The following is a 72,089-nucleotide window of genomic DNA, read 5'->3' as shown; positions in this document are numbered from 1 at the left end:
ACGCACATCCAACTCTGGTTAGGCCACCAGCAATATGCGGGCCACTACGGGGGTCAAGGTCCAATGGGCACCCCGTCCTCCTTGGGAGGACATCCCCAGCTAGGCCTCGGCAGTCTTCCGAGACCAGTTTCTCAGGTCCTCCCACCACTTCCTACAGTGGGTGCTCGGCCGGCTGTGGACCCTCAAGGTCTGCACTTTCTTGGCGATGGCACGCCAAATTCCCTTTTTCTGATGGGCATTGACCTCCATGGATGACACAGACATGTCCACAATACCATAACAAACAGGGTGAAAATACAAGTTAGTGCAACTAGCCATACACAGACTTCCTTCAACATCTCCTTCAATGATGGATGACCATCTGCAGTCAGGCCATGTGTGATGATGTGACAGGCATACAACATGCATAGCCAGCAGTCGGTGTTAGTTTGAAACATGTGACAAGACCACAAGCATATCTCTAAAAATGGTATTTCTTTTCAAATATTTTTCACACCACATTCACTGATCATGTATTACAGTCTGGAGTTGTGTCAGGGTACATACATCACACACACTCTACTATATCTCAGGGCTTGAAATCTATCTGTACACATATGCACATGCCCATCTACCCACACATTTTACCACAATCCTTCATTCCAACACATTCCCTGGACATCATCATACACTTAGCCCTTAAAACATAGCACTTGCATTGCAATTAACTGTTCCTCTAGTGCACCATACAGCTGTTCATACAGGGGTAGGACCTCTTTCACAAGCTTGTCAAGCTCCTCAGAGGAGAAGGCAGGGACCCTGCCACCTGTAGGACGTGGCATGATTGCTCCCAGGAGCAGTACACAGCAGCTTAGGTTGTAGAGGTCTTGCTGGCAACAGTGTCAGGAGTCAAGTGAGAGATGAAATATGAGATCGCAGTCATGTCTGCCACATAAAAGAGCGTCACTGCAGGCGGACATCGCTATTGGCCCAAGACCGCCAACAGCAGCAATGTGTTCCAATGGCAATGCCCACCACTTTTGTATCCACCTACCGCCATGATGACTTCCGCCGGAAGACTTAGGTCACTTCCTAATGTCCAGTACAATAGGTCAGGCAGCTGCCATATATGAACAAAAACATTATTTTAAAGTTGCTTCACAAGCTGTGAAGCATATCTACGACTTTGTATTCGCTGTAGGCCTTGGCTGAGTTCATGGAGTCCGACTCCATGGAATTTGCAGAGTTAAAAAAAACTCAGTGGAATTCGGCAGAGGTGGAATTCCGTGAACTGCGGAGGCCTGAATGCGCCAGACCTCGGAAGCGCCTGACCCTGCTTTGCGCTTCCAAGATCGGGCGCATTCATGAGAGGGCCTTGGCAGTTAAAACTGCAGTTTCAGGCCTCTTGTGCACCAGCCTGCCCTGCATGCTGTGTGCACACAGGACAGGCTGGTGCACAAGAGGCCTGAAATGGCAGCCTTCGTTTGCTGCCTACAGCCCTGGTGTGAAAGCTGCCAGGCCTGTTGTGCACCAGCCTGCCCCATGTGCAGTGCACACGGGACACGCCAGTGCACAAGCGGCCTCAAACCACAGCTTTTACTGAATGTGGCCCTGGTCTGAATTCAGGCCAGGGCCGTAGGCAGTGAGAGCTGCCAAGCCTGTTGTGCACCGGCCTGCCCCATTGCACTGGACACAGGACAGGCCGGTGCACAAGAGGCTTCAAATGGCAGCTTTCACTGTCTACGGCCCTGGCCTGAACTCAGGCAGTAAAAGCTGCAGTTTCAGTCCTTGTTTGTGCACCAGTGAGTACAAACAATGACCAAGAGAAGAGGAGAGGAGTAGAGGACTTACCTGGGTCTTCCCGGGGGGGTCCTACTCTTCAGCGGCTGCCTCCATCCTCTGCTCCAGTTCACGCTGCAGAGCCCATGTGCAGACTGTCTGCGCTTGTACTATGCAGCCCAACTGGGCTGCAGCGTGCACTGGGTGAGCTCTGCACTGCTGGCAGGGCTAACAACATTTTTTGGATAGCTCCATGCTCCAAGCGGAGTACGGAGTTCCAAAAACTTTGTTAGCTCCCCCAGCGGAGCGGAGCATTCCCCACACCCCTAGTTCACTGCTGGCTCTGAACAAGCATGTAGCAATGTGCATGAATTATGTACAGGATGTCAAATAGGATCTGTTTTAAGAATTGTAACTCCTAGTAGCATAGTCAGCAGAGCAATTACAATACTATATGTGCTACATGTTACTAATGTTAATGTCATATAGACATTGTTTTCAGTTTCTAACATATGATAGAGGAAAGGGGATGTGAATCCAGTAATAATCCATATTTGGCTAGGTATGTTCAGTGTACAACGTTTCAATAGTTTCATGTGGCATTCTAGAGCATAATATACAGAATGATGTACAGAATGAGTAATACACATACATTCTGGTTTTCTCCCACATAGTTACCCTGGCATGAGAAGAGTGAGAGAACCTCCAGTGTACTATCCACCAGTAGACCTGAAGACCATAGAGGTGTGACATGTGATCCAGATCTACCGCGTTTGACAGGCGTACAATAATGGATCTCTGTTGTCAGATGGAGCCAGATTTGCTGCCTGATATTCATAATCCCCATAGCATATCTCCCATTGTACAAGTTATGGCAGTGGTGCTCTTCCTGGCCAAAAGCTCCTTTCAACATACAGTGGCCATAACTGCAGGGATGTCTCAGTCTATGTTCAGTCTGGTATTGAAGACTGTAATGTCTGCATTGTTGACAAATCTGGACAGCTACATACGATTTCCACAATGTGAAGATTTGACCCATGTAAAGGCTGATTTTTATGCTTTGGGACACATTCCACATGGGGATGAAGCCATAGATGGCACCCATGTAGCCTTAGTTCCCCCAAAAGCTAATTAATGGGTGTATAGGAACAGAACAAACTTCTACTCCATCAATGTCCAAGTGGTCTGTTTGTCTGACCTCTGCATTTCACAGGTTTGTGCAAGGTACAAGGGGTCAGTCCATGATTCCTTCATCATGTGTAACAGCAATATCCCACTGCTGATGACACAACGATACACAGAGAGGGCCTGGCTGGTTGGTAAGTCACATATGTGGGATGTCCGTTACTTATGTTTGCCTTTCTAAATACTTCTTTACAGGGGACTCCGGTTACCCAAACCATCCCTAGTTGTTGACACCAGTGAGGTACCCAACCTCCCCAGGGGAAGACCGCTTCAATGAGGCCCATGGACGGACAAGGCATGTCATGGAGTGGACTTTTTGGACTACTGAAGGCAAGATTCCATAGCTTCGATTAGTCTGGTGGAGCCCTCCTCTACTCACCTACCAAAGTATGTCAAATTATTGTTGCCTCCTGCATGCTCCACAACCTCGCCCTGGGACACAAAATCTCATTTATGCCAGATTAGGGGGCCAGCAGTTCCATCAGGTGAGAATGCATATATGCCAAGTGAGGATGAGAATGATGAGGATGAAGCTGAAGACATCAGGGCAGATCTCATCAATCAGTACTTCACCTGACTTTTGGTATGTGACGTTTTCAAATTTAAGTTATGCAGTGGAGTATTGGTGGAGTTGGGGATGCTTGACAAGGGTCTTAGTATACCCATCAGTCCGGTCAGAAGTAGCTTCCAAACACATAACTCTGATCTGCATGCAGAATGTTACATGGAGTAGTGTGCAGGTTTTTGATCACCATGGTCTTTTTTTCTCACAATGCACAGTCCGAGTCACCATTGTACAGTATATGGGAATTGGCTGTATGATGTTTTAGTTTCAATGTGGCCTATACCTTATGTTTGACATTTATAATTTGCAGATTACTTCACAAGCTCCTCCTCATTTAGCAATATCTGACAGTGTCAGAGGCAGGTGGAAGTTGCAGACTGACAAGTGAAGTGAACATGGATTGTACCAGATGCTGTCAGGCATGATATTTGTGGTGTGTGAGTTCCATGCCCAGACTGTCAGGACAGTGGGATGGTAGTGTCCTATTTCACTCTATAGACCGGTATGGTATTGGAGGTTTGTTCAGTGGTGCCATGTGTGTGTTCATTTGTATCTTGCACATGTCATCCTGTGCTATCCATACCCTCAAACACCAGAACGGTTTGTATTGATAATAAGTAATTTGTATGTAGCTGTCACTTTGTTTCTTCACAACAGGCCACTGTGGATGTGTATCTAGACAGACATAGGTGAGTGGCATGCCTACTAATACCTGACCATGGTAAGTGGAAGGTTCCATGACTTGGGGCATTTGTACTGAACTCTGTCTGTATCATGGGGTATGGTCGATTGGGAGCTATGGTATGGGTATGTGATAATGCTTTAGCTGGTGATACATTTAAGCAATATGTTTGCCTATTGGAATATTGAAAGACTTACAAGTCTGTAACTTCAGTAGTCTGTGTGCTGGTAATATATGACACCTATGCTGATACACTGAAATGATCAGCAGTACTGCACTGTGTGATCATTGGCATTCTCCCAACCCGCATGTGGGAAAGCTCAATGAAAGTGATTAGAGTAATGTTTATCATTATTATTATATGCAAAATCTACCCAGATTAAACAGTACACGTGAGATGGAATATTACAAATGTCTTACATTTGTGAGAAACTTCTTTGTTCAGGAGGTGTCATAGATGACAGTAAAATAAGGTTGATAAATGGGTAGCACACATGATCTGTGGTTAAGTAGTATTTATTGGGGAGTGCACAGCAAAATTAGTGATTTGGATCAAATATAACAGAAAGGAAACAGTGACGGGTTCTGCCATGGTGGATGAAATCATCAGGGTAGCTGCTACAACATTTGGAGACACAAGGCAAGTGTTCTTGTACCACAGGAAAATGGAGATGTGTTTCAGAAAAGTCAACAGGGTGTATCTGTGCCACACAAGGGGTACCAATCAGTATAGGTTCACTTCCTGGTAGCGGTATTGGTCTTGGCATCTGCTCCACCTGGATGTTTTAGGGGACGTCCACGTTTGCAGGGGGTCGGGTTCTTCAGCTACAGAGGCAGGGGTGTCTGAGGCATGTCCTTCCCCTTGCAGGACCTCCATTCCACTAGCATCCACAGATGTAGAAGAGGCTGATGTCTCATTGCTAGTGGAAAGGGCCAGCTGGTGAGTTTAAAAACCTACTCAGTGTGGTATTCATGTCTCTCAGCACCCTGCAGTAGAAGCCACATGGGCATTTTGGGCATGCCACTTCTGCATGACTTACTGGTGGTTGTCCTTCTGCAGCCACTTTATCTCCCCCATCATGGTAAGTACCTGGCCTATCATGCCTTGGGAATGTTGGTAAGATCCCAAGACTTTGGAAATGGTGTTCTAGCCAGTTGTATCCCTAGGAGCCTCCATCCTCTGGCCCATGCCATCCCTCCCTCACACCCTACGCTCAAGTGCCTCTAGGTACAGTTTGCCCACTCCCACTGGTGCCAGGTCCATCATTGTCTTTGTTAACAACAAGAGACTCAGGTACCTGTACTGAGGGGCACAGGATGGTAGAAACTGCCCTTAGAACTCAGCTTTGGGGATGAATGGTTGCCTGTGATGTTGAGGCAACAGGGCTGGGAGGAGTTGATGTAGGCAGGGTGAGGCTCACAGTTGTTGACTGACCAGGTGTCCCAGATGGGCCAGCTTCGTCCTCAATATCCACACATCCAGGGGTGTATTCCTCACTGAGGCCTTCATCCAAAGGGGTAGTGGCAGTCTCAGGTGTCCTTTCCATGGTAACATTAGATAGGTTACCTGTTGGAGAATTGGAACACAGTTGCTGTAAGTACTGCAACAAGTATTATCAAAGTTTGACCACAAGACATGCTATGTGACATGCACACAAGCCCTTTACTTGATCCCCTGATATGACAATGACATCTTCTTCCACATCTGGGTTAGGCCTACAAGGGACACAGAGATTTCCAATTGCATACACCTTACCACAGGATGTTGGAGTATCTTGGTGGATAGATGACGGTTCATTGACTCATATCCTGCCTGATTGATATTTTAAAGTGATCTCCATGTTAGGTGCATAGCATCATTGAGTCAAATAACAGCTGCACAATGTACTATGGTAAAAGAGCTGGCCTAAAGTATAAACGTACCCATTATTCCCGGGCCTCTGTATGGGTGTACTCCAAGTTCATCCAGCTTCCTATATTGGTGTCTCCCCAGGTAAGTGCATGGCATTGTTTGGATGGTGATTCAAAGGCCGGTTGAATAGGGAAAACAGCTGTAACTGTGTGTTGCTTTTAATACTACTGGCAGATGGCCATAGCATTGCTGTGATTGCCATGGACTGTACAATGGTGGAGGAGACAGGTGGGTTGATGTGATAGCTTCACAAGCAATGCTATTTAACCTGTAGTACAAATTTCTGTTTTCCTTAATTGTAGTACCGCGCATGCTGGGAGTTGTAGTGCTGTCAGTCCCTGTATTACCCATGCCATACACAGACAGTTTTTCCCCAGGTGAGTTTACTTGACATGCGGTGTGCCAGAGAGAGGTATTTGGACATTTGGACACAGGAGTGGTGAGTGGGTTGCCTGTTAAGGTGGCCAAAGGCGGTCATGGAGTATGCAGGAGATTGCAGTTTGGTGACAGTTGTTGTATTGTGACTTACCCGACTCCACTCCCCCAGGTATTCCTGTCAACCCCTCAGGATGCAGGATGTCCAATACCTTCTCCACCCATGATGTAAATTTGTGGGGAGAAGGTGGGGGCTTGTGGACCCTCAGCTGGTGCCTGGCGGTCGAAGAATGTACCTTGCCCCTGAGGTCGTTCCACCTCTTCCTGATGTCCTCCCTTGTACGTGGGTAGCTGCCTACAGAATTTACCCTGTCGACTATTTTTTGCCACATCTCCATTTTCCTGGCTAGATGTGTTTGCTGAACTTGGCTCCAAATAGTTGTGGCTCTACTATGATGATTTTGTCCACCATGACCCTCAATTCATCATCTGTGAAACGGGGGTGTTTTTTTGGCGACATGGTAGTGGTGGACGAGATGGTGAGGAAGCATAAGATAATCAGATAAATCAGTGGTGATGAGGTGTGGGTGCTGTGACGTGAGTTGTTGACTAGTGGTATTGAATGTGTGGAGTATTAATTTATGTGTTGGGTGTGTTGTGCATGTGTGGGATGAGGGCTGTGTGAAGTGTGTATGGGTGCCTATTCTATGATTGATAAATATTTTAATTCAGCCTCTATCTTGCTGTGTATGGCGTTCTGGTGGTAAAGGATTGTGGGGTGCGCAGGGGTGTGTTTTATAGTGCAGTGTGTAGGTGTGTCCAGTGTGTGGATGTGTGTCAGGTGTGGGGTTCTCAAACTATCCAATGTGGTGTATTATATTAGTGATGTGACCGCAGCAGTACGCACCGCCATTGGTGTTCCGCCATGGAAGAACCTCTATCATGACTTGTGGGTCATAATAGGATCTGAGGTTTATTGGCAGGCTTGCGGTGCTGGTGGTGGGACTGCCTCAGTCCCGCCCTCCAGTGTCCCGGAGATTTCGGAATTTAGGCTGTCTTTTGGCAGGCTTGGCTGAGCAACTCATAATGCTGCGGTCTGTGTGACCGCCAACATGGCCGTCTTTTGGCGGCAGCCAACTCTGCGGTCTTACCATCAGACAGCCAAACATATAATGAGGCCCATAGTGTAAGGGGTAAAAGTATATGCTTTTTCCTAGAAATTATGTAAGGTATGCAAAAAGAAATCAGCCCCAGGGATGGATTGACCTGGGCAAAATAAGTTAGTGCCATATTTGTCCAGCCTTAGCTAGCCAATTTAAGAATCACGTTTATTTAATTTAAATTAATTTTAATTGTTGATAATTTGTGAATTGTAATCATGTTTAAGAAATATTTTTAACATCATTAAAAATAGTTTCAAGTTAGACTTTATTAAAAATATAGATTTTATTTTACAAAAAATCAAAAAATATTATGCATTTTCTACATTAAAAAATATTTAATTTAAAAAAGATCAAATAAAAATACAATTATATTTTTGTAAACGTTATCTAAAAATAAAAATACAATAGTATCTTTTTTCAAATAAATGCATTTTTTTCTTTATAAAAGTATAAAAGAATACAAAAATCCACAAAAATGTAAAACACTACATTTAACATTTTTAATAATCTTACACATATATGCAAACAAATACTCGGAAGTAATAAAAGGTGAATTATTATTTCACATTTTTTCATAAAATAATTAGTGGCATCAACAAATATAACTAAATATAAATCTTGGAGGAAAATAAAAAAATAAACATAAAACAATATGTTATTAATCACAAAATTCACTAAAATTATAAAAATATATAGAAAAATAAACTTGTGTGAGTCATATACACTATTCTAATAGTCTAACTCTAGTCCAACTAACACTAGAGAAAGTGCTTATATTTAGGGGAATTAAATTTATTTTTCTGATTGCATATAGTTAGAGGGGTCACAATTGCTATTATGTCTCCCACCCAATAATATTGAGGAAAGTTTGTGTATTTGGGGGATCATGTTTAATATTCTAAATCCAATACCAGGACCTCTGGGAAAAGTGCCTACACTTAGGGAGGGTTGAAACAATTTACTACTGTAACTCCAGTCAAGCTATCCTTCGAGAAAATATAAATATTTGGAGGTGAGGGACCAGATTTACTAATCTAACTCCAACCAAATTAAAAGAGTTGAAAGTGCATATATTTAGGGAATCAGATTTACTACTGTAGCTGCGGTCCTTCCAACACTAGGAGGAGACAACTCTGTAAATTTGTATAACTACTGTGCTCCAACTAATTTGCGGGGAGTGAATGTATTTTGCTGGGGTCTATTTACTATCTAATTCGAATCCAACGGACATGAGAAAAAAATCAAATATATTGCACACAAATTTACTATTCTAACTCCAACTAACAATGGTGAAAGTGTATTTGTTTTTAGTTTTTGGAGTGTCAGAATTATTATCGTACCACTACTCCACCTAACATTAGAGAACATACATATATTTAGAGAAGTCAAAATTACCATTCAAATGTCGGGCCATCTAACAATGGGGAATGTGCATATATTGGTGGCAGGTGAGGGGGCAGCTTTACCATTTTAACACCAGTTCAACAAACACTGAGATAGGAACATGTAATTGGAGGAGATAATTTTACCAATGTTTTTGCAGTCCAGCAAGATTTGAGCTAACAGCAAGTATGGCCAAAATATTTTGTCACAAAAATATTTTTTTACCTTTAAATTGAAAATTCTAAATACAAACCTACACACTTTTCAAAAATGTAGAATAATTTGAAAATATAACAAATGTAAATAAAAGTATATTAAACCTTAAGAACTTTGTAGAAAATATATGTATTAAAATATGTTTCTATATTTTATTTTTTAAATATTACTTTATCCATCAAATTAATAGAGGTGTATGAAAAATGACATGCAATTAAAAACATTTATATCATTGTTCAAACTATTTACTAATATTCCATTTTAATTTGTTAATAAACAAACCAATATTGTTGATTATTAAAAAAACGACTTTAAATTATTATTCATTTATTTATATATTTTTGTATAACAAAGATATTTAGCAATAGAAATTAAAACAATAACTAAACATTAATTGAAATAATCAATGAACATATACAAAAATAAAACAAATATACATTTTATAAAACACCACTAACCTAATTCCCCACTAACTCAAACAAACACAAAAATGTTTTAAAGTTTAAATATTTACAGTATATTTTACATTATAACTAGCTATCCAACCTAATCTAATAGGTAAATACTGTACAAAAACGGATGCTAAATGCCATGATATGTGGGATAAAGTACCACCCTGCTGTACATAATAAGAATATTCTGAGGCTTCGGAAGTGCAAAATACATTTGTGCGCTTTTTTGAGTCTTTGTACACAGAAGTTTGACCAAATACATCCGGGGACAAGCTGCAAGACTTGGAAGATTAACAGATGCGAAAACTTCACGATGAAGGGAAGGTATCCCTGGAGGAGGAGATTTTAGCGGGAGAGTTAGCTCAGGTTTTTTCTAAAGGTAAAAAGGGTAAGGCGCAGGGCCTGATGGTTTACCAGTTGAATTTTATGTAAAAATGCAAGCAGTGGTAAATCCATTTTTAATAAATATTTTTAATGTTATTTTCAAGGGAGAGAGCCCCCTTCCAAAATCTTGGAATTAAGTGGTGATTCCCCTTATTTTGAAACCTGGGAAGGACCCCTTATCATGTGAATCATATAGGCCAATCTCCCTGTTAAATAATGATTACAAAATATTTACTAGTATTCTGGCTAACAAGTTGAGCATGGTAATGGGGGATTGATTCAGGGTGATCAGAAGGGCTTCTTAAAGGGAAGACACATGCATGAGTTGTCTTATGAGCTGATCGGGGCAATTGATTTAGCAAAAGCATATAAATTACCGTTGGCAGTTATAACATTAGATGCTACTAGAAGCGTTCAACAGAGTAAATTGGAAATATCTAAATTCCATCCTAGTACATCTTAATTTTGGTGTGAATTTCGGTTGGGTTTTTAAAAACATTTACAAAGCTCCATCAGCCAGATTAGTGTTAAATGGAAATGTAACTATGCCTTTCCCTATTACAAGGGGAACTAGGCAGCACTGCCCCCTCTCCCCGTTATTATTTAATCTGTATATAGAACCATTGGCTCTTATGATTAAAAAGGATTCTCTAATTAAGCCATTTAATTATATGGGCTGGGAGAAGAAAATGTCCTTATATGCAGATGATATTATGATTTTTACTGAAAATTTGCCTTCCACGCTAGAAAGGCTCGAGGCTTTAACGGTAGACTTTGGACAGGTGTCAGGGTACGCTGTGAATATGGCAAAAACCCAAATTATGATGTGGAATATGAATGAAAAACACAGGTTAATCAAAAATTTGATAAAATACTTGGGTGTTAAGATTTGTAATAATTTGGAGGATATTTCAGTAGAAAACCTTAAATGTGTGGTGCGAGAGATGAACAAACTTTTGTTGAGTTGGTCGCATTTACTTCTGACCTTATATGGGAGGGTAAATCCAATAAAAATGTCTATTCTTCCCAAGTTTACTTTTCTCTTTAATAATATGATCCCATTTCATTTTAAGAAAAAGGGGATACAAAAACTTCAGTCAAGAATTGATAGTTTTATTTGGTCCTCTAAGGCGGTTAGAATCGCAAGAAAGAAAAATAGAAGGAAATATGATAAAGGAGGGATTGCGTTGCCTGATATCCAGTTATATGCTTGGGCCTTCCACTTAAAGAATGCAAAAGATTTACTATCAGGGAAGGAGGGTAGTCACCAGAAGAGACTCATGTTAAAATATGAGGGGGGAGACAGACAAAAATTCATGTATAAATTTTTTCACCCTAAGTTTTACAAAAAGTAAGGTTGAAAACATTACAAGTGGCCGTTTTACTATGGGTACAGATAAGGAACATTACAAACTTATCTTATTATAGTGCTTATGCTCCTATATGGGGTTCCCCAGGCACTCCAGAATGCCTTAAGGATTCCTTTTCGCGACCTTTGAAGGAAGTTGGCATTGTGGAATGGGGCTAGGTATTTTAAGAAGGGAAACTAAAATCTTGGGAGGAATTTGAGATAGTGACACAGGGTTTACTATCTAGGTTTAAGTATTATCAATTACAAAGTTGAGCTCGCTCACTGCAAGAAAGAGGAACTGATACGAATGGACTAGAGGAGCTACTGATTAATGGTCCAGTTGGCATAAAAGAAGTAGCAACTTATTATAGATTATTTTTAGAGAGTTTGGATCAGGACTTTCACGGCTCTTTATGGGATGATTTGGCTCGGAGTGAAGAGATCTCTAGATTGTGGTCAACTTCTTGGCAGCTCCTTTATCAGGGTGTTAAAGCCTGTGTTTCTGAGAAAGAACCACCTTTTTGTACTACACAGGGTATACTACACTCCAAAGAAAATAGCTAAATTCATCTTAAAAGAGGATAGGGCTTGTAGGAAATGTGGTCTAGTTGGGGCTGATGATGTTCACTTGTTTGTGTTTTGTCCTCAGATCTTGGGTTTCTGGTTAGAGGTTTTTGAAATTTTAGATAAAGTATTACAGCTACAGTTAAGGTGTACCCCAGAATTAATACTGTTTGGCTGGTCCCCCGAGATACATAATTTTTTCGGTTATAATAGAAATGTATTGTTCTATCTGATATTGCTGGGTAGGCAGGAGATCTGTAGACATTGGATATCCTCAAATCCACCTACTCGATCAGAATGGCTGTATGCGGTAACAAAAATATGTAGGTTAGATCTTTGCAGGTCCGGTGCAAGAGATATACAAAAATTATGGAGACCTTGGGTAAACTGGGTGAACCAGGTTGCTCCCCCTCTCTCTGATGTCCAATGATTATTTCGTATGACTTCCTATAATGATTGCTTGGACTCCTCCAGGAATAAAAACACTGGAACATGGGCCCTGCTTTTTCGAAATGGAATATAAAGCGAATGAGGGCACAAAAAAAAAAAGAAATAAGAATATTGTCATCACAGAGGTCCATGATTTAAATTCTTGATGCATAACTTTGGATAAGAAAGAGTGAGCACGTTTGCAAACATAAAGAATGAAAATTTAAGGCCAGGTGTACAAAGGCCTTTTGTATTTCTTAACAGGCCGAATCACAATTTCAGCCCATTAAAAAATGCAAAACAGCCTTTTCATATGTACAAAGGCCTTTAGGGAATCGCCAAATTTTGTGATTCCCTAAATAGGAAATCACAAATAGGGATTTCCTATCTGCGATTTCTTGACACATGTACAAAGTATTTCCTAAATGCAAAATGAGTATTTAGGAAATGCAATTACCATTGACTTCAGTTTGATGGTAACTGTGTGCAATTTAAAAAAAAGCACCCCAAGATGCTTTTTTTAAAGGGCAATAGAGCACAGACATGACCCTTGGAGACAGGCTTTTAATGCAGGCTTTGAAGAATCCCATGTGTTATATTTAAGAAATTATTTTTTTAAACTTCAATATCATTGTAGAAAAAACTAATATACTTACTCTTGATATTCCCCATCCAAGATATTTTTGTAATGATGATATTTTTGACCTGAATATTTAGTACGAACATTATTTTGAAATTTAAGTTCAGGATCAACACAACTGTAAATAGATAATTAACTATAAGGAACCTTCAACACATGGCATCTTTGCATCATAAACCTCGAGGAGGCATCACAATTGCTATTGCCACTTTAAAATAGTCCTCTATTGATTTTCTCCACACACCGTGTACATTAGGTCCCATAAGATGTTTGTCATATGATATTCTCTGATATGCTGAGGCTTGATTTATTGCTGTTCCTCTATCTTCACTGAGCCTTGATTTATTGCTGTTACCCCATTCTGTGTTTTTAATATTCCCCTCTGCATCATAATAAAAAGTTATGAATACTGGGTAAAATCCTTACATCTATCTGATTTATGAACCACACTTGGCAATGTATGATGATACCATATAACAGTGTGCCTTGAATATTTGTGGTTTTATTCTAGCCCTCATTTTAAGTAAGAGGTTATGAATGCGAATATGAGTAGCATAGCAGGTACATCTCTCAATTTTTTGTTATGCAAACTCATGTTGAATTAATACAGACTAAAATGGAGACATCTGCAATTCCATAGCACCACTGGCAACAACATGCTCTGTGTTCCAGTTGATATGATGGCTAGGTATATGGAACAATCTACCAAGCTCCCGAGACATGCCTTTACCTGAATCCTTAGGTGTATCTATGGCTCTTGCTCCCTCAGGCTGACCATTCCACACTGCATGCCACGCAGAGGAAGGTCACCTACATTCTACAATAGCAAAGAAACGATGCACACAAAGAATCTGTTTGTTTATGGTATAGATTAACTCTGCCGCTCGTCCAGATGCATTAATCAAGTGTATGCATGCCAGGATCAATCAATCAATCAATTAGCCATTTATAGAGCGTGCTACTCACCCAGAGGGTCTCGAGGCATTGTGAGGTGTCCTCAGGGTTCAGTCGAAGAGCCAGGTCTTGAGGTCCTTCCTGGACTGAGGTAGCAATGGCAACTGTCTGAGGTGGAGAGGTAAGGTGTTCCAATAATTTGTACAAGGTCGGTGAACAGTATTCCTCCAGTCGAGGACTTCTTTACCAGGGGTTCAGTGGCGAGCGACTGCTGGGAAGAGCAGAGAGGTCTGGCAGGGGAGTACCAGGTGATGTGGTGGTGGAGGTAGCTGGGTCCAATGTTGTGAAGGGCTCTGTAGGCGTGTACGTGGAGTTTGAAGATGATCCTCTCTTTGATGGTGAGCAAGTGGAGGTCTGTCCTGTGATGTGTTCTCAGTGGGAGATGTTCAGGACAAGTCTGGCAGCAGCGTTCTGGATTTGTTGCAGCTTGCTCAGGTTCTTCTTGGTAGTTCCGGATAGAGGGCATTGCTGTAGTCAATTCTGCTTGAGATCAGGGCGTGTGTCACGGTTTTGCAGCTGTCACTTAGTAGTGATCTGAAAATCTTCCGTAGTAGTCAGAGGGTATGTAAGCAGGTGGATGCAACGGAATTGACCTTTCTAGTCATGGTGAGCACTAAGTCGAGGACGGTGCAGAGGTTTCATGCGTGGTCTGTGGGGGGGCGGGAGATGCTAAGTGTGAAGGGCCACCAGGAATCATCCCAGGCTAAGGAGGATGGTCCCAGGATGAAGATCTCAGTCTTGTCAGAGTTCATCCAGGTGGTGACTGCTTCCATCCCGTCTTTGAAATTCTTCTTGGCCATTGAGAGGTTTTCAGTGAGGGAGATAATCAGCTGGGTGTCGTCAGCCCGTAGTTCCTGATGATTGGGCGAGCAGGGTCATGTAGCTGTTGAACAGCGTGGGGCTCAATGAGGATCCTTGGGGTACTCCACAGATGATTTCTGTAGGTTCTGACAGTTGTGGTGGGAGCCTGACTCTCTGGCCTGCCTGTCAAAATGGAGTGTATCCATCAAAGGTCCTTGCCATGTATGCCTGCTCTGTGGAGTCTGGTGCATAAGGTGCAGTGTGACACTGTATCGAAGGCAGCCGACAGGTCTAGTAGGGTTAGGGCTGCTGTTTGGCCGCAGTTGAGGAGAGAGCGGATGTCATCTGTGGCAGTGAGCAGGGTGGTCTCGGTGCTGTGGTTAGTTCTGAATCCTGATTGAGAGATGTCCAGGATGTTGTTGTCCTCGAGGTGACCTTAGTTGGGAAAGGCAGCAGCAAGATGGGGTGTTAGTTCTTTAGATCCATTGGGTCGTCTGTGGGTGTCTTCAATAGTGGGCAGATCTTGGCGTGCTTCCAGTCCTCGGGAAAGGTTGCTGACTCTAGGGAGCAATTGGTGGTTATGCGGAGCTCGGGTGCAATCAAGGCACTGGCCTTATTGAAGATGTAGTGTGGGCAGGGGTTGGTAGGGGCTCCAGAATGGATGCTACTCATGATGGAGTGAATCTCGTCTGTCGTGAGGGGGTCCAGGTGTGCAGGAGCAGTGGGTCTTTGGTGGATCCTGGTCGGACTGATACTAGGTGACTATGCCACAATATTTAGCTATTGAATGATAAGATTAAAGGTAAACCCAAACACGGCTAGCTCAATCTTTCAGTAGATGCCTATAAAATTAACCTTATTAATATAGGGACAGTCATCATTGTTCAGCTATTGATTGTAACAGTGACACTATTTTGTTATTTGAAAGTGAGAATTTTGATACATTTACAAAGTAATGGGGCTGAGAACAGACTAATGTCATTGCATGTAATTTCATGGCTCGGCAGGAGATAATAAAGCACCTAGGGCCTGATTTAGATTTTGGGGGACAGGTTACTCCATCACCACTGTGACGGATGGCTCGTCCACCGAAATATGAATCCCATTGGGCGACTGAGTTGACCTGCCTGGTCATGGTGAGCGTTGAGTTGAGGATGACGCCGATGTTGCATGCGTGGTCTGGACATACATGCGTAGTCTGGGTTTTGAGGGCCACCAGGAGTCATCCCAGGCTGACGAAGAGGGTCCCAGGATGAGTATCTCGATTTTGACAGAGTTCAGCTTGAGGCAGCTTTCCTTCATCCAGGTGGCTACAGCTTCCATCCCATCTCTGAAAATCTTCCTGGCTGTTAATGGTTTTTCATCTGGGTGTCATCTGCGTAGGAGCCAATATTCATCCCATAGTTTCTGTCGATGGGGCGAGTGGGGTTATGTAGATGTTGAACAGTGTGGGGCTCAGCGATGATCCTTGGGGTACTCCACAGCTGATGTCTTAGGGTTCTTACCGGTGAGGCGGGAGGCTGACTTTCTGTGTTCTGCCTGTCATGAAGGAGTGAACCCATTGGAGTGCCTTACCTCGTATGCCTGATGCATGGAGTCTGGCTCATAGTGTATGGTGACATACTGGGTCGATGTTGGCTGAGAGATCGAGAAAGATAAGGGCTGCTGTATGTCCTTGGTCAAGAAGGGAGCGTATGTCGCTTGTGGCTGCGAGCAGCATGGTTTTGGCACTGTAGTTGGCTCTGAATCCTGATTGGGAGACGTCTAGGATGTTGTTGTCCTCAATGTGTTGGCATAGTTCAGTGTTGATTGCTTTCTCTGTGAGTTTAGCTGAGAAGGGTAGCAGTGAGATGGGGTGGTAGTTTTTGAGGTCGGTCGGGTCAGCTGTGGGTTTCCTTGGAAGTGGGCAAATCTTGGTGTGCTTCCAGTCTTCCGGGTAGGTTGCTGCTTCAAGAGAGCAGTTGATGGTCTTGCACAGTTCTGGCATGATCTTGGTGCTGACCTTGTTGAAGATGTAGTGTGGGCAGAGGTTGGTAGGGGCTCCAAAGTGGATGCTGCTCATGATGGAGATGGTGTCGTCCAGGTGTGCCAGAGTTGGGGGGGGGTTCAGCTGAACCTGGCCGGGGTGTTGTTGGTGGGTTCAGAGACTCTTGGGGTCCGAAGCTAATGTAAATGTCCTTGATCTTCCTGTGGTAGAAGGTGGCCAGTCTGTAGCAGAGTTCCTGAGATGGAGGGATGTCGGTGGTCTCGGCTTGTGGTTTGGCAAATTCTTTGATGATGTTGAATAGTTCTTTAGTGTTGTGCAAGGCGGAGTTAATGCGGTCCTGCAGTGCATCCTTCCTGCTAGACCCGATCAGGCTGTAGTGGGATCTTATGGCGGTTTTGAAGGTTGCCAAGTCTTGCGGGGATTTGCTGTTTCTCCAATTCTTCTCCATCCTCCTGCATGAGCGCTTAGATTCTTGGAGTGTGGGAGTGAACCAGCTGGCTTATTGCTGTTGCTGCTGCTATTACTGTTTTTCACTACAGTCTATTTGATATGGACCGAACCCTAGACTGCCGCCTTCCCCCATGCATCTCCCTCGGAGGGGGGCACAAGCACGCCTTACATAAGGGTCCTGGGTAGCCCTAAATGTGAATGTCAATAACTGGTAGCAGATAGCAGATGCTATCCATGGGACTTTTTAATAATCAGTTTGGCACTGTTAGCACAATTAAGTCAGCCAGGGACCAGAGGTAGTTAGTGACAGTTAGAGGCGGAGTATCACTTTTTGTGCTTTGCCTATTCGCTTTCTCTGCGCATTCTTGTGATATCCAAGACGTCCGGGGCGCCCCAGGGCTTGTACAAAAAAATAAAGAGAGGGGAGGGAAGGGAAGGGAAGTGGAGAGGGGTAGGCAGGCCCACTGCAGAAGCAAGCCACACCGGCCTATTGCTGGCCGCTTCTGCTTCCACAGCAGGATCTGCAGCTACCAAGGCCATTGCCCCTTCCCACTGCTCAGCTCACCGCCTCACTTGTTTTGCGTCCAGATTCAGCAAAGTTCAGTGAATAATTTGTGTACTAAATAGCTCTGATTAGGAGTTGTTACTGTGTCCTAGGTAATCAGTTTTTACCGCATATGTTATATGCTTAATGTGTGCTGTTTACCAGGTATGGTAAATACTGCACCCAATAAATAGCACATGCACAAAACATGCAAGTGCCTATTTTCCGTCATTAAACATTCTTGAAGTGAGGAAATTATTCCCTAGAGAGCAGAAACAGACAATTCAGCATATACAAGGATCCCAGGACACCCTAAAGTACACCAACACCACATTCCTGTGAGGGAGTTTGCATCAGTTATTTTGTAAGGCCAAAGCACCTTCTTAAGCAGGAGTTCCTGGCCAAGGATGGGGAAAACAAATCGCCTGGTATGCAGTTCTGAGAAGGGTCCAAGTTATCTATTATAATGAGGACCAACTAGGGCTCAACCACGGCATAAATGTTGAGAAGCAAGAGCCGACAGGCACCTCGGGGTGGGGGTGCAAGGGGCTCTTTTCCAGAGATCTTTTTACAAAATGAGCCAAAATGTTAAAATTCATGAACTAGAAATGTGCAATGAGTACATTGTTCCATAACACCTGATCTAGGTCAACATGTTTCTAGCCTATAATGGTCCCATAAGGGATCAGTGGCAATTCATCTGGACCAACTATTGAATGCCTAATCCATGTGTAGGGCTATACCTAGCTCGGGATCTATTTAAAAAGTGCCCTTATAGTGGACCCACTCAAGATGTCACATAGATAGAAAAACTACAGTTTCCCCTATTCTTAAGGGTACTTGTGTATTGCCTCTCCACAAGATTGTGGTTTGATCTAAGACACACAAACGCATTTGCACATGCATAGAGTGCTTCATTTTGCAGTTGCAATATACTTGTTCCTGTCTACATGAGTTCAGTAAATTTACTCTAGGACATCCGAAAATCCCTCAATGCATGGAAGTTTGCTTTGTTGGACTGGTTCCGTGAATGTCGTTGTTAAATTCTATCTGCTCCCCACTCATCACCATTCATCACTTGCTTGAGTATTTTGGTTGAGAAATGCCATGCACCAATCCAAACTGTGTGGTTCCTGTTTTGATGTTGCCAACCATTTTCAGGAGGGGGAGCGTGGCAGTGGATCCCTATGTTGGGCTCCAGTGCACCCCTCGTGATGCAGGTATATATTGTATGGTGCACATATCGAATCTGTATGTCTTTAGGATCTGAGACTCAATCATGTTTAGGGGTTTCCTTCTTACTCTGTCAGTCCTAACATGGCAGCACTCTTTTGGTCATGGCTTTGGGGCCTAGTTTCCATCCTCACGGTGCATGGTGTATTGCAGCAGAACATAGATATGGCTTAGCCTAGCAGTACTGATTCTTAAGTGGTGTACTGGGGCGAGAAAGAATGTGTTGCAGCAGTCTGTGAGTCTTTCATCTGTGGTTGGCTGTTTCTGTTTGCCTGGCCCTGTGTGCAAGTATGATGCTGTTTTCAGCTCAAGCAGTACATGTACTGTGTGTTTCTGCATTGCTGTTTTCTTTGTTTTGTTGTATTGTTTTCCAGTGTGTCTTTCATTCCCTATCCTTTCAGGAACGTTTATCATCTGCTTTTAAATTGAGGACCTCCATACTTGTAAATTACCAGTGTGCCTAACTCATAATTGCAGGCATAGTTTCACTAAAGGGAATGTATTGTCTCTTAAATACGTTCCTGCTTATCCTTCCTTGGCTATATCACTCCATGATTCCAAAGACAATATGTTCCTTTCCATTGAGGGAGTGACTTAAAATATGTAAGACAGGATATTTCATAATGATTGCTCTCAGGCATGTCACTGTCAGAAATTTTTTTCACATAAAACCCATTCATCCATTGCTTTAGCAAATACTGTTAAAGTTAAATATTTTGAGAATAGGAAGTGTCTTACCTAGATCTAATTACACTTTTTTCCTCTGGCCATAAAAACAGACAGACCTTTCTTCGGTAGCCAAATGGTCAAGTTTGCCATTCACTTTCCTTCTTGCTGCAAACGCATGCATCCAAGTGACAGTCATGTATTGTATTGTATTGTAATCATATTTATATAGCGCTTACTACCCCTGACGAGGCGTTGAAGCGCTTTTCAGTGAGTAGCACGCTACTCTGGAACCCAACAAGAATTAGTGATGGATTAGTATCGGGAAATAATTAGTACAGTTTTAGTATTATTATGAGTTAATTTGAGGCACGGATATGAGAGTTTGTTAGTTAGATTGACTGGAGTAATGGAGGGGTGGAGGAGGAAAGAAATCCAGAAGTGTTAATTGGGAGTATATCCTTCATTTACTCAACCCAAAGGCTTGGGATGAGTAAAGGGGGATGGAGGAGGGAAGAGTATGTAGAAGGGTTAGGGAGAGCATAGTAGCAGGGTGAGATAAATGCGGGAGAATTTAGTAGGGTTGTGTGGGAGCTAACAGTAGTAGAGTGAGGTTTGGTTAGTTAGATGTGGAAGCGGAGGGAAGAGCTTAGGTAGAGTTATTTAGGAGATGAAAGTAGTAGAAAGGATTTGGGATGAGTCAGAGTGAGAATGGAGGATAGTTTGATAGAGACATGACATATGATGATGGGTAGATAAGTGTGATAAGATGCGAGCAGGAATTCATAGATATCTAGTATAACAACCCACCCAGGAGCCATGCAATGACCCACGAACATGCCAAGCACAGAAACAACACATACACACATATATATATATATATATATATATATATATATATATATATATATATACACACACACACACACACATACAAACACACACATATGCGTATACAATACATAATTAGATCCATGGGTAAAATATACTTAGTCAAACAGGTTTAAAGAGTGTGTGTGTATTTTATTGTTATGACATAGTAGCAATATATATTTTCTAAAGAACTATACATAACTAGAAATATACACATAATCTGAAAAAACTAAATTATCAACATAGGCATATGCAGTCCATAGTTGTTTGAATATGGTGGTAATGAAGGAAAGAGACAACTTTTGAGTAGTTTTCTGAAGACAAGAAAGTTATCTGTGGCTCTTATAGTTGGGGGTAATGAATTCCATAGTTTGGCTGCTTGAACGGAGAAGGATGTACCTTGTATGGTGGTGTTATAAGGCGGGGTGCCAATCTTGAGCGGAGGGTTCTTTGTTGGATGTATTTGGTTATTTTGTTTCTGATAAAAAGCGGTCCTGTTCCATGTATAGCTTTGTAGGTGATACAAAGCAGCTTGAAAGTGCATCTTCTGGCAACGGGTAACCAGTGTAGTGCTCTCAAGACAGGGGAGATGTGGGCTTGGGGCTTTACATGTAATAGTAGCCTGGCTGCGGAATTCTGGATAGGTAGTAGTTTTTTCATAATAGATGGAGATGATCCATGGTAGAGGCCATTGGCATAATCCAGTTTGGATAGTACAAGCGAGATAGTAGCTTGCACCTTGTGTGGAAATCCGAGGTGGGGGGAAGATGCGTCGTAAAGTCTTCAAGGTGATGTCTCTATTTTTTAAATCTAGAGCTGTTACACAATTTCAAGCAGCTTGTAAAATGTTGAGGGAGACGTAGGAGGCCAAATTGTGTGTTCACTGTGTAATTACTCTTTGAGGGCCTGTGATTACGAACGAAATTCACTTAACCTGCTTAAACTCGAAACATAATTCAATACCAATAATAGATGCTGTAGTAATGGATGGTCAGTATGTTGTATACGACTGTACAAATTAACAATACACATTTATATTTGATTTGTGTTAAACTTTGTGTGTAGCTATATCATATGGCAAGTACGTTTTGACTTGACTTGTTCTTCTTTATTAAATCTCCCTGGGTTTGCCAATCCGTTGTACCAGAGATCTAGATTATGCGGTGCGTTGTGATTTGTTTAGACCAAGTAAAGGGAAAAAAAAATGTATGAATGTGCATCCCCATCCAAATAAACATGCATATAATTAGACTGTTTGTTAAATAGCATTAGTGAAATTTGGAAAATGTTCAGTAATGCTGGTAAATTGTTAAAATGGCCTGATGTTTGCTGGATGTTCTTGTCAAAGTAGCAGCGTTACATTTTCAATTTATACATAACAGTTATCTTAATTTTGACTTCCAACTCAGCAGGGGTACTTGTTAATACAATGTGTGAATTAATCTTAGCCAACATTTCTGAACACACTGCATAAGGCACCCTAGAAAATACCTCGTGCAACTGCAACAGTGCACTGGGAACTACCAGAAGCTGAAGGGTGTAAACTGTTCAAAAACAGAATGCGTTCAAAAATAGTACAACTGCTTTGTGTAGGCCTGCGTAGTATAAGGTCCAAATCATTAAGTAAAAATGCATCTCTTAGGTAAACCTATACCTAGCATAAACCTTCTCATTTGATTGTTCAAATAAAGTCACCCTTTATATGAAAATCCTTTCTCGCCTCCCCCTCGTCTGATGAGGTCAAAGAATCTGCAGCATCCTCACTAGAGTATGGAGTGCAGCCATTGCAGAATAAAACAATGCATTTGAGTCCCCTTTTATACTTACTCCTGGTTACCACTTACTTCCAATTCATGGTATTTTGCATGTGCAAATTGATCTGTTTCATTGAATTTCCTATTTGCAAATGATTTGTGGACCGAAATAGTGATTTGCTATTTGGTAATCACATTTAGCAATTCGGTATTGCAAAAATAAGGAATCACTAAATATTAGTTGCATCATTCTATTTCAAGAAATACAGCATTAGCTGTTCTTTGTTAATCAAAAATACCTTATTTAGCGATCACTAACCAGTTTGCGTCTGGTCAGCTACTCCCCATTTTCTTCATACTATCAGGACTATTTTTTGTCATTATATTTGGGGCTTGAAAATGGCCTTGTATTTGTACCAAATGTAAGTAATGTTTGATCTGAAAATTACTGTTGGTGGCTTCAGGAGTCCATCCCTTTGTACCCAGCAATGTTTCTTTATTCTTCCTCATGTGCTTGCCCGAAATTTTCTGTGTGTATATGTTTGTGTGAGACGGTTGACTAATTGTTTTTCTTCAACTTTTAAAGGTATTTTGCAGTGGTAATTGATGCAATGTGCTGTTTCTGTTTGGGGCATTTTAATCTTTCTTCACGGATAGGCCTACTCGCATTTTGGCTGTAAATTCGTGCAAAAACTTCCAATGTAATCCTACATATCTGTGTGGAGGAGAGGGAGGAAGGGGCTCCAGCCAGGGTAGGGTAGCCATGTTCTCTCTATGCTAGCCATGTAGTGATTGTCCACCATTTTGTGAAGTCTGTGTCTTTCTGATTATTAATCATTTTATTTCACTTTTAAAAGCGGTTTCAAAGCAACACTGATATTAAGAATCAATGTCATGTGTGTTAATTTTTTGGCTCTCCCTAAAATATTTTTCAGATATATTTATTTGTATTTATATATTCCACTTTTAAATGCCATTTCCTACCTACTTTGATTTCAGAAAAGCATGTCATGTTTGTTCATTTGTTATTTTTTTTCCTAATATATTTTTCCAGATATATTTGTTTGTGCTTTTGTCTTATTGTAATAGTCTGGTGTACACAGTGTTTTTAATTAATGCATTCCATTGTGGCTGCCTCCTATAGTGGCACCTAGGCCCTGAAAGAACACTCATATTTTTTAACTAAAACTATTCAATCTTTGCCCGTAATCCCACCCCCTCGCCTCCAAGAGGGGCCCTATGATCCCTGAAGGGACATGTGGGCTCCTCTCTCAACTAACAAATTTGGTTTTCGAGGAGGCGACCGAGCCAATTTTAGCATTTTTTCTCCCCGGCTGTTCTTCTTTTTCTGCCGTAACGTACGGCTTTTTTTCCTTTGGGGCAAGATCTCCGGGAATGAGGCCCCTTTAAGGGTCCTGTCAGACATTGCAGTGCCGATCTGACGTGGAGCAAGCCCAATGATGAAACATGAGGGCCCTTGCTTCTGAATTTACATGTACCTGAGATACCTGTTGTTTTGTGTGTTTTTCTGTCTTTATTTTTGTTGCTTTATTTGGATCAGTGTACCTTACTTTTTGCAATACTAAGAATAGGGAGAGTGTACACCGGACCAATCAATCTCTCTGTCCCCCCCTTTTTGATGTGATATATGAGGCCCGTATAATGTACCAGTCACACTGTCCTTGTTTGTCCACAGCACACTTTTACACAGGTGTGCTGAGCACAAACAGGAACAGTGTGCCATATTACAAGTTAATGCCCTGACCCCAGTGCAACAACCACTCCATCTTTCTCTGTGCAGGCAGTACCTGTCTGCATGTTAAAGAAGGGACAGTGATTCCCCTGCAGGCAAGTGCAGTGAGTGACTTCACCCACCACCCTTAAAGGGGTCGAACCCACGGGCACACTGTGTGTCACATTTTGTGGCGCATTATCAGTGCACCTCATGACAGCTTCTTTTCCTCTACGTCTGCATCCATAATAGGATGTGGGGTGCAAAGGTAAAGTGTTTTCCTCATTAGTATGGACCATGCTCCCATGCTAATGAGGGCACGCCCAGTGAATATAGAACCAGTGCTTTGTTTACACTGTTGCTATTTGTTTTGCAGAAGAGGGCTCACCAGCATGTGCACCTGCTTCTGTAATACTGCAGTACCCCACGGGGCAGAAAATGGGTGCACACGCCCATTTATCCTTGGGCTATTTTTTTGTAATAAAGACCCAGTTATTTTTACATGGCATTATTGGGCTTTTGCTTTCCCCCTCCTCCCTCAGGGAAAGAATAACCACATATTAATATTATACCTATATATGTTTATAACTATTTCTGTATCTATCTATGATCTATATAGATGTATATATAGATTGATGAATAGAAAGAGAGATAGATACGTCGAGATAGATAGATAGATAGATAGATAGATAGATAGATAGATAGATAGATAGATAGAAACAAAGGTTAATGTGACGTTATAGTTAGGAATGGTGATAATATCTTACTTTGCAGTAAAAAATAACTTAGAAGTTGTTGTATATATACTTGGTCACTGTCCGAGCACTGAGGTGTCTGCACTGATTTGGATACATAATGAAATGTATATTGTCCTTAAACTAAAAATGTGAAAATAGTCATCATACAAAGATATTTTGTCCTGTACTGTTTTTCAATAATATTGCTTATGTTGCCAATAAATAATTGAGTTTTCTCACTTTCCAAACAAAAGTAGAAGTGTCAGTGAGTGAGTCCCACTGGATATTTGTTTAGCTTATTACTTTAGGGAACTCAGGCTTTATTCCCCAGCACGTTTGCCTTTGTTTCAAAGAAAGATATGCTCACTCAGTTTGAGGAATGTAGGCATTGAAGGCATTCTTGTATACCCACAACTTGCATCCACAAACTGGAAGGAGTTGGATTTAGTACAGTGTATGGGTATAATGTTCCTCCTGCTTGCCATGGCCATCCTGTGTCAGAACGTAGTAAAAGTTCAGTTTACTATATGACAAGTGCATTAAAGTCACAGCACTGTACATAACAGAGGATGTGGCATATGCTACGTTCCCACTTACCACCCTGTGCGTCAAAAACTAATGTACTTGATAATGTATGACATTCTTTTTAAGGAACTTAGGCAGTAATCCCCAGAGGTAGATATGCTCAATCAGTTTGAGCAATGTAGGCCATGGAAGGCATTGTCAGGCACCCCCAACTTGCATCCACAATCTGGAAGAAGTTGGATTTACCACAGTTAAGCCCAGATTTACAAAGTAGTCAAACAGCACAGTGCAGCAGTGAGAAATGTTGCACTGCGTGACAGGGAGCAAGCAGGACAGAGCCATTTCTACCTACATCTACAGCGATATAGCTCTCCCCTCTCCCTAGAGCCAGCGCAGATTTTAGCTTCGGGGCATCAAGCAACACCTTAGCTCCACAATGCAAGGGTGTGTGCGTGTGTCTAGCATAGGTTTCCCACAGATCACATAGGACTTGCCATTCATTATCAGTCATGCAGTGACATGACACTGGTTACCGAAACGTTGTCCTACACATGTAACTCTAGTAAAGATTGTTCGGATTGCAAACCTTTTTCCTACGACTCAGGAACACAAACATGGCTGACAACTTCACCATTGTAACACTTGGGTATTGTAAACAGGGTAGTCCTATTTCTTTGTTTAGGATTTCACCTTTTATAGCTTGGGGAAACAACATGGCGCAGCACATATTGACTGGGTGATGTTTAGATCGGGATGGTGCTTGAGTTTAACTTTTACATTCTGATTTCCATATGCCTTTAACCCCTGGTAAGCCATGGACGTAATGGTCACATCTGTAGCTGCGCCTCTCAGGTGCCATGAACGTGACCATTACGTCTGTGTACTGGCCCTCGGGGACAGCGCTAGCGCTCCCCACGAGGGCCACCCCCCCACGCCCCAGGTCAGGGTAGGAAGGGGAATTGCTTCCCCTTCCACCCCAAACCCCTCCGCCCCCTCACTCGTGGCGTCTGATGATGTCAGAGTGCGCAATCGCGTGCTGACCTCATCAGAGGCCTGCCCCTCCGTGCTGGAAGCTGAGCTTCCAACGCAGATTGTAAAGAGAAATGCTTCTGCATTTCTCTTCCGATCACTGGAGGGGCCGAGTAAGACATGAAAGGAGAGGAAAGGCCTTTCCTCTCCTTTCATGACTCTCGGTGCAATCGGGCAGCATAAATGCCCACTAGACACCAGGGAATTTTTTGTTGTTGTTGTAATTGTCGTAAGAGGAGAGGCCCCTTGGGAAGGGGCCGCACCCCAGGGCGCTACATTTTTTTAGGCCATTTCTGTCCCGGGGGGGGGGGGGGGGGACAGGAAACCCCTAGACACCAGGGATATATATTTTTTTTTATGTGGGGGGCAACCCCGTAGGCAAGGGTCGCCCCTAATATAATTAGGCCGATATTCCCCGGCAGAAACCACTAGACACCAGAGAATTGTTTTATTTTTACACTTATGCATAAGGGGAGCGGCTCCTTGGGCAAGGGCCGATACCTGGGGGGCAAAATATTTTTAGGCCATTTCTGCCCCCCCGGGATGCAGATTGGTCTAATATAATTATGCCAATCTGCGCCCAGGGGGATCAGAAACCTCTAGACACCAGGGGTATATATTTGTTTTTATTTACTTGTGTTTTTATGTATGGGGAGCGACCCCTTAGGCAAGGGTCACTCCCCTGGGGGGACAATTGTCTTTAGGCCTATTTTTGTTAGGCCAATCTGCCCCCAAATGGGGCAGAAACCACTAGACACCAGAGATTGGTGTGTGTGTGTGTTTTGTTTGGATAGGCAGCCCCTTGGGCAAGGGTCACTCCGTATGGGGGCACATTACTGTTGGCCATATCTGCTGCCCTTCAGGGCAGATTGGCCTATTTTTGGAAGGCCCAGCCCACCAGGCAGCAGGGAAGATTTGTTTTTTCAAAATAAGAGGGTGGGGGTATGGCCATACCCCCACCCCAAATAAATGAGGCTAAAGTTGTTCTGCCCACCAGTGGGCAGATTGGGCATTTACAACCGATCCACACCCCGGGTGGTAGAAAGTCTACTAGATGCCAGGGAATTAAAAAAAACTACAAATATTGGGATGGTGGCTACCAACAAGTATGGGCCTGGTTATGCCCCCACCCCAGCTGAAAGGAATAACAGTCTTTCAGCTCTCGCCCGCGCACTAAAACATCTTATCCCACGGCAAGCAAGAGGACATTTGATTATTTGGGGTTTTGGTTTTACATTTGGGCCATGAGAGCTTGGCTATGTCTCAAAATTGTCCCACTTGGAATGGTGAGGGCTGCACTTTTTGGACTTTGGGACACTGCCATGTAGAAAAAACCACAAGACCTAGACACATCTGAAAACAAACATCTGGTTGATTCCAGGGTGGTGTGCTTCACATGCACTCCGCACCATTTCCTTACCCACAATGCCCTGCAAACCTCCAACTCTGCCTGAAATCACACATTTTTCCCACATTTGTGATGGAACCTTCCAGAATCTGCAGGAATACACAAAATTCCTACCACCCAACATTGTCACCAATAAACATTCTGCTGCACTTATCAGCTTAAGCTTTTTTTTTTAATCTTATGCTTTGGTGCCGGCTGTCATTGCGTCCATGGGAGGCGCAGTATTGATATTTCAAGAAGGTACTATGCTCAATGCAGGCAACACGATGTGGACAGTGAAATCAGTGATTTGAACTGACATGATGGTAATGGATATAAAAAAATTAACGAAAAAGCCCTGAAGAAGTCCTTTGTTGAGAACGAAAAGCGTTGGCTGATGTTGTTATGAAGTGTTTTAAAGAAAAAAAAGAATAAAGAGAAGACAACAGTGAGACGACATTGAGTGTTTGGACTTTTTCAGATATATTTAAGTGGTGCACTATCAAAATATGTAGTTGTCAGCCTAAAAATGTTTCTTTCCAAACTGCCCTTTTGGAACCGCTTTCGTTCCCCCTCAATTTTGACATGTTTTTGGCTCTTCCCTGTCACAGGCACTTGGTCCACCTACACAAGTGAGGTATAATTTTTACTGGAAGACTGAGGGGAACGTTCGGTGGTAGGATATTTGTCCCGGTGCGGTGATCCCACACAGAACTGTAGGAAAATGTGATTTGTTTGCTACATTTGAGGTTTGCTGAGGATTATGGGTAAGAAAACATTGGGAGATCCACAGAAGTCACACGTCCCTGGACTCCCTCGGGTGTTTAGTTTTCAGAAATGTCAGGGTTTGGTAGGTTTCCCTAGATGGCTGCTGAGCCCAGGACCAAAAACTCAGGTCCCCCACCCCCGTAAAAACAGGTAGTTTTGTATTTGATAATTTTGATGTGTCCAGATAGTGTTTTGGGGCATTTCCTGTCATGAGCGCTAGGCCTACCCACACAAGTGAGGTACCATTTTTATCGCAAGACTTGTGGGAACACTGGGTAGAAGGAAATTTGTGGCTCCTCTCAGATTCCACAGCTTTCTGTCACCGAAATGTGAGGAAAAAGTGTTTTTTGGCCCAATTTTGAGGTTTGCAAAGGATTCTGGATAACAGAACCTGCTGAGAGCCACACAAGTCACCCCATCTTGGATTCCCCTAAGTGTCTAGTTTTCAAAATTGTGCAGATTTGCTAGGTTTCCCTAGGTGCCGGCTGAGCTAGAGGCCAAAATCCACAGCTAGGCACTTTGCAAAAAACAGCTCTGTTTTCTTTTGGAAAATGTGATGGGTCCACGTTGTGTTTTGGGGCATTTTCTGTCGCGGGTGCTATGCCTACCCACACAAGTGAGGTACCAATTTTATTGGGAGACTTTGAGGAACGCTGGGTGGAAGGAATTGTGCGGCTCCTCTCAGATTCCAGAACTTTCTGTCACCGAAATGTGAGGAAAAGTGGTTTTTTGACCACATTTTGAGGTTTGCAAAGGATTCTGGATAACAGAACCTGGTGACAGCCCCACAAGTCATCCCATTTTGCATTCCCCTAGCTGTCTAGTTTTCAAAAATGCGCAGGTTTGGTAGGTTTCCCTAGGCACCGGCTGAGCTAGAGGCCAAAATCCACAGCTAGGCATTTTGCAAAAACAGCTCTGTTTTCTTTGGGAAAATGTGATGTGTCCACGTTGTGTTTTTGGGCATTTCCAGTTGCGGGCACTAGGCCTACCCACACAATTGAGGTAACATTTTTATTGGGAGACTTGGGGGAATGCTGGGTGGGAAGAAATTTGTGGCTTCTCTCAGATTCTAGAACTTTCTGTCACCGAAATGTGAGGGAAAAGTGTTTTTTTGGCAGTTTTTTGAGGTTTGCAAAGGATTCTGGATAACAGAACCTGGTGAGAGCCCCACAAGTCATCCCATCTTGGATTCCCATAGGTGTCTGGTTTTCAAAAATGTGCAGGTTTGCTAGGTTTCCCTAGGTGCCGGCTGAGCTAGAGGCCAAAATCCACAGCTAGGCACTTTGCAAAAAACAGCTCTGTTTTCTTTTGGAAAATGTGATGTGTCCACGTTGTGTTTTGGGGCATTTTCTGTCACGGGGGCGCTAGGCCTACCCACACAAGTGAGGTACCAATTTTATTGGGAGACTTTGAGGAACGCTGGGTGGAAGGAAATTTGTGGCTCCTCTCAGATTCCAGAGCTTTCTGTCACCGAGATGTGAAGAAAAGTGTTTTTTTGGCCAAATTTTGAGGTTTGCAAAGGATTCTGGATAACAGAACCTGGTGATAGCCCCACAAGTCATCCCATCTTGGATTCCCCTAGGTGTCTAGTTTTCAAAAATGCGCAGCTTTGGTAGGTTTCCCTAGGTACCGGCTGAGCTAGAGGCCAAAATCCACAGCTAGGCACTTTGCAAAAAAGAGCTCTATTTTCTTTTGGAAAATGTAATGTGTCCACGTTGTGTTTTGGGGCATTTTCTGTCACGGGGCGCTAGGCCTACCCACACAAGTGAGGTACCAATTTTATTGGGAGACTTTGAGGAACGCTGGGTGGAAGGAAATTTGTGGCTCCTCTCAGATTCCAGAGCTTTCTGTCACCGAAATGTGAGGAAAAGTGTTTTTTTGGCCAAATTTTGAGGTTTGCAAAGGATTCTGGATAACAGAACCTGGTGATAGCCCCACAAGTCATCCCATCTTGGATTCCCCTAGGTGTCTAGTTTTAAAAAAAGTGCAGGTTTGGTAGGTTTCCCTGGGTGCCGGCTGAGCTGGAGGCCAAAATCCACAGCTAGGCACTTTGCAAAAAACAGCTCTGTTTTCTTTGGAAAATGTGATGTGTCCACATTGTATTTTTGGGCATTTCCTGTTGCGGGCGCTAGGCCTACCCACACAAGTGAAGTACCATTTTTATCGGGAGACTTGGGGGAAGGCTGGGTGGGAAGAAAAGTGTGGCTTCTCTCAGATTCTGAACTTTCTGTCACCGAAATGTGAGGAAAAAGTGTTTTTGGGCCGTTTTTTGAGGTTTGCAAGGGATTCTGGATAACAGAAACTGGTGAGAGCCCCACAAGTCATCCAATCTTGGATTCCCCTAGGTGTCTAGTTTTAAAAAATGTGCAGGTTTGCTAGGTTTCCCTAGGTGCCGGCTCAGCTAGAGGCCAAAATCCACAGCTAGGCACTTTGCAAAAAACAGCCCTGTTTTCTTTTGGAAAATGTAATGTGTCCATGTTGTGTTTTGGGGCATTTTCTGTCGCGGGCGCTAGGCCTACCCACACAAGTGAGGTACCAATTTTATTGGGAGACTTTGAGGAACGCTGGGTGGAAGGAAATTTGTGGCTCCTCTCAGATTCCAGAACTTTCTGTCACCGAAATGTGAGGAAAAGTGTTTTTTGGGCCAAATTTTGAGGTTTGCAAAGGATTCTGGATAACAGAACCTGGTGAGAGCCCAACAAGTCATCCCATCTTCGATTCCCCTAGGTGTCTAGTTTTAAAAAATTCACAGGTTAGGTAGGTTTCCCTAGGTGCCGGCTGAGCTAGAGGCCAAAATCCACAGCTAGGCACTTTGCAAAAAACAGCTCTGTTTTCTTTGGGAAAATGTGATGTGTCCATGTTGTGTTTTTGGGCATTTCCTGTCGCGGACGCTAGGTCTACCCTCACAAGTGAGGTATAATTTTTATCGGGAGACTTGGGGGAAGGCTGGGTGGGAGGAAATTTGTGGCTTTTCTCAGATTCCAGAACTTTCTGTCACCGAAATGAGAGGAAAAAGTGTTTTTGGACCAAATTTTGAGGTTTGCAAAGGATTCTGGATAACAGAACCTGGTGAGAGCCCCACAAGTCACGCCATCCTGGATTCCCCTAGGTGTCTAGTTTTCAAAAATGCACAGGTTTGGTAGGTTTCCTTAGGTGCCGGCTGAGCTAGAGGCCAAAATCCACAGCTAGGCACTTTGCAAAAAACAGCTCTGTTTTCTTTGGGAAAATGTGATGTGTCCACGTTGTGTTTTGGGCATTGCCTGTCGCCGGTGCTAGGCCCACCCACACAAGTGAGGTACCATTTTCTTCGGGAGGCTTGGTCGAACAATGGGTGGAAGGAAATATGGGGCTCCTCTCAAATTCCAGAACTTACTGTCACCGAAATTTGAGGAAAAAGTATTGTTTTGGCAAAATTTTGAGGTTTACAAAGGATTCTGGGTAGCAGAACCTGGTGAGAGCCCCACAAGTTACCCCATCTTGGATTCCCCTAGGTGTCTAGTTTTTAAAAATGTGCAGGTTTGGTAGGTTTCCCTAGGTGCCGGCTGAGCTAGAGGCCAAAATCTACAGCTAGGCACTTTCCAAAAAACACATCAGATGTAAAAATGTGATGTGTCCATGTTGCGTTTCCTGTCGCAAACATTAGGCCTACCCACCAAAGTGAGGTACCATTTTTTTCGGGGGGACTTGGGGGAACACAGTATAGCAAAACAAGTGTTATTTCCCCTTGTCTTTCTCTACATTTTTTCCTTCCAAGTGTAAGACAGTGTGTAAAAAAAGACATCTATTTAACAAATGCCCTGTAATTCACATGCTAGTATGGGTACCCTGGAATTCAGAGATGTGCAAATAACCACTGCTTCTCAACACCTTATCTTGTGCCCATTATGGAAATACAAAGGTTTTCTTGATACCTATTTTTCAATGTTTATATTTCAGTAAATGAATTGCTGTATACCCGCATTGCAAGGTGCATCTCATTTATTGGCTCTGGGTACCTAGCGTTCTTGATGAACCCTCAAGCCCTATATATATCCCTGCAACCAGAAGAGTCCAGCAGACGTAACGGTATATTGCTTTCAAAAATCTGACATCGCAGGAAAAAGATACAGAGTAAAATGTTGAGAAAAATGGCTGGTTTTTTTCACCTCAATTTCAATATTTTTTTATTTCAGCTGTTATATTCTGTAGGAAACCCTTGTAGGATCTACACAAATTACCCCTTGCTGAATTCAGAATTTTGTCTACTTTGCAGAAATGTTTAGCTTTCTGGGATCCAGCATTGGTTTCATACCCATTACTGTCACTAACTGTAAGGAGGGTGAAAGCACACAAAATAGTAAAAATGGGGTATGTCCCACTAAAATGCCAAAATTGGGTTAACAAATGTGGTTTTCTGATTCAAGTCTGCCTGTTTCTGAAAGCTGGGAAGGTGGTGCTGTTGGCACATAAACCCTTTGTTAATGCCATTGTCAGGGAAAAAACCACAAGCCTTTTTCTGCAGCCCTTTTCCCCATTCTTTTTTTAAAAAAAGGAAAATTTCACTGTATTTTGGCTAATTTCTGGGTCTCCTTCAGGGGAACCCACAAAGTATGGGAATCTCTAGAATCCCTAGGATGTTGGAAAAAAAGGATGCAAATTTGGTGTGGGTAGCTTATGTAGACAAAAAGTTATGTGGGCCTAAGAACTGCCCCAAACAGCTAAAAAAAAAGCCTTGACACCTGAGGGGGAAAAGGCCTGGCAGCGAAGGAGTTAAGGGGCCAGATGCCTTTTATGCACCATGAGGGGACTGCACTTGGTTCACTGAGTGGCGTATCATGGGGGATGCTGGGTAATATCTTGACTAGCCTTCAATAAACACATGACTTAAAGGCAATGAGACGCTTTTACCACCGTAACAACATCACGGCATGTCAGAATGTTACACGATTTGGATTTGTGACGTTTGAGCATTGTTTAGATTCCCAAGTGTATTTGCATGTCACTGGGTGTGCACTTTTCAGCATATTAATTCGGCATTGGAGAATACTATGGCACTGCACTTCACTTCTGTTTGGGTGATTTTTTTTAATACCATCATTTCATTTATGATCTGTTTCTACTAGCATGGAATGCAACACATGCATTCACTATCACTTTCATTAGAACAGCATCGGTAATGTATTGTTTTGACACAGTGGTAGTGTAGTCTGACTTCTTTTATACCATTGGCTTATCTTCATGAACAACTGATTTCCATACCCATCGAGATATAGACCACTCGAACCACGAATGACAAGCATCATTTCACCCCTGATATTACCGAGATTTCGAGTGTCAGTCTTATAAATATTATTTGTGAATTATGTAACACCCACAATTAGGGGTAAGGTATTTTTTTGTACCTACTTTGTTTACCTACTGGACATTTCTGCATATAACCCAGTGACAAAATGTATGTTGTGCATATTTTTTCCTCTCTTCTTCCAGAGCAGAAATCACCTTCTTGACGATATACCAGGGGTCCGAAACGCATTGAGGTTTAATTTTGTTTAACATTTCTGGAGATGATCTGTATACTTAAGAACATAAAGCGACAGAACAATATATTGAATATGGTTTAATAAATGAATATATGGAACTAAGAAAGATGCTTTTGTACACATTTGATTTACATTTGTAACCCCTTGTTGGGGAACAAAATGGGAGTGCGGAGAGAGACACTGCAAGAGGATCACACAGTGCACTAATATATTACTGATTGCACACCCTAAATCAGGGGATGATATCCCCCTAGCACCCAGGCAATTAAATATTGAGTTGAACACTGAGGCCCATATTTATACTCTGTTTGCGTCAGATTTGCGTCATTTTTTTTAACGCAAATTCAACGCAAACTTAACTCCATATTTATACTTTGGCGCTAGACCCGTCCAGTGCCAAAGTTATGTAGTTTAAGGCGGTCATTCTGACAAAACACAGCCCCTCTTTGGGTGGCTGGGCCTAGTGCCCACTACAGGAACGGCTCAAACCAAGGTCAATGGGAGCCCTCACCAGGGGCCTACAAAATGTCTGTGGTTTGTTGGTTTGCATGGGTGGTGGCACAGCATGGCTCCAAATACAACAGCCATATCTTTTCCTTATCTCTGAATGTAGTTCTTTAATGCCTTTTGTTTAAGTGGCCTCTTGGCCCACCAACACTAGTGGGGTACTGTTTGTATCAGGAGATGTGTGAGAGTTCAGGGTGGTAGAAATATGTGGCTCCCTGAAGATTCCAAAACTTTCTGTCATAGAAATTTGATGTTTATAAGGGCTTCTGTGTAAAATTACCTGGTGAGAGCCAAGCAAGTTATACACCCCTAGACTTCCCTGCTTGTCTAATTTTCAAAAATGTTCGGGTTTGCTAGGTTTGCCTACGTGTCTGCTGAACTACGGTCCAAAATCTAGAGCTACCCACATTAGGAAAAAAAAGGTTTTACTGTAGAAAAATGTAATGTTGTTTTTTTGGCCTGTTTACTGTTATGGGCACTAGGTTTAACCACACAAGTGAGGTACCATTTGTATCAGGAGGCTTGGGGGAATGCTGGGTGGAAGCTTGTGGCTTCTCACAGATTCCAGAACTGTCCATCACAAAACTGTGAGGACATGCATTTTTTGGTCAAAGCTTGAGGTTTGCAAGACATTCTGTGTAAAACAAAACATAAAAACAACAACCTGATGAAAGCCATGCAAGTCATGACTCCCTGGATGCCCCTGGGGTCTAGCTTTAAAAAATTTGCAGGTTTACTAGCTTTCCCTAGGTGCCTGGTGAACTTGGGTCCAAAATCGACTACTACCTACATTGGGAAAAAAGGGTCCATTTTCGGTGGGAGAAATGTGATGCATCCATTTTGCGCTTTGGACCATTTCCTGTCACGGGCACTAGGCCTACCTACACAAGAGAGGTACCATTTGTATCTGAAGACTTGGGGGTATCCCAGGTGGAAGGAGTTTGTGGCTCCCCGCAGATTCCAGATCTTTCCATCACAGAAATGTGAGGAAAATTTGATTTTTAGTCAAAGTGTGAGGTTTGCCAGGGATTCTGGGTAAAATAAACCTGGTGAGAGCCATGCAAGTCACCCTACCGTAGATACCTCTAGGTGTCTTGTTTTAAAAAATGTATAGGTTTGCTAGGTTTGCCTAGGTGCCGGCTGAGCTAGGGTCCAAAATCTTCAGCTGCACACACTGGATAAAAAGGTCATTTTTGAGTTTGAGTGGCAAATGTGAAGGATCCTTGTTGCATTTTGGGCCATTTCCTTTCACAGGCAGTAGACCTATCCATACAAATGAGGCACCATTGTTATCAGGAGACGTGGAGAAATGCCGGATGAAAGGACGTTTATGGCTTCCTGCAGATTCCAGAACTTTCCATCACAGAAATGTGAGGAAAATGTGTTTTAGTCAAAGTTTGAGGTTTGCAAGGGATTCTGGGTAACAAAAACCCAGTGAGAGCCAGGCAAGTCACCCCACCATAGATACTGCTACGTGTCTAGATTTGAAAAATGTACAGGTTTGCTAGGTTTCCTTAGGTGCTAGCTGAACTAGGGTCCAAAATCTACAGCTACCCACATTGGAAAATGGGTCTGTTTTCAGTGGAAAAATGTGATGCATACATGTTGCGTTTTGGCCATTTCCTGTCACAGGCACTAGGCCTTCCTACACAAGTGAGGTACCATTTGTATCGGGAGACTTGGGGGAATGCCTGGTGGATGGAAGTTTGTGTCTCCTTGCATATTCCAAAGGTTTCCATCAAAGAACTGTCAGGAAAATGGGTTTCTTTTATTCAAAGTTTGAGGTTTGCATGGAATTCTGGGTAAAATAACTGGTGGGAGCCATGCAATTCACCTCACCCTGGATACCCTTAGTTGTCAAGGATTCAAAAATGTACACATTTGCTAGGTTTCCTTTGGTGCTGGCTGAGCTTTGGTCCAAAATCTACAGCCACCTACACTGGGAAAAAGGGTCAGTTTTCAGTGGAAAAATGTGCTGCGTCCATGTTGTGTTTTGGGCCATTTCCTGTCACAGGCACCAGGATCACCCACACAAGTGAGGTGCCCATTTTTATCGTAAGACATGTGAAAGCACAGTATAATAGAACATTTATTGTTACCAAATGAATTTTGCTGCATTTGTGCTTTTCAAATGTAAGCCAGTGTAGAAATAAGAAGACATTTTGAAATATAACCTCTAAATCACACACTAGAATGGGTACCCACAAATTCAGAGATGTAGAAATACCCACTTGTCCTAAACTCCATATCTGGTGCCCATTTCAGAAATACATAGGTTTCCTTCATGTCCATTTTCACTCTACATATTTGACTATATGAACGGATCTATACTCAGAATACAGTAAAAAAACATTCATGGTGCAGCTCAGTTGTTGGATCTGGTACTTTGGGTTCTTGGAGAATTTACAACCCCATACATCTATGCAACCAGAAGGGTCTAGCGATGTAATGGTACATTGCTTTGTAAATCGCGGCAAAAATTAACAGATGAAAACATTGTCACCAATGACTGTTTTTCCTAGTTATTTTCACTATTTCTTTTATTTCAACAGTTATTTTTGGGGGGGAAACCTTGAGTGATCTACACACATGAATGTGCAAGTGAGTCAGCTTCTCATAAATCTATAACTTTCCTGTTTCCTGAATCACCCATGAGTTTTACACTGGTTTCCACCAGAAAATGAAAGTAGGTGGAGAGCACAATTTTTTTTTAAAATGGGCTTCCTCTTTGAAAAGTGCCAAAATTGTGGTACAACATTAGGGGCCAGATGTAGCAAAGGTTTAGCGACTCGCAAACGGCGAAAAAACGCTGTTTGCAAGTCGCTAAAGCCACTTTGCTATGTTGAAATGCATTTTGCGAGTCGGAACCGACTCGCAAAATGCATTTCCGAGTCGCAAATAGGAAGGGGTGTTCCCTTCCTATTTGCGAGTCGCAATGGTATGCATTTGCAAATGAAAGCGCAGTTACCATCCACTTGAAGTGGATGGTAACCAAGGCGCAAACGGGAAGGGGTCCCAATGGGACCCCTTCCCCTTTGTGTCTGGCACTAAAATAATTTTTCAGAGCAGGCAGTGGTCCATTGGACCACTACCTGCCCTGAAAAATACCGAAACTAAAGGTTTCGGTTTATTTTTCAAAGTGCAGCTCGTTTTCCTTTAAGGAAAACGGGTTGCAGTTTGAAAAAAAAAACTGCTTTATTTAAAAGCACTCACGGACATGGTGGTCTGCTGTTCCCAGCAGGCCACCATCCCTGTGAGTGCCCTGAATCGCTATGGGGTCGCAAATTGCGACCCACCTCATTAATATTAATGAGGTGGGTCTTTGCAACCCCATAGCGACTCCCAGAAGGTGTCTGAGACACCTTTCTGCATTCCAAATTGCGAGTTGCAATTTGCGAGTCGCAATTTGGAATAATGCTACATCTGGCCCTTGGTATTTTGATTCAGCTTTGCATGTTCCTGAAAGCAAGGAGGATGGTGACTTTAGCACAGCAAACCGTTTTTTTGTGCCATTTGTATGGAAAAACCAGATACTTTCATCCAGAGAACTTTTTGTCTATTTTCCATTTTTTCTCACAAAACTCAAAATGTTGCTATATTTTCCCTATTTTCTCAGTTCCCTCCAGGGTAATCCACAAATTATGGGTACCTTTAAACTCCACAGGATGTTGTAAAAAAAGAACACAAATTTGTCATGGACACCTTATGTGGAAAAAGTGTGATGGAGCCCTAGGCTCAAACTACCCCAAAGAGACAAAAAGGGTTTAGCACTGGGGAGGAAAGGCCTAGCAGTTAAGGGGTCAATGATGCATATCACAATTACTAAAAGCAACAAATAATACATACAACAGCATGGAGAACACTACACACTTCCTAGGTCCATAAAGTTGACAACAAAAGCAATAATACACTGAAAATGCCACTTTGAACCCAAGACTTACTTTCCTGACACATTGGCATAGTAGACAGCAACACTGCAAATCATTAGCACCCACACCCCTAGTATCTAACATAGACTGAGTAGACAAGTTAAATACACCGAAATGGCAAATCAGGATACACAGTCTCGTGTTATTGGGCTCACCACATCACAAATAAGCAGCAACTATAGTAACATGTGCAGGAGACACTACACCCCTTTACTGGTAAAGGCGCTATACATATTTGCAAAAGTAAAAACATAAATCACGTTATACCCAAGAACTTGTGAGCTGTGAACTGGATGGGTGGGGAAGCCTTCCCATCTTTTGTGGGTTTGTTTGTCTCTCTTTGAGAGGGAGCTCCCAGACCCACCTCCTTTTTTATACCCGATGATATAGACTGTGGTTTGACCAGTGTGGGAGGAATGCACAGAAAGCAAGGTACTGCCTGAAACTGGTCCCAGAGCTGTATCTCTGGAATCCACAATATTGACCAAGCAGAGTGTGAGGCAGAAACCCATAGTCAATGTGCCAAGATTTCTCATTGATCAGAGACAGGTGCCCCACATTTGTGGAAAACAAGAAAAACATTTGAACTTAAGAGATTGGGGTCACTGACTGTTAGCATCCCTTGCTACATGGTCACATCACCAGAGGACAAAGCTCCTGTGATGAAATGGCACTGAAAGAAAATTGCAAACGCATTCAGAAGTTCCATTGCAGACACTGATGAGGGTTACTGCTACATCCCAGGGCGGGCTCTTCACTTGTTTTGGTGGTGGGCTTGAGCTTTGGGCATCACAGGATGGTCTTCTGATGCAACTGCAGGCAAGTGCAAACTCTGTTTACGTGTGTATCCCCATCTCCTCGACTACCAAAGGATAGGCCTATATTTTTATGTGCAGGGTTCTCCACCTCATCTGTAGAGTCTCCACCCTTATTAATGTACTATTGAATTGCAGTTTTGTGAATACTGCAAGAGTAAACTTACACAAAAATGTACATGTACCTTTGTGAATCAGGCCCACAGTGTGTAACTAAGGCTGCAGGGAATTTAGTAACTTTACCAGGCACTGAGGCACATAAGCAAATTACACAGAGACAGTCATACCACTCCAATACTAGCAGTGTTACTCAAGCACTTTGGGAAAATGAAAGGCACCGGTAACCCCTCGTCTCTACCCCGAGGCTATGGGACAGCTTAATGTGTTTTGCACTCATCTTGTCATACCACGTCTAAGAAGCTATGAGTAGCTCCCACGGTTAGGACTGGTTAACTCCTCTACATCACAAACACTCTTGTGAGCATGAGTTTTGCTATCTCCATTTTAAGGGTAGCATTTAGTTGTGAGTCGTTATATAATAATTTCTGTTTCAAGTAAAAGCACTGGTTGTACTATGATCTATTAGCTGTTGTTATGCGTTTGATTGAGTTCTGAGTCTCTACCCCACGCCATCTCTTTGAGTAAACCTTGAACCACTCTACCTAGATACCCGAAGGCTCAAGTGCAGAAAGGTGTACATGGTGATCAGTTTTGTGTCCAACAGTGAGGTAAGCCCCAGCACATCAGCGGGATGAAGCTCTCATTGTTTTCCAGTAACCTCTGATTACCCTGGGATTTCTGAAAAAGATCCTGCAACAATTATCATACCAAAAATAATAATCATCAACATCATTATTATTGCTTTTATCATTAACATTACATGTAGTATTGTTGTTCTTATTGTTCTTCTTTTTCTTCTTCTTCTTAATATTATTATTATTACCGCAACTACTTCCTCTACTACTTCTACTACACTTCTCCCCATATCCAAGCTTCACTTGTTCTCTGCACACCTGGTTTGCAGATAAAACCTATAATTATTTAACATCCTAATTCTTCCTCGAAGATGACTGAGCCAGCGCTTGGTATTTTTTAAGCACACGTTCTTCACAAATGTCAAATTTGGTAGCATTTGAGGTGGTCGTTTTTGAGCTATTTCACTTTTTAGTCTTTTTACGAAGGAGCTCTTCGCGTATCCATTCGACACTTCAAACACGTTTTTTAAATGTTTCTGCTCTTAAACAATGCTTACCAAACTTCCAATGTCGTGACTTTCAGGAGACTATGGAAAGTTAGCTGAAATGTGCTGAAATCACCAAAGATCAGAGCAAAAAAGAGTATTTGGCCGGCCCCCTGTGAAAAATTGCAATGTAGCTTTCACTGCATGGTTGTTATTGGGTCAGTGCTGCACGTGTGCGTTTGTGTGCTTGTATGGAGACTGTGCGAACCTTTACAAGCCTTTTTAAGTCATCCTGACAGACTTTCCATTTATCCACCAACCTTGGTGCGTGCGTTGAATTGTGCATTGCACACCGCGTTGATCATTATAGAGTTTTTGCTGCTCGTGTTGTTCAAACGTGATGTAAACTGTTGATGCGCTCTGCGGTATTTGGCGAGCTACTAGAACGCCACACAGAATTGGAAATGTTTGTGCGGATTTTCAGGCGGCGAAAGAACGAGACAACATGAAAGTCATGCCCTCTGTTGCAGCTCACCAGCTGCTGACAAAGCTAGAACGTGGTGTGTGATCATCTGAAGAGTTTCTGTGCTTTCAAGGATCTGAGCTGAAGAGAGAATCCTCCTGGAAATGACATTCTGCACACATAAATCATCCATAAATCATCACCTTTCTCTCCCACACGGACTTTTCAAGGATACAGCAGAAAGAGCAATGCTTTCAGAGCTCGGGATGGCATATGCATAAGTCATGAAAGGCCCAGGTGCTGTCATTTCACTTGAAGGTTTAAACCGGTGAAGGCACTTAACCCAAGGTTCATAAGGTGTACAAATACATTTCCATCTCCTAGACCATTAGTGATTAAATCAAATACAGCTAAGTCCGCACTTGCTGTGGGTCTTTTGTCTAACCAGGATTTAGTGCCATTTAAAATTATTTATGACTTGTGGTTCGTGCAGCATAGCTGTGTAGGTCATGTGTGACCACAGATTGTTGAACACTTTCCACGAACGTCTTGGCTTTGATGCCAAGGGTGCATTTGTGCTGTCTGAGGTTGGACTTATGTAGAAGCCTTCAGCGCTACTAACCAAAAACCCCGACTTAGCTGAATACATTATCTCTGCCTCTGCAAACTTAACGTTTCTGCTTAATATTTTCGAAAAAAATCAAAAGTAAAGTAGCAGAGCCAAGGGACTGTTTGGCGAACACAATCTCCAGGAGAGCCCACTGCTTAAGGTACAATCTCACAGCAAACCTACCTGCATTGGAGGATCATGTTAATGGAGTTTGCAAACAATGGAGGGCATCATCATGACTCCTGTTTGGGAATCCATCGCAAATGCGACTGAAAACTACAGAGTTGACGACTCAACCGCCCCTGCTCCAAGTTGAGCACTGCATAGAAACAAAGCTGGCCACCCACAGCCTAGAGGGGTGAACCGGTACAGGGAAGCTCCCACACATCACTATCTGGATGACACCCATAGGACAATTCAAATAGATAAGACACAAAGGGGGAAAGATGTGGTGCAGCTTGTGGTAGCACCAAGAGGACCCGCTGAATCACCTGTAACTGTTTTCAGGAGTGGCCCAATTGAGAAGTAGCAGCAACTATGAATGAGAGTCGAGATCTCAGGTGAAACGATGCTCTGTAGGTCCATTCAACTGGAATGGAGGGTCTTAGTGTCCCAGTGGTTTAGATGGCAACAATGTGTGGCCTGAGTGCAGAAGACAAAAGTCACGAAGGCAAACAAAACAAATCTAGTTACTTTGCCATTCAGAACATGTACAGCTCAACAGGCCCCAAACGTAGGTCAAAGAGACCAAAAATTAGAGGAAAACGATTAGCCATGAAGGTTAATCTGAGGGATGAGAACAGAGATGAGTATTAGGAGTCAGTTTAGGGTCGAGGGTCATAAGGAAACAGAATGTGAATTCTTGCAACAGTCGCTAGAGAGTGGTGGTCCGAATCGAGCAACGGGTGAACTTGCATAGGAAGACACCCTAAGAGCACCTGATTGACCATTACCAGTTTGAAGATGACACTAGTGATTTGGATCATCCTTGTACCTGAAGACTGCCTACTGGGCATGGAACTTTAAAGTTAGCCCTCGAGAGAGGCACAACTGAGAACTATTGAGTGTCCAGTCTAGTCACTTGATTGAACCTGATGTGTATAAATCTGCCTGTCTCGCATTTTCATGTTTCCCTGCCCCCAAACAGCTCTTGGCTGATTCTCTAATCTCCCTTTTTTATAACGCCATGCCTTCCAACCTACTTTAGTTAAATGTATCCCTTTCCCTCACTTTACTATGACTCTTCCCACTCTTGATTGTAATGCCCTGACCAAAGCTGTTGAGCTGAGCTTCCAATAAATATTATCTTCTTGGAAACTGAACTGGTGATCTACAAAGGGTTGTATTTTGCATGCGTAAGTGATATTTTGAGTTTTGTTATACAGGAATTGGGGTGCTGACATTTCAGACTGTCCCATTTGCTTTTTAAAAAAAAGAACTTTCCTGAGTCTCCTGTAGGACAGCCCTAAATACTCACTCTGTCGTATTGCACAATGCTGTCACAGTACTTAATTTGTAAAAAAAAAAACTATTAGGAGCCTGCCACTGACTGTGATTATTACCACGGTAGCTGAATACTAAAGCCGTCTAGTTTTGGCTTCTCTGTAGACCTCCTTCATTATCTACGCTACATTTCCTGTCATTTTTGCTCATTCTTTCAAGTACTTTTCTAGCCCTACTTTCTCCCTTGTTCATTCTTTTCCAGTCCTCTCCGTCCCTTTCCTTCTTATTTCTCCTTCTACTGCTTTTCTCTCTGTGATTGTGGGCCCAAGTCTGAAGAGAAAAAATAAATCACAGCCTCGAAAATTTGTGCAGGTGCCCACCTCCTGCAACTACAATCACCAAATAAGCACTGCTGCTGTCCATGGTTTCTGGAGTTCGTCACTGCTTGTTTTTAAGTGGGCAACAATGTTGTGTGTGCAAACATCCTCTAGGAAACAGAAGTGCAACAGAATTAGGTCCCTACTTTCTGATCTATTAAGGACCTGGAGGCATCTCATTGGAGGTTTGCGGAGAAGGATATGTGAAATCTGCGGTAGTAATGACTGACTTGATTACATCTTGTGGATCAGTAATCAAACAAGCATTGGCAATGCCAATAGGTCTGGCTTATAAATGAAAGTGCTTTTTCAGTCACTCGAGTTTAGGCACGCAATAATTCAAGATATACTCTGTCACTCATCCTTGCACTCACACATCCACTTATCCGCCCACTGATTCAATCTTGCATTCACTCACTTAACCATCCACTATAACACAGACACATAAATTCAACAAGCATATGGAAGATGCAATAAAAGAATAAAAGCAGAAAAAAGAACACATGCCACCACCCAAACGTGATGGGCATATGTTTGCAAAATAAAAATAAATTAAACATAGTAGCAGGTGACAGACTTGCAATCACATTGCACGTAGTGTATTGACGTTTTAAAGTTGAAACATGACTGACACATTTAGAAGCAACGTTTTGGCCATTTTAGAGCATAAACAATGTCACCCTGTGGGCAAAACTCTTCCAAGATGGCCACTCGGTAAACATTGCATTAGGCCATCAAATTTGAATGTTAAATTGTAAAGAAGATCTCTATTGTACTAGTTCAAGGTGGCCATCATAATTCCTCTAAGCAAGGTGACTCTCCTGTAAGAAATTTACCATTACGACATTACAAATAATGGGCACATAGGATGTAGCAGACCCGAGTGTCCATGTTGTCTCAAGCACGACGACAACTCCAAGTTGTGCTTGGACTGCTGGGCCATGGCACCAAAGGCTTTAAGAGAGTGATCCCTAAAATTGCAAACGGTCTGGCATGCGACGCTGCACCAACCAACTCAAAGGAGACCTCGGTCCCGATCGAGGAGAAGATCGCAAGCCAACTCCAGGAGCCCCAAGTCAACTTCTTCTCACCCCAAGTCATCGAGTCATTTGTGAAAGATGCACAAGAAGTCAAATCGGCTTCTTCTCGTCCGCAACAACAGAACATCGGCTATCGTAGCATGTCCAGGAGCCAGAGTGACCCCCCCACTCAGGTAAAAGAATCCCTGCGCTGTGTATTTGAGTGGGCTGACCCCTCAGAAGTGCCTTTTGGCTTCATAGGTTTGTAGGGGGCCCACTCAGGCCAGGGCTTCGGCTCCGCTCCGATGGGCCCCCATAGATCCGATCACAGATACAGGCCGGCACCGGTCGTGCCACCATGACCTGCCCCAATGTCAGTCCAGACATCAATGCTACCAGTGCCGCTGGCACCCACTGGGCCAGAACAGAGTAGACCAACACCGATTACAGCGCTGACTAGGCCCAAGTGACCAATGTTGGTGTCTGAACCCTATTCTGAAGGGGTAGGCCTTGGGGAAGAATGGGAGTGCTCCCTGGACCTTTTAGAATACCAGTTAGAAGGCCAAAGCATGGGCTGGTGTGAAGAACTGGGTGATGGCAGCGGATTGGATACGTTTCCAAATGCTGGCATGCTTTCTACCCCCTACTGTGGCTATGGATGAGGGAGCAACATATGCTATGGTTGTGAAGAGGGCGGCTGAGGTCCTGGACCTCGAGTTGCCCTCATTAGCTGTCAAGATGAACATGTTGATGGAAGTGCTACAGCTGGGAGTTTCCTCTTCTGAACCCCTGCTTCCTTTCTGTGAAGTACTGACAGATGTCCTACTGGGAGCCTGGTTCAGGTCCAGCACAGGGGCTCCTGTGAATAGGACTATTGCCTGCTGCCACCATCACACACCTGGTGACCAAAACCTCCTCACCCAACACCCTAACCTGGAGAGCTTGGTTGTCCAAGCCTTTACCTCCCATAGTGCGTTCCCTGCCGCACCCACAGACAGGGAATCCAAGAGGCTGGATGGGTTAGGAAAGAAGATGTTTTTTTCCAGTAGCCTTGCATTGCGGTTGGTGAACACCACATACTTATTGGCCCACACTTTGTGTAACACAGTTGCACAAGTGCTGCCACAGGTCCCAGAAGAGGCCCAGGCCATTCTCTCTCAAGTGCTTAAGGACAGAAGAGATGCCATGAAGTTCACCATTAGGTGTGGTTTAGACATGACCGACTCGCTGGACAGAACGGTTTCCTCAATGGTGGCACTTCAAAGCCACGCCTAACTCAGAACATCTGGATTTTCAGGGGATGTCCAGGCTTCCCTTACAGACATGCCCTTTAATGGCAGTCATCTCTTCAGATACAAGGCAGATTCGGCGCTGGAGTGCTTTAAGGGCTACGACCAAGTCCTTGGGCCGCTCAGGTGCCCCGTCTCACCCACAGTCTGCCTATCGCTCATTTCGTGGCTATGGAAGGGGCTTTAAACCATACCAACATTATCCCAGCCACCAGCCTGCGCAAGCTGCCCAGCCTCTGCATGGACCAAGGCGCAGTGCATACCAATCCCGTGGGTCAAGTAGCCAGAGGTCTGCTACAATCATCACCCCCCCAGCAGCCGCAGCCCCTAAGCCCTCTTAATCTTGCCCTACAAGATCATGGGCATTCAGTTGATGTCAGAATCAGCCATCATCTCCACCACTGGCAGTCCAAAACATCAAAACACACAAAGAGAGTAGGGAGAGAAAAAGAACCAATCCATACCATCTCCCTATAACTAGAACCAAAAACACAAAGAGTATTGGGTTCACTCTTATGATGGAGCCGCTGGCGAGGGATTTCACCTAGGGTTCCTCAATCTCACGTTATGAGTTTCCAAGTCGGATGCTGTGGAAGATTATGTGGTGAGGGGAGTTTCATTTACGGACTAGGTGATCTCACACACTATATAGTGTCATGCTTCATCATATGACCACCTAGCCCCACCCAGGTAGGACAGTGGCACCTGGGCGGACCCAACCTCACCGTTAAAAGAACAGGAGGGAGGGCATAAATTAGATTTTTCTGGAAAAGTATGGGATCCAGCTATACTAGGGAAGAAGTAAAGACACCTAGTCATTCACCTGTGTGATAGTACATTCACCTGTGTAATTAGTGGTGTCTGCTGGTGTGAATAAAAAAAAAAAAGGACGGGACACCTATGTGAGGACAAAGACTTACTGGGTCACCTATCTAAAAATTATTGGCCAACATGTGTCTGCCCGCTACTAAGAGCCAAAGAAGGTCTGGGGGCATTCTTCAGGGCCTAGAATCCCTAATAATCATACATTGCAAGCAATAGAATACTCAGCTAAAAGGAGTGCAAATAGTATGAAAATAAAGGGCCTACCTGTGGGGGGATACCCTATGGAGGCCTAAAGGAAACAAAGCAGAAAAGTTTTTTTGCATATACGTGACACACAACACTGCACAGCACATGAAAACGTGACACAGCAAGCAAAAAGTATGCAAACGTGAGTAACACGTGTCCAAGGGAAGATATAGGGAGTCATTACAACCCTGGCGGACGGTGTTAAAGCGGCGGTAATACCGCAAACAGGCCGGCGGAACAAAAAAGGGAATTATGACCGTGGCAGAAACCGCCAACATAGACAGCCCCTTTAACACTCCGACCGCCACGGCGGTACAGACAAGCAGCGCGGCGGTCACCGCCAACAGACAGGCGGAAGACAAAGTACCGCCCACAGTATTACAACAGGCCAATCCGCCACCTTTTCTGGGGCGGATTCACCGTGGATAAAAACACGGCGGAAACAGCTTTTGCAATGGGAAAATGCTCACCTTAACACACTCCACGAGGAAGGAGGGCACCATGGAGCCGGAACTCCAAATACTCCCTGCGATTGTCTTCCTGCTCCTCTACGAACATCAGCAACGGCGGCACCGAAGACAACAGTGAGTACTGCACCTACGACATAGGGGAGGGGGGGAGGCAAAAGTCAGGGACACACACACGCAACACCCCCACCCCGACCCTCGCACACTACAACACACACACCAATGCATTTCCAAACATCACAGTAACAACCCACAACCCCCCGGAAGAATGCAAAGACAAAAAGGAAGTCAGTACAACCATTGTAATGTATCAAAATACAGTAAGCTCATATATACATAAATATAAACACATTCCAAATATATACATCATGATTAGTAGTGCAGGTATGCACATTTCAATGTCTGTGGACCACTGGGCCCAAAATGCATGGGCGAGGCCCACACACAATACCTGTCCAGAAACGGAGAGAACACTGCAGGGGCATCAGATAGAAATACAACAGGCACCTCAGGGGGAAGGGAAGGGGAGGCACCTCAGCCGGATGACAGCACCACGCCAGATCCACGACGGGGCTCCATGCCCATTGATGTATCCTGGGGAGTGCAAAGCCACAGTCTCACAAGTCTTTGCAGTGGGTGGTTTGCCCACTGCACCATCCTGGGGAGTGCAAAGCCACAGTCTCACAAGTATTTGCAGTGGGTGGTTTGCCCACTGCTCTATCCTGGGGAGTGCAAAGCCACAGTCTCACAAGTCTCTACAGTGGGTGGTTTGCCCACTGCACCATCCTGGGGAGTGCAAAGCCACAGTCTCACAAGTCTTTTCAGTGGGTGGTTTGCCCACTGTACCATCCTGGGGAGTGCAAAGCCACAGTCTCTCAAGTGGATAACAGTCTCCACTGGTTCTGGAGGGGGACTGGTGCCCAGAGCGCTTCATCCTGTTAAGGACTCAGGTAGTGGATGCTGTTCTCCACTGGTTCTGGAGGGGGACAGGTGCCCAGAGTGCTTCATACTGTTAAGGACTCAGGTAGTGGAGGCTGTTCTCCACTGGTTCTGGAGGGGACTGGTGCCCAGAGTGCATCACGCTCCCCGTGACAGTCCCAGTTCCGTCACTGCCCCTGCCGCACATGGGCTAACGATGCTTGAGTTGGCGTGCTTGCCCTGTTCAGTGGTGCTTGCCATGGCGGTCTTTGCCCTGTTCAGCGGTGCTTGCCCTATTCAGTGGTGCTTGCCATGGCTGTCTTTGCCCTGTTCAGCGGTGCTTGCCATGGCGGTCTTTGCCCTGTTCAGCGGTGCTTGCCCTGTTCAGCGGGGCTTGACTTTGCTGTCTCTGACCTTTGCAGCGGTGTGCGCCATGGTGTTCCCTCATTGCCCAGCGGGGCTGTGGCTGCCGGGGCCCTCCAGGGCACTGACTCTGGCGGTGGTCTCCGGACCAGTGACGATGGGGCTGGCGGTGGCGTCCTGGGCAGCGGGGAGGATGGCGGCCTTCTCCGCCGTGCTGCTCTTCCCAGACTTTGGAGACTTCTTCTGCCCCTTCCCCACCTTGGGAGGAGTCACAGCTGACTCGACACTCCCCCCAGGACCCTTGTGAGTGGCTTTGACTGCAGGAGTCTTCACCCTCACCCGTCAGGCACTGTCCAACTTCTGGTGCTTCACAGGGGGTGGACTGGCAGTGCTTTGGCTCCATGTCACACTGGCTGCCCTGGTGCCCGGTGCACTTCACATACCTCTAACAGGCACCACTGGTACCGGACTTTTTTTGGCTGAGGTGCTAGTACGGGACCTATGAATTGGAGGGGGTGGGGGGTGTTGGGACAGAGGTCAAGGTTGCTCTGGAAAAGTTTCTGAGGAACACTGGGACGGGTAGCTGGAGGGGGTCTGGGAGTGGAGGAAGAGGAGGTGGTTGTAGGAGGTGTAACTTTTGATGCTTTGGGTGCAGGTCCATGTTCTGGAGGCTGTCGTGAGGTGGATGGATGTTGGGTGTGTGTGTGTGCCCGCGTTTGTGTACTTTGGGAGGGGGTGTCACAGACACACTGGGAGAGGACACAGGGGACATGTAAATGGTAGTGGGGGTGGTGAGTGCAGGTGAGCAGGGTGTGGTGCTGGGTGTTCTGGTGCGAGTCCTAGTGGCTGTAGTGGTAGTGCATGCAGGTGAGAGTGTAGACGACACTGCCCCTTCCTACTTACATCCAGCCCTCTCCACCCAGGCATAGCCCATACAACTTGCACCCTATGTACTCACCTGTTGGTCTGGAGGACCGTAGAGTAGCGTGTACTGGGGGAGGACCCCGTCCACAAGCTTCTCCAACTCCTGTGCAGTGAAGGCAGGGGCCCTTTCCCCAGACGCACGTGCCATTGTCTCTTCCAGACTGAGGTCACAGCAGCACTTGCAGTGTAGGTCCTCTCCTGTCGAAGATCAGGAATCGAGTGATTGAACAGATAGAAAATCGCCGGCGCACTTCATCATTGGCTCCTGGGACCCATAGGGTCCAATGTTAACCAATGCAGCATTGCGCCGCGGTCTACGACCGCCTACCGCGAAGGTGTACAACGCCAGCGCAGTTACCTCACATTGTCCCACTTTAGAGGTCAGGCATCCGCCATTTCAGGGGCCCACATGGCTTCATTTACAACTGCGTCACACATACCTAGGCCTGGACTCAACACACATACAGGAAGATTTTTGTATTTTGTGTCATGTTCTGTGTAGTAGTGGGTACATACCTCAGAATTGGTTGACTCTGTGGTCGCTGATGTCCTTCCTAGGCACCGTCAGCTGGGACATGTGAGGAGATGGCGGAATCCTCCGGTGTACCGACCGCTGGTGGACCTGTTGACAATGGAGGAGCGACATTTAATCATCACCTACAGGTCTGACCGTGCCACAATCCAGGAACTGTGTACCCAGTTGAAGCCAGACCTTATGTCACCAATCCGCCATCCCACAGGAATCCCCCCTCAAGTGCAGGAGTTATCAGTGCTCCATTTCCTAGCAAGTAGGTCATTTCAAACAACAGTGGCCATGGCATCAGGGATGTCCCAGCCTATGTTTTCCAACGTGTTGTCCAGAGTGTTGTCTGCCCTGCTGAAACACATGAGGAGCTACATCGTTTTCCTTCAGGTGGAGGATTTGGCTACAGTTAAAGGTGACTTCTATGCCCTGGGACATATCCCTAACATCATAGGTGCCATTGATGGGACCCATGCAGCTCTGGTCCCCCCCCAAAGGAGTGAACAGGTGTACAGGAACCGGAAGAGTTATCATTCGATGAATGTACAGATGGTATGTTTGGCACACCAGTACATCTCGCAGGTAAATGCTATGTTCCCTGGCTCAGTGCATGACGCCTACATCCTGCGGAATAGCAGCATCTCTTATGTGATGGGTCAACTCCAGATGCTATTAGGGGACTCTGGTTACCCCAACCTGTCATGGCTATTGACCCCAGTGAGGAATCCCAGGACCAGGGCAGAGGAACGCTACAATGAGGCCCATGGGCGGACTAGGAGGGTGATCGAACGCACCTTCGGCCTCCTGAAGGCCAGGTTCAGGTGCCTGCATATGACAGGTGGTTCCCTATTCTACTCACCAAGGAAGGTGTGCCAGATCATCATCGCCTGCTCTATGCTTCACAATCTTGCTTTGCGACGCCAGGTGCCTTTTCTGCAGGAGGATGGTCCAGATGACGGTGTTGTGGCAGCTGTGGAGCCTGTGGACAGTGATGAGGAGGAAGCTGAGGAAGAAGACATTGACAACAGGGATTCTGTCATACAGCAATATTTCCAGTGACACACAGATGAGAACAATTTCTTTACTAGTACATTTACTTTCACACTTCTACCTCTATCCTGTCTGTCAATTTGAAGCAGTATTTGGTAACTGAGTTGTACATTTCCATTACGGTTTCACAGGTGTGGTTACCAACGTGTGTCATCTGCTTGCATCCTTCATGGGCTTGTGATGTGTGACATAGGTGTGTCGACATTACATTTTCGAACGGATTTTGTCATTGTCATAGATAATACACCTTTTCAAAATCACAGACTGACTCCAGATTGTTTTGTGGTTCAAGGGTGTTTATTGAAGTGCTAATTATTGGAGGGGGTGGCAAAATGGTGAGGGGTGATGGTGGAGGAATGTCCATGGCAGAGTCCAGTCTATTAGTCTCACAGGTGCACTGCCCATATGGGCATAGGAAGTGAAGCTGGGGCAGTTCCAATATGGACAGGGTAACAAAGTGGGACAGTGGGATGACAATCAGGGTGGTCTCATTTCCTGGCGGGGGTCTTGCCATCTTGCTCTGTCCTGTTCCTGGATCTGAGGGACCACTTGCGGGGTGGTTCTCCGTCTGCAGGGGGTAGGGTGCTGGTGTTGTGGTCCTGTGGCGGGGCGTCCTGTCCACTAGTGCCGGCGGAGGTGGTGGGCAGTTCATCGTCCAGGCTAGTGTCAGGGGCCCCTTGGAGTGCCACGGGGTCCCTCATGGTCTTCTGTATGTCCTTCAGCACCCCTACGATGGTGCCCAGGGCGGAGCTGATGGTTCTGAGCTCCTCCTTGAACCCCAAATACTGTTCATCCTGCAGGCGCTGGGTCTTCTGAAACTTGGCCAGGACCGTAGCCATCGTCTCCTGGGAGTAGTGGTATGCTCCCATGATGGAGGAGAGGGCCTCGTGGAGAGTGGGTTCCCTTGGCCTGTCCGCCCCCTGTCGCACAGCAGCCCTCCCAGTTCCCCTGTGTTCCTGTGCCTCCGTCCCCTGGACTGTGTGCCCACTACCACTGCCCCCAGGTCCCTGTTGTTGTTGGGGTGGTGGGTTATCCTGGGTTCCCTGTAGTGGTAGACACACAGCTGATTGACGTGTCCTGGGTACGGAGGTATGGGCCCGCTGGGTGGGTGCTGTGCTGGTGTTACCAGAGGGTGGAAGGTCAGTGTTGGGTTGTGCCTGTGCGAGGTGAACCGACTGTTCCGAGGCCCACGATGGTCCGGGCTGGTCATCTGGATCCAGTTGGCCAGAGCTGCTGTCATCACTGTGGGCCTCTTCTGTGGGTGGGGTAGAGATGTCTGGACCCTCCTGTCTGGTGACGTTACGTAGTGGTCCTGCAGGGGTATAAAAGCATGATTATTGCATCTGTGTGTGTCATGGTGTGCAATGGGTGGGTGAGCGTGTACCCCAGTGCTAGCATTCCTGTGTGGGGGCTTGTGTGATGATGGTTAGGGGTTGTTATGGGTATGTGCAGTGGGCATGCTTTAGTGATGGGTGTCCATGCTTTGTTGTGTCATGCAGGGCTTGGTGTTGGGATGGGTGGTTTGTGTTATTAGTACATTAGTGAGGAGTTGGAGTGATAGGGGAGGGGGTGAGGGTGGGGGTGTGTGATAGCATGCAGGTAGGGTGGGGGATATGATAGTTGAGATTTGACTTGCCAGTGTCCATTCCTCCACCGACTCCTCCGAGGCCCTCAGGATGCATAATGGTCAAGACCTGCTCCTCCCATGTTGTTAGTTGTGGGGGAGCAGGTGGGGATCCGCCGCCAGTCCGCTGAATCGCGATGTTGTGCCTGGAGACCACAGAACGCACCTTCCCCCGTAGGTCGTTCCACCTCTTCCTGATGTCCTCACGATTTCTTGGATGCTGTCCCGTTGCGTTGACCCTGTCCATGATTCTTCGCCATAGCTCCATCTTCCTAGCTATAGAGGTGTGCTGCACCTGTGATCCAAATAGCTGTGGCTCTACCCGTACGATTTCCTCCACCATAACCCTGAGCTCCTCCTCCGAAAACCTGGGGTGTCTTTGGCATGCCATGGGGTGGTGTAGGTGATGTGTGGGGTGGTGTATGTGGTGATGAGTGTGGTGATGTGTAGTGGTGTGGGGTGTTTTGTGCGTGGATGTTGTGTGGGTGATGGTGTTGTGTGCCTCTGTGTGGTGGGGTTGTCTATTGCTGTGCTCTCTCTCTGTCGCCTTTGTCTCTAATTTTTGGTCGTAGGGGTTTGTGGGTGTTGTGGGTATGTGTTTTATATTGTTTTGGGTGTGTGGGAGTGGTGTTTGTATGTGTATCAGGTGTGTGTATTTTGAATTGTCCAATGTGGCGGTGTTTTGGAGATGTGTGTGTATTTTGAGCGCGGCGGTGTGTACCGCCAATGGAATACCACGGTTGAAAGACCGCCTCGTGGATTCGGGGGTCGTAATAGCATGGGCGTGTTTCTGTTGGCGTGACGGTGGAGGATTTGTTTAGCCAGTTTATCACTGACCTTTTGTGTGGCGGACTTGTGTGGGTGTCTGAATTTCAGCGGATTCCGAGATGTGGGTCATAATAGCTGTGGCGGAATTCCGCAGCCGCGGCGGTGTATTGGCGGTCTTCTGCACGGCGGTAAGCGGCTTTTACCACCAATGTTGTAATGACCCCCATAGTCTTCTTACCCTAAACCTGAAAGGCTACTGGCCCCAGGTAAAAAGGAGGGGTAGTGTCCCCTTATAGTCACACACTAGAAAAGTAGGGTGCGGCAAAACAGAATATAAGTATAATGTACGCATGGTCTGGTCTACTACATGATAGCCTGAAATGCCCTGTGTTAAGAGGGCTGCATGTGGACTGAGGTTAATTACGAAACTGGTGTCCACAGGGTAATGTTAGAGCCAAAATCCAGAAGTTTCACAGCTGAAGCACATATGTTATAACATAAATTAAAACATCCAAGTACACATATATCAAGAGTATTCTCAGGACAACAATATCCAGCTATGTAACCAAAACACGGACAAACATTCAATCTGAGTAACTTAAGAAAATGTTCAGGTCTTATCTGTGCCGTAGTAGTCACCGCTGTGCAAGGATGGGTAAAAAACTCACAACTCCAAAGGAGGTGCTCGCTCAGCAACTACTCCGTTCCCCTCTCTAGAGTAATAAAGGGAAGAGACCGGCCCGAGCGCGCGTCCCCAGCCAGACCGGTTCTTGGGGCGTGGTAGATGGCGGGATGTCAATATGGCAATGCTTACGCGCAAAGCTGAGGAGTCTGGGAAATGTAGTTCCCATCTCCGCGCGCCACGCTTGTACATGCAGGCCCTGTCAAAGTGGCAGACATTAGCCATGGCACAGGGCGCTATACGGGGAATGGGGGGGAGGAAGAGGGAAAACAAGGGGGAGAGAGGGGAGGAGAAGGGGGAAGGAGGGAAGAGAAAGAGGAGGTAAGGAGGGAAGAGAAAGGGGAGATAAAAGAGAGAAGTGAAGGGGGGAGTGAAAAGGATGAAAGAACATCCAGAAGAGGGGAGAAAGAAAGACCTGGGCTACATGAGGGGGTGGAGGGGAAGAAGAATAAGAATTGGAGAAGAGAGGGGCCGCGGCACGGAACAGAAGGGTGGAGGAGGGGGGTCGACATATAAGAAGGAGAACTGGACAGGATTAGAGGAAGGTTCATAGGAAATTCTGTGAAACATGAGGGCATGGGGAGGGGGTGGAGGAGAGGGAGACAAGAAGAGAAAACAGAGAAGACAAAGAGAGGTTAAAGAAACTGGGGGGGAGAAAAGGGGGAAGACAAGGGGGGGAAATATGGATGGGGAGTTGGAACAAGTAGGTAAAGTTAGAAGAAGAGATGGAAGAAAGAGGGTACTGGGTAGGAAGAAAGGTGATCAATTGGCACCGATGGTGCTCAATGAGTGCTGGTTGCATATCCTATCACTCAGTTGGTAATGCCAATTGGTTAGTAATGACCACGGAATTACGTCATTCAAACCGTTGGTATCTGTGCGTAGTCTCCAGACCCATTGTTGTTTATAATAGAAAAGGTTATGGTTCAAGTTATTTGTCGTTGGCAGTAGTTTGTCTAAAACTATCCATTCTAGTTCCTCTGGTGAATGGTTATTCATGATGAAGTGGCTTGTGAGTTTGGTGGCGTCCCGTTTGCTCCAGGTGGTACTCCTATGTTCACAAATGCAGGTGCCCACCTTCCTGGTTGTCATCCCAATGTACTTCAGTTGACAGGGACAGTTGATAATGTAAATCACCTTGCTACTGTTGCTATTTGTGAGAGATTTTAATCTCCAAGGTGTTCTTAAACCTAAGTCCACAGTGGTGGACCGGCAAACACTACAGTTTCCACAAGGACAGTGACCTGTTGGGGGGTGGTAATTGCCATAGTGTTGTCTGGTCATTGAAAGGTTTCACAGTGGGTCTTGTGTGGACCACCATGTCTCGTATGTCTCGTATGTTTGTGGCCCTCTTATAGGCATGTAAAGGTTGTTGAAACGGGAGGCCGCGAGAGGTCAGGATTTTCCAGTCATCCCTGATTATTTTCTGGATTTTGTTGGATAGTGGGTTAAATTTTGTCACACACACTATCTGTTCAGCCTTTGGTTTACTTTGGCGAGGTTCTAACAATTGATCTCTATTGTTATTTTTGCCCTTTTCTTTGCTCTCCTGACAAGGTATGCAGGGTAGTCTTTTTCTTGCAGTTTTGTGGACAGCCTATGTGCGTTTTTTTTATAGTCTGTCAGATCTGAGCAGTTCCGTCTCAGATGTAGGAATTGGCCCACCGGAAGATTCTTCAGTAGGGACCTCGGGTGAAAGCTTTTAAATTGAAGAAGATTATAGCGGTCTGTAGATTTGTAATAAACCTCTGTGGCTAGCGTTCCATTTTGTTAGTAAATGAGAAGATCAAGGAAAGGCAATTGATCATTGCCTATCGTCATTGTAAATTTCAAAAAGGGGTTTGCTATGTTAAGCCAATTTGAAAAGGCCTGGGCTTCATTCCTAGTACCTGTCCAGATCAGTAAGATATCATCAATGTAATGTTTCCACAATTTATACTGTGTTTCCCAACAGTCGTTGGCATTCATCTTTATACATTTGCTGTGGTAAGATCACCGTTGCCCCACCTTTATCTGCTGGTTTAATCACAATGGAGGGATGCGATGTCAGACGTTTCAAGGCTGTTAATTCATCTGAACTCATATTATGAAATGAATTTTTGGTATCTCCATTAGCCCACTAATTTTTCGAGAAACTGATTTCTTGAAGGCTAAGATCTCTGGTGGCATCTGCCCTGTCGCGGGACAGAAAGTGGACTTAAGGCGTAGTCCTGTATTTTTATCTAGTTTGTCGGTGGTTCTCTCCAAAAAGAATGTTTTGAATCTGATTTTACTAAAAAAGTCTGCTAGTTCAGTTCTGGTTTTGAACATGTCTACTTTAGGGGTTGGAACAAAGTTCAAACCCTTGTTCAGGGCTTTTGACTCGATAGTGTCAATGTTTCTATTGCTTAGATTTATAATGGTGTTTTTAGTTGTCATGTTTGCAGTTGTTACATCTTGCTCGTGCCTGGGACACTCTCTCGCAGTATCTCGCTCTCTGGAGGTTCCTCTCTTGGTCTCCAATTCACCCCTTTCTTTTTCCCTTTTCCCCTCCCTTGGCCTCTGTCTAAAAAAGAGGGTGGAGGTTCAGGAAATTACCATTGTGATGGATGTTGGTATATAGGAGCCTGATAGTTGGCTGGAGGTCCATATTGAGTTGGCCAACCCCATTGCTGGTTGCTAAACGGGGGCCAGGGGGCATCATTGGTGGATAATTCCACCTCCCTCGATATTGGCCACGACGTCTGTGGCGCTGTCGTGTGATCCCCAAAGAATCGCTATCAGAGTCAGAGCTAGTATTCTTTCCTGACGATGTATCAGACATCTTGTTAGACTTATCTACGTAGTCCGTTTTGGTGTAGGGGTACACTTTCTCATGGGGAATTCTAGTTAAATCCTTTTAGAATTTGGCTATTTTTTGCTGAGTCAAGTACTCTTTGTACTCATTCATATTTTTATTAGTTTCCTCTAGTTTCTTTTTGAGGGAGAGGATACTCAGACCTGTCTTCAGATTGCTTTTGCTTGTTTTAATCTGTATTAGCAATGCTTCCGATAGTCTAGTTGCTGTCTTAATTATAAGAATGAGCCAGTCTTGTGTGCATTTCCATGCAATTAGTGCCCAATCTTTTCTAAATTCTAGATCTTCCAGAAAAATGTGTAGTTCATTAGTGACAATGAGACCATTTGGTGTTGTGTTACTACGTAGGAAGATATTCCTTCAGGACTGCTCCGTGAAGGATAGTCTTGACGTGTGTACATTTAAGTTCCACTAACGTGTCCCAGTCCCCGAGCTGAGAGAGGGCTGTATCTCAAGGTAACGAGGGATCTGACAAAATTGCTGTCACCTCTTCGTCGTCAAATATGAGACCTTCCGCCATGTCTAACGATGAATGTATGTAGATTGTATGTGAAGTTCTGCTAAAGCCTTATCCTAAGGATGATCAGTGTGGGTTTATATAACTGGAAACTTTCCAGTAAGAAATGGGAAGACTCTCGCAGCTGGGTACTGCGCTACCTATCTAAACACACAGAGAGTCAGGGAGAGAAAAAGAACCAATCCATACCATCTCCCTATAACTAGAACCAAAAACACAAGGAGTATGGGGTTCACTTATATGATGGAGCCGCTGGTGAGGGATTTCTTCAGGGATCTTAGGCCCTGAAGAATGCCCTCAGACCTTCTTTGGCTCTTAGTAGTGGGCAGAAACATGTTGGCCAGTCATTTTTAGATAGGTCACCCAGTGAGTCTTTGTCCTCACATAGGTGTCCCATCCTTTGTTTTTATTCACACCAGCAGACACCACTAATAAAGGGTGTACTATCACACAGGTGACTGATTAGGTGTTTTTACTTCTTCCCTAGTATAGCTGGATCCCATAGTTTTCCAGAAAAATCTAATTTACGCACTCCCTCCTGTTCTTTTAATGGTGAGGTTGAGTCAGCCTAGGTGGCACTGTCCTACCTGGGTCGGGCTAGGGGGTCATTTGATGAAGCATGACACTATAAAGTGTATGAGACCACCTAGTCCGTAAAGGAAACTCCCCTCACCACATAATCTTCCACAGCATCCGACTTGGAAACTCATAACGTGAGATTGAGGAATCCTAGGCGAAATCCCTCGCCAGCGGCTCCATCATACGAGTGAACCCCATACTCCTTGTGTTTTTAGTCCAAAACATCAGACAGGTGGGTCTTATAGATATACATACCTCCATCTCAGGATCGACTGACGGATGATCATTTATCCTTGCTCTGAAAGTAACTCATGGCTCTCTTGGCCAAAGGGGCCACATAGAGGGTTCGGATGTCAGACATAGGCAGTGGTTGTTATTGCTGCTACTTTGTGATACCCGAGAAGAACAACAGTCTTCTGCCTATCTTAGCTCCGTGAACCCTCAATCTCTTACTCAAGAAGAAGAAGTTCAAGATGCTCACATTGGCTCAGGTCTTCTCTGCCCTGGACTCATGAGACTGGATGGGAGTGTTGGACTTCCAGGATGTTTACTTCCATATACCCATCCTGACTACCTACAGACGTTACCTGCAGTTTACCGTAGGCCACAAGCACTTTCAGTTCTCCGCACTCCCCATGGCCTTATCAGCATCCCTCGGGTGTTCACCAAAGTCATGGTAGTGGTCGCAGCTCATCTGCAGAGATCAGGGGTGCCAGTCTTTTCCTATCTTGACTAATGGCTGTTGAAGGCGGGCTCACCCCAGGTCGTCGTCTCCCATCTCAAGACTACCGCAAACATCCTACATTCACTGGGATCAGAGCTGTTCTGGACGTAGTGCAGTTCAGCACTTATCCTCCCAAGCAGGGAGTCCAGGATATTCAGACAATGATACCAACGTTTCAGCCTCTGTCCTGGCTTTTGGTGAGAATGACTCTGAAGCTGCTGGGCCTCATGGCCTTTTGCATCATGCTTGTTACACATGCCAGATGGCATATGCAGGCTCTGCAGTGGGACCTTAAGTTCCAGTGAGTGCAAGAGAATCTCTCTGATATGGTCCAGATCTTAGAGGGAACTGCAAAAGAGCTGCAGTGGTGGCTAATGAACTGTGACTGGGTCAGAGGCAGACCCCTCTCTCTTCCCCAACCAGATCTCACAGTAGTGACAATCTGTCACTCCTGGGATGGTGTGGCCATCTGGAAGAGGTTGCGATCAAAGGAATTCAGACTCCACATCAACTTGCTGGAGCTCTGAGTGTTCTTACTGGCATTGAAAGACTTCCTATCCTCTATCAAGGGAAGCCTAATGCAGGTGTTCACTGACAACACCACTGCCATGTGGTACTGCAACAAACAGGCCAGGGTGGGGTTGTGAACCCTTTTTCAAGAGGCCGTGCATCTCTGGACATGGCTGGAACGGCAGGGCATATCTCTGTTTGTACAACACCTGGCAGGTTCTCTGAACGACATAACGAACAAACTCAGCCACTGATGCCTAGAAGATCACGAGTGCCATTTCCATCTAGAGGTCTCTTTCAGCAGTGAAGAAAGCCTTAGTTTTATCTGTTCACCTCCTAAAAGAATGCATAATGTCAGCATTTTTGCACACTGGAGTGTCCAAACCAGTTATCACTCAGAGAAGTTTTTAGTCTCAAGTGGAGTTAGGCCTCCTGTACGCCTTTCTGCCCATCCAACTCCTGACCAGAGTTCCCAGGAAGATCAGGCCCAAGTTATCATTGTGGCTCAGGACCCCATGCGGAGAGTCAGGCGTGCAGAGCTCCTGCATTTAAGCAACGATCCTCCGACCAGCTGCCCCTTTGGGAGGATATTCTGTCACAGCAGCAGGGTAAGGTCCTCGACTCAAAACTTTCAACCCTCCACCTTCTTGCGTGGAGATTGAGCGGCAATAGCTGACAGCTTTCGACCTTCCTCCCGAAGTCTGTAATGTCATTCTGGCAGCCAGGCATCCCTCTAATAATACGCCTGCCAATGGAAGAAATGTATTTTAGATTGTTCAGTTAAATCTATCAACCTGCTTTAAGTTCTCTATCTGATGTCCTTTTTTTTTATTCTTACTCTTGTCCAGCAGGGCTCTGCTATAGGTACCCGGATGGTTACCTTTCCGCTCTGTCTGCCTTCTTGAGGCTGCCTGACCAATCCTCCTTATTTAAGAGCCCAATGGTAAATAGATTCCTCAAAAGTCTTGTACATATGCTCCCCATTCGCCTTTCATTATGCCTCAGTGGGACCTTAATTTGGTTCTTACATTTTTAATGTGTGCTCCTTTCGAGCCTCTGCAAAATTGTCTCCTCCGGCTGCTCACACTTAAAATATCATTTCTCATGACAATAACATCTGCCTGGAGGGTAAGTGAACTGCAGTCTTAGTCATCTAACCCTCCCTTTTTGACTGTGTTTCCAGGCAAACTGGTGTTTTGCATTAGGGCCTCTTTCCTCCGGAGAGTGGTGACACCATTTCATGTGGGACAATCTATCACCTTGCCCACTTTCTATACTCCTCCACATCCCTCCAAAGAAGAGGAGCAACTCCACCATCTGGACCCAAAAGGAGCGTTATCATGCTATCCTGACCGTACAAAAGAGTTCCAGGTGGATGACCAACTCTTCATGGGGAAAGGTCAAGCGGTGCAGAAACAATCTATCTCCCGATGGGTCATTCGCTGCATCAATATCTGCTACGCATTGGCCAAAAAGCAACCCCGAGGGCTTGCAGGCTCATTCCACCAGAGCCAAAGCTGCAAACACTGCATTAGCACGTGGAGTCCCAGTCCTGGACATCTGCCAGGCAGCAAAGTGGGCATCACTGCACATATTTTCCAAACATTACTGCCTGGAAAGCCAGGTCCAAAGGGATGGGTATTTTACCTGTTCGGCCGCAGCCTGCCACCTGGGATGGTGTTGCTTGGGTATCTATACAAAAGGTAAGGAATCTGTGGCTAAAAGTCTCTATTAGACGACAAAGTTACTTATCTTTGGAAACGCCTTATCTAGTAGAGACAATATCTAGCCGCAGATTCCTTACTGACCAAGCAATCCTCCCCACTCTGTGGAAAGATGTCTAGGGTTAAGGATACTCCCTTTCAGAGCCCTAGTTTGGACACACCAGTGTCAGTGCACTTTATGGCTCTGAACTCCTGGCATGGAAAGTCGTGAAAAAGTAACTAATGTCAGCCCTTTGAGGTGGCGCCTATATAGGTGACCGCAAAGTTACTTCTGGTGCAGACGACGCTCACATGCAGACCCGATTGATGCCACCTACTTGTGTGCAGGTGTACTGCTCATGAAATATCTTTCCGATCCAGTCTGACGCCTGGGGAATTCTAAGGTAAGGAATCTGAGGCTATATATTGTCTCTACCAGATAAGGTGTTACCAAAGGAAAGTAACTTATTCATCAGAGCTGTGGCATCTGCCTTAACATTATCCAATGAACCAATCAGGTCTGAAATCTTTATCATTGACTCATCACCATAAAAAAAATCTCAGGCCCACTGTATTGAGCACATGTTTTGCCAAAAAGCAGCCATCAGTATACAGTCATAAAATTACTTATATGCACAAAATTAAAGCAGGCAAAACAATACATAGACGAACATAATAGGACACACATAAGGAGCTTCAAAGTGGAAAGATATCCTCAAGGTTCATCACAGGGGAGTAATGAGCACCAAAGACCTGGATTATTACATAAACCTCTCAGATTCCATTTAACAAAATACCTGCTGACAGTCTTTAACTTAGTATAATGACAATCCACCCTTACAGGCCTATGTGCTTTAAAATAGACTTTTCATAATAAATAAGATAGATCTTCTGTCTTTGTTATACCTTTTCATAATAAACATATTAGTCCTGTGCCATCGGACATAACTTTCTGAAATGAATCAATCAGGTCTATGGCCTTATCATGGCTTGTCACCACAACCAACTCAGACCTACTGAATTCTGCTTGCATTTTCCCACAAGGCAATTCTCAGACATACAGTTAAAAAATTATTAATGTGCACAAAATTGCAGTTGCCAAAACAGTATTACAACCCTCCCCAAAACGTCATACCAAGAATTGTCTAAGTGTAAATCTTCTACTCAAAGGGTTTGTCACAGATAACTAACACCAACAAGCTTGCCTATTATTATGATAATGTGTGAAATTCCCTGTGACAAAATACCTGTCCACAAGTTTAACATGTACGTCAATCACTCCTTGGCTTTAACATATGCTTTTGACAAGAGAAAAACCAGGCCTACTGCCTTTGTTGTAACTGTTCATAATAAAAAGATCACTTCATCAATGGCTTGTCGCCATAACCAATCCAGCCCTGCTGTGTTGAGCTTCTATGTTCCTACAAGGCATTCACACACACCATCCCCCAGTGCTAGGCCTGTTTTTTTTGGGCAATTTGCGATTGTTCGTTTAGGCCTCCATAACCTTTTGCCCACGTAGGGTATCCACACCATATTTTCCTAAACGTATCCAGGGTTTGTGGATTCTCCTGGAGGGGACTGAGAAATTAGCCATAATTTAGTAAAAGTTTATTTTTTTGGGGGGGGGGTGGGAATAATGGGATAAATGGCTGCAGAAGAAAGTGTCTGTTTTTTCCAGCAAAATACATGGCATCAACAAAAGGTTTGCAGTGCCAACTTCCTAGTTTCAGGAACAGGCAGACTTGATTCAGAAAACCAATTTATTTTACCACCGTTTTGGCATTTTCCTGAGAGATAGCCCATTATTCCTATTTTTTTGTTCTTTTAACCTCATTCTTTTTTATGTGGTGGTAATGAGTGTGAAACCTATGGTGAATCCCAGAAAACTATACATTACCGAACATTAGTCAAAATTCTGAATTCAGAAAGAGGTCTGTTGCGGGGACAAGGTGAAAATGTTCGGTATATCACTCTTTCTTTGCTCAGTAAACCTCTTTGTTGTATATGGAAGAACCACAAAGGCTTGACTCACGGGTTTTAAAAGTTTTATTGACACTATGGGGGTTATTCTAACTTTGGAGGAGTGTTAATCCGTCCCAAAAGTGACTTTAAAGTGACGGATATACCACCAGCCGTATTACGAGTTCCATAGGATATAATGGACTTGTAATACGGCTGGTGGTAAATCTGTCACTTTTCCGTCACTTTTGGGACGGATTAACACCTCCTCCAAAGTTAGAATAACCCCCTATATTTCCTCCTATGGATCCAAGGTGATAGGTGTCTGTCTCTTCCTTTTAAGTCCTCTGGTTAGTTAATCGCTCGTTCTCGTGTCCTTCTTTACAAGGAGTGTTATTTCAGAGTCTGGTCTTCAGTTTTCCTGAGGAGGAAAGAAGGTAAACAGTTGATAAGTGACATTGAACCAGCCTCACACTGTTAAAGGGGTGTGGGAAAAGAGGGCAAAGAAGAAAAGGGAGAAGTAAAGGGCCACGGTGCAGGGAGGGTTTTACCCGTGCCTCAGTGTGCTTACTTTCCCAAATGTATAACTCAATACTGTGAAGTTCTCCCTGTCAGTGCCTGTGTTCACCTGTATTCTTGTAGTAGGTTCATGCATCCCTTAGCCCCTAGTACCGTACAGTCCCTTCACCTTCCTTATCCTTGTCTTCCCCCGTCCCGAAAAACACCCTCTGTGGTCCCGTATATGGTTTCGTACTTCTAATTGTCGGTCTCGTCTCTCCCATTCGTCTGAAGTTTCTTTCCTGAGTGGGTCCAGTGCCCGCTCCCACTGCTCGTCTTTTTCTGCTCTTCTCCTTGCCTCCTTCGATTCGAATCCACTCCATCTTCCTGTCTCCATCTCTCTCCTTCACATCTCCCACCTTCAGGGTTTGTTGCCCCGCCTCCGTAATTCCTCCTGTCTTCATCCCTGATCCGGCCAATCAGGACTGCGGACATCAGTTTTTGGAACTTCTGTTAACCTTTCGCCTTGTTGTACCCCCAGAGTCTCTTTCATTATGTGTACTTGATGTCTCTCAGAACGATGATTCCGACCTCCCCGGTGAGCATTTTACACGGTCATTTGTGTAGATCCTGCAAAGTTTCCCCGAAGAAACGAAGGGCCCCATTTACTAGGAAATGCCAGAGAGCAGCACTGCGCTAAATTTGGCTGTGCCGTGCTTTGACATTTCCAAAACACAGGGATGTGCCATATTTAAAAGAATATGGCTCAACACCTGTGTTTCCCCTGCACCAGTGCTAAATTAGCTGCCTAGCGCCAACGCAGCAACCCTTATGCCATGGTGCAAGAGGGCTGCATAGCAGGGGAGATTGTTTTTGTGCAGAAAAGGACATCTTTCTGCACAACAACAATCTTTAATGGAGATTTCCCTCTTCTATGTGCGCTGCGGAATGCAGTACACATAGAAAGAGCAAAAAACAAGCAGAAATAAAAGTATTTTTCCTTATTTTGCGATGCTAACGCTACCCCTGGGGTAATGTTAATTTTTGGCGCTGCCTCAGGTTTACAAATACTCGTAAATCTGGGGCAGCATCAGAAGCAATGAGTGTTGAGGGGGAACACCCAAAGCAACACCCTTTGCATGCCCCTCTGCCGTGGAAAACTGCGTCAGAGGGACCCATATTTACAATGCAGCATTAAGCCACGAAAAGTGTGTGAGTGTTGCAGAAATTAAATTGAATGAGCCCCTAAGTGTTGAAATAAAAATAGTATTGAATATAAGAAGGAAAAACCGTCCCTTTGTGACAACGTTTTCAGTTCTAACTTTTCGTAACATTGGCCAATTTACATAAGCAATAGACTATTACATCTGCTAGATCCTTCTGGTTGTGGAGACATATAGGGGTTATGGGTTTTCCAAGAGTTCAAGGTACCCAGAGCCAATAACCGAGCTGCGCCTTGCAATAGTTTTTCATTGTGTACCTGGCATAGAGCAATTCATATGGTGAAATATAAAGATTGAAAAATAGGTATGTAGGAAACTATGTATTTCAAAAAAGGGCACAAGATACGGAGTTTAGAAGCAGTGATTATTTGCACATCTCTAAACGTGGGGGTACCCATACTATTATGGAAATTAGAGAGTATTTCTCAAAGTGTCTTACTTACTCACTGGCTTACATTTGGAAGTCACACATGTAGAGAAATACGGTTGGTAATAACAGTTGTTCTACTATTCTTTGTTCCCCTAAGTCTCCCGATAAAAATGGCACTTCACTTGTGTGGGTAGTGCCATGACACGAAAGGTGCCAAAACACGACAAGTACACATCACAATTTTCAAATGAAAACTGACCCTTTTTTGAAAAGTGGCTAGCAGTGGATTTTGGGCCCAATCTCAGCCGGCACGTAGGAAAACCTAGAAAACCTGCACATTTTAAAAACTAATCGGGTTGGGTGGCTTGCATGCCTCTCACCAGGTTTTCCTACCCAGAAGCCCTTGTAAATCTTAAACGTCAACTAAAAACACAGTTTCTTCACATTTCTGTTATAGAAAGTTCTGGAATCTGCAGGGGACAACTAATTTCCTGCCTCCTACCGTTCCCCCAAATCTCCCCCAAAAAATAGTACATCACTTGTGTGGCTGGGCCTAGTGCCCACATCAGGAATAGATCAAACCAAGGTCAATGAGTGTACCTTTGCAAGGACCCCCATTGACCTTAGTTTGATCTGTTCTTTCTGCAAGCACTAGGCACAGCTGCACAAGTGGAGCTGCATTTTTATTGGGGCAAGTGGGGAAATGCTGGATGGTAGTAATGTTGTGGATTCTTTCTGATTTAGGAAGAATACACAGAAATGCAATGAAAATGTGTGATGATTTTAGTCAAATTTTGAGGCTTACAGGGCATTTTTGGCAAGAAAGCTTTGCGAGATACACCCCTTACTCCCCTGGGCATCTAGTTTTCAGAAATACCTGGGTTTGATAGGTTTTTCAATGTGGCCGCTGAACCCAGCAGCTACTCCTTTTGTTGGTTTTGCCATATTGTGTCTTGGACCCCACCTCTTTGCAGGCACTAGGCCCACCCACACACGTGAGGTACCATCTTTGTCAGGATGTATGTGGAAACTCTGGACAACAAGAAATTTGAGGCTCCAGCATATTCCAGTGCTTTGAGGGATCCATGTGAGTCACACAAAATTTAAGTTTACAAAAATATTAGAGGTAGGAGATTTTCCCTAGAGAAAGATAAAATAGACAAATATTACTGCACAACCTTCTCTTCCTCAAGTACACACACATTCTGGTTGGATTTGGCACAAGGGTAAGTGAAAAGTTAAAAATGTAAATTTAATTAACAAGCAGTTTCACATGAAGGAAATACCCTGGTAATAAATGAAAGTTCAGAATGATGAACCAATGACTCACAGTTTATGTGCTGTAAAGCCACGTCAAGGCACCAACCACTTTACAGGCCATTCCCACACCTTTCATGTGTGACACACACAAAACCATTCACACATTCCAGAACATTACAACACTCACATCAGAAAACAGCGCCTTTCAAGGACCAATTCCCCCTTTGATATGCCTACAGGACTGACAAAGCAATCATGTTGTCTGGCAGCTGACAAAGTGTGTGGACTGGTGTTTGCCTAGCAATCTGTGTAGTGACCAGCAGCAAGTAACTACACACACACACTGTCAGCCAAATGTCAGCTCACACAAACCACCAGCCAAGCACCAGTCTAAGCAACTGCCAGCCAAGAGCCAGCCCACACACACCACCAGCCAAGGGTCAGTTCACACACACCACCAGCCAAGCACCAGTCCACACACACCTAGAGACAATGTACAACCTGGCAGAGGACACAGGAAAAACAAATATCACTGCACAACTATGTACTCCTCAAGTACACACATAATAGTTGAATTTGGCACAAAATAGATTGTGGAAACAAAATGTAAATTTTATTAACAAGAGGTTTCACAAGAAAGGAAATTCACTGTTAATAAATGAAAGTTCAGAAAGCTGAACCAATGACTCACAGCTCATGAGCTGTAAAGCTAGGTCAAGGCACCAACCACTTTACAGGCCATTCACACACCTTTTATGAGTGACACACACAAAACCATTCACACTGTCAGCCGTGGACCCAGCACATTACAACACTCACATCAACAAACAACACAGTTCAAAGGCCCATCACTTTCATACACCCACAGGACTGACGCAGCAATCACACCATCTAGTAGCTGATGGAGTGTATGGACTGTTGTTTGGCGGGCAATGTGTGTGTAGTGACCAGCAGTAAGCTACTAAACTCACCGTCAGCCAGATGTCAGCTCACACAAACTGCCAGCCAGGAGCCAGTCCACACACACCGACATCACATTTTTTTTTAACAAAAAAGAAAACACAAACCAGTTTGAAGGAGATGAAAAACCATCTATGACTAGAAACACAACAGATCTAACTAAGTACATCGAACTACGGCCAACTGTAAAACTGATCAGTAAATACAAAACGATGCAGACCAGTCAGTTCACTTTTATGCTCATGGTTGCTCCCAGTACTTCAGTTGCATATGGGACAGTTTAAAACATGTGGGCATACATAGCCCAGGAATAGAAGGATACTCGGACAGTACATACGACCTTCATTTTGCCTGCCTCTTTGTGTAAAGACTCTACATCTCCTACAGGGAAAGTTTTCTTGACTGTGGAAGGAATGTGATCAGGCAAGTTATGATCTTTCAATCAAGCCGCATCCTACACAACCCCAATGCTAGTAGCACTTGCCTTCTCCACTACAACAAGCCTGCCTATTACAAACAGCTGAAACTGAACAAAAGTCATCTTTGAATTGTGAGAGAACAACCCTAGAATACAACCCTGGAATACCACAAAATCATTGAAGGTTACCAAATGAAACAAATGGACAGCCAACGTCTTATGCGTGACTTATGAACAGCACTTTAATGCTCCAACCTCAGATCTACTCTATCTACACCACCTATCTGCTTATTGTAGTCTAAAATGCACACAGGAGGCATGCTTCAGCAACCTGACCCCACACAGTCACAGATAAAGTACGTTCATCATGAATGGTTGTCAGCATGTGGACATCTCTCCTGTCTGAAAATTTCACACCTAGAAGTTCATCACTATGCAAGGCACTGCACTGTCCCCCTGAAGTTTTGACATACAAGCTCTTTACGGGAGCCCTTACAGTTAGGGTGGATTGGTTCACATGCAGCAATGTCCATTTTGGACAATTCCTTGAACAATTGTATAACAGTGTAGAAGTTATTCACACATAAATGGTGACCTGTGTTAAAATGTCCTTTATCAAGTTCCCACACAATTTTCTCACTGACTTCAAAAGTGGACAAACAATCAGTCAACAGAAGAATCCCTATCAGTGTACACCCTGCAATGATAGACATATCTAGTACTACTCTCAGACAGATAATCCATCTTATTTCCTTTAGGTGCCCTCTTCTTAGGAATGTACTGCCTAAAAACCAAATGGCCCTTGAACTAAACCAAAGAGACATACAGCCATTTTAAGTTCCTTGAATCATAGATCTCTGAAAAGTGATCTACAAAATGATCAAGGACAGGCTGAATCTTAAAGAGAGGGTCACAATCATGGTAATCCTGTGGCAATGCTGAAGCACTATCAACAAAATGCAGCATCCGAAGCAGAAGTAAATACTGATCACAACTCATGATTGCAGGAAATTTAGCACTTGCCATCAAGGGGCTAGTAGACCAATATGAAGACAGCAATGGCTTCTTTTCCAATTCTATCAAAAAAGTTAAACCCAAGAACTTCTAAAACTCATCCAGATTTCTGGGAGTCCACTGGCTAGTTCTAGAGTGGGGCTTAGGTCTGGCACTGTTGCCCCTCTACTGTTCAGCATACAAATTAGTCTGGTAAACAATCTCGTCCACAAATACATCGTCCATAAACAAATGGAAGAAATGTTTAGGCAAAAACAATTCAGTATTGACTCTTCACCCCACGACACCACTAAAGGCAGGCAACATAGGCCACACCATGTTAGGGGCAACACGGATTTCAGCACTTCCAATAGGAAGCCTTTCAGCCACAGGCTGTAATCCAGATTCCTCTTGATGCTCTATCAACATATCAGTGTCCTTCTCTAAAAGAGGCTTTTCCTCTGCACTGAAAGTGGCTCAATCAGATGATCATTCCTCTCTGACAGAAATGTCACTGCCAGAATCTTGGACTTTCTCCTCTGCCTCAGATGTAGATTCAGTCTCAGAACCATTGGCAGAGGAAGATTTGAAAAGCAAACCAGCAACCTGCTGAGTGTAATCCTATGGTTAGACTTATTTCTTACTAATAAAAGTATCATAACAAATATGTCAACAATGCCCAACACTGTATGAAATAAGTAATAAACAAACTGTGACTTTATCAAACAGAACGTAAAACTACTGGCATATATAGCCATCTGGAAGGAAAAGTCAATCAATACAAAGCACACAAAGACCTATATACTCAAACATGATACCACTCACTTGCCAGAGACAGCAGGGCTGATGATCAACTACATCTGCAATCAAGTACCAAAGAAGTTCCACTAGAAAGGGAAAAAACTGATTTCACATATCACAAGGCATTAGAAAATGTGCACAAATCAATATGTTGCTTTGAAAAATGATCACACAAAAAGAAAAAGATTCAAACATTAGTACATCAGTCAAACAAAAGTAACACAAGAAGGCCCAGGATACAGATTTGATAAAAGAAATTACAAAAGGAGTTGCTTACCAACCACAACAGCACAAACTTCAGATCCTCCAAAGCTGAACCCGCAAACAGGATTCACCACCAAGACAAAGGAAACAATTGGCTCTACAGTTAAAAAAAAATTAAAACACAAAGAAAAATTATAACAAATTTTAACAAAATATCAGGAAACGGCCTTTACAACTCAGCCAGAGCCATGCAGGCTGTAACGACACAGGCGTTACTAAGCTTGCCCTGAGCCACGCATGTGCCTGAACCACGCATATGCGTGGTTCAGGCAGACAGCAGAGAGAGGAATGCGGTGGCCAAGTAAGTGGGTCTAGAGTGGGTTGAGGGAGTAGGTGAGGGTATTTTTAAGGACAGGGTGGGGTCGGGTGGTGGGGGAAAAGAGGCAGTTTTGGGGGGGTCAGGTTTTTTTTTTTTTTTTTAAAGGGGTCTGTGATAGGGCTTAGAGTTAGGAGAAGCCAGGGAGGTTTTTCAGGCAGGACAGGGGTGGAGGACTGAGGGTGGGGGGGTGGGGCAGTTTTGTGAGGCAGATTTACGCCTCAGGACAGGTGGGGGCATTTGGGGTAGTTTAATTGGGTAGGGGAAGGTTTTAGGTCTCAGGGTGGGGAGGGTCAGGGGCCAGGTTTTGGGGGGTTAAGTTTTTTCAGGTGGGGAAATGTTTTAGGGCTTGGTGGGGTGGTAGGGTTATTTTGCTTTTTGTTTGGTTGTTTGTGGGAAGCTTTTAGGCCACAGGGCGGATGGGGGATTCGGGGTAATTTTTATTTATTTTTTTGCATTGGGAAGTGTTTTAGGGCGGGGAGGGGCTTAAGCTTTGCTTTGCGGGGAGGTTTTAAGAGGGGATAGTTTTAAGCCTCAGGGCAGGTGGGGGAATGGGGTAGATTTTTAACTTAAGGGGGAGGGTTGAATGTCTGAACTATGTATGTGTTACCTCTATACCTTTGCTAGGCATGCTTTCACAACAGAATTTGTTGTAAAAACATGCATGTTAAAGACGTGGTCATGGTTCTGGACGTGTTTTTAAGCCACCCATGGTTCTACCATGCGTGGTTCAGTCATACAACCCAAAATATCAATCAAAAGACACTGATATTCCCCCAAAAGAGGCACGACAAGGCAAAAAAGACACCACCAGATGGAAGCAAAATTTACCCCAGAAGCGGATCCGCCACGACATACATACACTTATAACCAGGTGACTTAAGTGGTACCACCCACCCTGAGGTCTAATTCACTTAAAAAAAGACCACAAAAACAAAAAATATAATATGACTCCCAAGGGGATGCTCCCAAAATCCCTGGTGTACAGTGGGCTTCCATCACACCCCTGAGGGCAGATAGGCCTAAAGATGCCCAATCTGCCTTCGATGGGGCAGAATAAAAAAGAAATATGGTCCCCAAGGATCATTCCCATTCAAAACACAATCCCCGGTTTCAAGTGGGCTTCTGCTTCCCCAAGGGTAGGTCAGCCTTACAGCAGCTGATCTGCTCAGAGTGGGGTGGTGAAATGACACCTAAGGGGAGCAACCCTTGCCCAAGGGGTCCATCCCATTCTAACCACATTTTCTAGTTGGCTTCCGCCTCCTCAGAGGGCAGATCAGTCTAAAAAACTGATCTGCATTGCCAGGGGTGTGAAATTCCGCAAAGATAATTATCCCCAAGGGGAGCGACCCTTGCCCAAGGGGTTGCTCCACACAGTTAGTTTCAAATGAATCCATGGCTGATGGTGGAAGTAGTTTGCCTTACACAGTGTCAGAGGGGTAACAGAGCAGAAGAGCACTTACAGGCCTGGGGAGCATTACTGACTCAGTTTGAGGGGGACGGGGAACAACCAGTGGAATCAACAGAAGATGAGGGCAGAATATAAGTGGGGTGTGGTGTAGGGGACCAACAACTTCAGGAGGGGAGCATACAAAGAACAAAAAAAGAAGAATGCATTATACTTGCACTGAGGGGTTGTTAAAAAAATCTGCTAACACATGTAAGTCATTAGTCAAATGATGAAAAATGGCAGTGGTCATATCTTTTGTAATGGCTGTTATAATGGTGTTTCGATGAAAGCAATAAAAAGATTCTTTAAAAAAAAATTAATCCCTGTCCCCAGGGGGGCAGATCAGCCACAACAACAGCCGAACTTGCCCAGGGGGGGTGGCAAAACATGGATCAATTTTCCCCCCAAAGGAGAGTGACCCTAGCTCAAGGGGTCGCTCCTCTAACAAAGAAAATGCTCTGGTCTAGGGCTCTGAACCCCTGCTCCACGATCTCAGCCCCATTTGTGATCGTGGAGCAGGAATTCACTATAGGTGGAAAGGAAAAACTATTTTCTTTTCTCCTGTGTCTCACTTCTGCAAACCCTTCCTCCCGCAGAAGAACTTAACTTCTCTCCAGAGGCACTGGAAGCAAATGGCTTCCAGCATACCCCTGGAAGTATTTGAT

Source organism: Pleurodeles waltl, chromosome 8 (genome assembly GCF_031143425.1).
Source record: "Pleurodeles waltl isolate 20211129_DDA chromosome 8, aPleWal1.hap1.20221129, whole genome shotgun sequence".
Taxonomy (NCBI): domain Eukaryota; kingdom Metazoa; phylum Chordata; class Amphibia; order Caudata; family Salamandridae; genus Pleurodeles; species Pleurodeles waltl.
This window is presented reverse-complemented; position numbering follows the sequence as displayed.